Genomic DNA, 72,089 nt, shown 5'->3' with positions numbered 1-72,089 from the left:
GATGCAGCAACCAAGAGCGGAAAGGACACATATTATGGTTACATGGTGGACATATGGGAACTTGACTATGGACATGATTTTAAGGTCCCTTTGTTTAAGTGCAAATGGGTCAATCTGTCAGGCGGCGGGGTACAGGTAGACCCACAATACAGAATGACAATAGTGGATATGAAAAATCTTGGGTACACTGACGAACCATTCGTCCTAGCCAATGATGTGGCACAGGTTATCTATGTGAAGGACATGTCTACCAAACTGAGAAAAAGGAAAGATAAGGAAGCGAATACATCATACGATGAGCCAAAGCGCCACATAGTTCTTTCAGGAAAAAGGGATATCCTGGGAGTGGAGGGCAAGACAGACATGTCTGAAGATTATGAAAAGTTCCATGAAATTCCTCCCTTCAATGTCAAGGTTGACCCAAGCATCCTGATAAACGATGAAGATTATCCATGGTTACGGCGCAATAAGCAAATGACACAAGCGAAGAAAAAGTGAAGACTTTCTCCCGCAACTATTATGCTGATACCATGACAACTTTGTAACATACGAGTATGGTATGCCAACTTTTTCAGAGTTCATTTGAAAACTATGAATTTAGGTCGAATTTTCTCTATAGGTGCATCTATGTTCATTTTTTTAGTAAAGTTAATCAGAAACTTGTGATTCACACAAATTTCAAAGAATTCAAATCTTAACTATTCAAATTTGAAAACCAATGGCACTAACAGAAAGTTTATAATTTTTCTAAAACTAATGGCACTAACAGAAAGTTTATAATTTTGCTGACCTAAAAGCAAAAGGAAATAAAAAATAAAGCAAAATACAAAAGAAAATAAATAATGCAGAAAACAAAACAAAAAAATTTGGAAAAGAAATAAAAATAGCAACAATAAGTATTTTTTGTAAATAGAAACAAAATAAAATAAATAAAGCAACAAAGTTTATAACTTTTCTAAAACTAAAATCAAAAAGAATTAAAAAATAAAGCAAAAAAAGAAAATAAATGATGCAGAAAACAAAACAAAAAAATGGAAAAATAGCAATAATAATTATTTTGTTGTAAGTAGAAACAAAATAAAATAAATAAAGCAACAAAGAAAAAAAAGAAAAAAAGTGTTTTCAAATTTGAAAACTAATGGCACTAAAAGAATGTTTATAATTTTTCTAAAACTAAAAGCAAAAAGAATTAAAAAATAAAGCAGAAAACAAAAGAAAATAAATAATGCAGAAAACAAAACTAAAAAACTAAAAAATAGCAACTATAAGTATTTTGTTGTTGTAAGTAGAAACAAAATAAATAAAGGAACAAAGAAAAAAACAAAAAAAGTGTTTTCAAATTTGAAAACTAATGGCACTAACAGAAAGTTCATAATTTTTCTAAAACTAAAAGCAAAATAGAATTAAAAAATAAAGCAAAAAAAAGAAAATAAATAATGCAGAAAACAGAACAAAAAACTGGAATAAAACTATTTTTCTAGTAAAGTTATTCACAAACTTGTGATTCACATAAATTTCAAAGAATTCAAATTTTAACTATTCAAATTTGAAAACTAATGGCACTAACAGAAAGTTTATAATTTTTTCTAAAACTAAAATCAAAAAGAATAAAATAATAAAGCAAGAATCAAAAGAAAATAAATAATTCAAAAAACAAAACAAATACTGGAAAAAATAAAAATGCCACCTATTGGGCCACATGGCCTGCATACGACTAGAAACCCATCTGTACATGGGCCGGGATGCAGGCCCGCAGGCCCAATAGGCCCAACAAGGCAGTGACAAGGGTAGGCAAGTACTGCCTGCATATTAGAGAGGAGCTCAGCACCTGAGCCGCAACGCATCTTATAAACAGGTGCTGAGCTCTCTCAGCTAGCGAGGTGGGACTAAACTTCCCACTGCACCGCGCCAGGCCTTTGGTCCCGGTTGGTGGCTCCAACCGGGACTAAAGGGGGCCATTGGTCCCGGTTCGTGGCTCCAACCGAGACCAATGCCCCCCTTTAGTCCCGGTTGGTGCCACCAACCGGGACCAAAGGCCGCCGCTTCCCGCCCTTTGGGCTGCTGAAAAGATGCCTTTGGTCCCGGTTGATGGCACCAACTGGGACTAAAGGGGGGCATTGGTCTCGGTTTGTGCCACGAACCGGGACCAAAGCCTTTCCTATATAACCAAACACTTGGGAAATTTCCCCCACCCGCCATTCTTCTCCAACGCCGCCAGGCTGCTGCGCTGCTCCTCGACGCCGACCCCTGCCCTGACGTCGTCGTCGCCTCCCCCAGCCGCCCGAGGTCGCCGTCGCCGCCCGCTCGCCGTCGCCCGTGCACTCGCCCGATGCTGTCGCCGCTCGCCGCCCTGCCCTGACGCGCGTCACGCGCCCCGGCCCGCCCGTCGTCGTCGCCCTACCCCGCCCGTCGCCATCACCCCTGCCCCGCCCATCGTCGTCGCCCCGCCCCGCCCGTCGCCGTCGGCCCGGCCCGCCCGTCGCCGTCACCCTGCCCCTCCATTGGTCCGGCCAGCGCCCCTCCCCTGTTTTTTTCATATATTATATGCTTGTGTATATTGTGTATATTGCTTCTTTGTGTATATTATGTAAATATGTCGGTATATATATTGTGTATATTGCTTCTTTTCAGATTTTTTTTCATATATATGTTTGTATTTTGTATTTTGCTTTTTTATAAAAATGTATATATGTTTGTATGTTCTCTGTGTATATATGTTCATATATGCAAAAGTTAGAGTTAAATATTTAGAAAAGGATTATCTATATATGTTCTCCGATTTAGTACATTTTAGGTTAGTTTCATTTCTAGAAAAGTTTTATATATTTAGGAGAGGAAAAAGGAAAATAAGAAGAGGAAAAAGGAGAAGAAGAGGAGAGGAAGAAAAGGAAGAGGAGAAGAAGAAAGGAATAGAGGAGAAGAAGAAAAAATAGAAAAAAATTCTATTTTTTCTTCTTCTCCTCTATTCCTTTCTTCTTCTCCTCTTTTTTTTTCTTCTTTTTTTTCTTCGATCTTCTCCTCTATTCCTTTCTTCTTCTCTTCTTTTTATTTCTTCTTCGTATTCTTATGTTTTATCGGGTCTGTCGTCGTCGATATACCCCTCCCGATAACTTCAACACGAGGGGGGGTCGATATACGCCCTCCCGATAACTTCAACACGAGGGGGGGGTCGATATACCCCCTCCCAATAACTTCAGCATGAGGGGGGGTCGATATATATACCACCTCCCGATAACTTCAACATGAGGGGGGTCGATATACCCTAAATATCAAGTATCGTTGGTGTGAGATACATGTGGCCGTCGGTGTCGGACACTACATCCACGTCCCACAAGTGACGCGGGCTTGCTCGCGTCACTTGTGGGACGTGGATGTAGTGTCCGACACCGACGGCCACATGTATCTCACACCGACGATAGTTGCTATTTAGGGTTTCCTCTAGCGCTCGGCGACCCTCGACGACCCTCGTTCCCGATAAAAAAAAGAGGAAGAAGAAGAAAAACGAGAGGAGAAGAAAGAATAGAGGAGTCTTACTCCTCTATTCTTTCTTCTCCTCTTTTTTTCTTCTTCCTCTTTTTTTTTATCATTGAAGCGTTGTCGAGGCCACCCCAAACCCTAGAGAAGCAGCGTCGAGGCCACCCCAACCCTAAAGAAGCAGCGTCGAGGCCACTAATTAATATTAGTTCTACGTTTGACACTAATATATCCATCTGTCATGTTTGAATAATAATTGCCATGTTGTAAATATTTGTAGAAACTATGGACACCGCCCGAGACGAAGTACAAGAAGAGTTGTTGGGGGACATAATCACACGAGGAAGTGATGTCGTCTACTCGTTGTTTCTCAACGACACCGATGGTCTGGAAGCAGTTGGCTATGATTATGATGGCTCCGATGACCTAATGCCTATGCAAGAAGGAGTCTGTGAGGACGGCTCCGGTGACCCAATGCCGGTGCAAGAAGGAGACCGTGATGACGTCTCCGGTGACCGAACCGAGTCCGGCCAGGTATATATATTAGTTAAGCTTGTGCTGACTAGCTAATTGATGCATTCATTGTTTTGGTATGTACACATATTAATTAAGTCTTTGTTCTTTTTTCTAGCCCTCCGGATCGAGCAAAACTTCTGTAAAGAGATGAGGCCCGAAGAGAAAGTTGAGCTTGGATGAAAGGTTTGAGATCATAGCAATCGCGCCCGACGGCCAACCGATTGAACCCCTCCGGACAAAGAGCGCATTTGTTGCTCAGTGCGGGGTTCTGGTTAGGGACAAGATCCCGATCAGCATCCAGCAATGGTTAAAGCCGGCTACAGAAGACCCTGAGGTGTCTTATGTCAATGATATACAGGAAAATGATCTTTGGACTAAGCTGAAGTCAAATTTCACCCTACCGGCAGAGGATGATCCGGAGAAGCTAGTTAAAGAGCAATTAATCAAGTCTTTTGCTCTTAAGAGGATGGCAGAACTATTCAGGAGGTGGAAGAAAGAGATGAATAAGTCTGTCGAGAACAAAGAGACACCAGAATTCAAGGGCAGATATGAGAAGATCAGAGATCACTGACCTGCATTTGTCGCCCACAAGACATCGGAAAAGAGTAAGAAGATGTCGGCAACAAACAAGCAAAATGCTGCGAAGAAGAAGCATCACCATCGCACGGGGTCAGGTGGCTACCTCGTAGCCCGACCTAAGTGGGCCAAGACTGAGAATGATCTGGTTGATAAAGGGATCGAACCAGAGACAATTAACTGGCCAGACCATTGCTGGACTTGGTTCTTCGGGGCTGGCGGAAACTTGGACCTTTTATCAGGGAAGTGCATTTGGATGGACGAGCAAATGGAAATACCAGTCAAGAGGCTTAAGCACTATATTGAAGCAGCGCAGCAAGGGACGTTCATTCCAGACAGAGAGAATGACGAGCTCACAATGGCCCTCGGGAATCCTGAGCACCCTGGACGGACAAAAGGCACGCCAGGCTCCATTCCATGGAAGGCTGGGTTTCCGGACGCAGGTGGTTACAAATGCCATGAGAGGAGGAAGAAAGTGGAGCAGACCCAACTGCAGGCGCTGCACGCTAGGGTACAAGCGATAGAGGAACGAGAAGCAAATCACAGCAAACGAACTGCCGAAGCTTCCCCCGAAGCTACCCCGCCATCTCAGCAGAGAAGCAGCGTGGCTTCCACCAAGCTGCTTCAGCCGGAGCATGTCTTGACGGCTCCTGTCAGCTATCCCGTGGATGCTATCACGGAGTCTCGAAATTGCCACCTTATGATGCAATGGATTAATATGAAGGTCAAGGCGGCTATTGGCTCTATTTTTCCTACTGAACCCGGCGCAACTTTTCACTGCCGGCCAATTCCAGATGGATATGCTAGGGTGATGGTGGATGAAATAACGGAGGGATTTGAGGACCTCCAGCTTGACCACCCTACCGGTGAATGGGAGTCTCGGCTGGGTTCTGCTCTGAAGACTCCATGCCTATGGCGGAAGGAGCTCATCAACCTTCCGAACTGGACGCCTCCGCCTCCTCCTCCTCCTCCTCCGGCGAGTCAGGGCACTCCGCCTCCTCCACCGCCTCCTCCTCTGGCGGGTGACGATCAGGGCACTCGGCCGGCTCCTTCTCCGGCGCGTGGCGGCACTCCGCCTCCTTCTCCGCCTGCGCCGGCGCGCCCGAGCAGCCAGCTTCCTCCCTTCTCTGCCTCGTCAGCAAGGGCGGAAGAGACCTGCCGCCGCTCCAGCTGCTCCGGTGCATCGTAGTCCTTCTCCTTCGCCTCGTAAGCAAGTAAAGAAGACAGCCGCTCCATCTGCTCTGCCGGTGTCTAGCAGTATAGCTAGAGGCGGGAGGACATACAGATTCGGTCCTTCTCTGAAGACTCCAGAGAAGTTACCATACGAGAGGACCCCGGAGGAGAACGCTGAGATCGCATGAGAAGAAGTGAGGAACTTCTTTGAAGGGGTGAAAGCAAAGAAACATCCACCTCCGGAGGATAAGGTAGATCCGATGAAAGCAAAGCACACTCTGGCTGCCCTGACAAAACCACCCAAGTCTCCGCCGAAAGGCAACTATGAGCGCATTATTGGAAAGGAATTTGCCGAAGCGAAGCGGTCGGGAAGTACTGTTAGTGATCAAAGGCTGAAAGAACGACGAGATGGTAAACAAATTGCCTAGCTCGGCGAACAAGCGAAGCAATCGTGCCCCCTGCTCAAGGTGCCTAGCGACATCGTCGCTAATGATCCGAGGATGGTGCCCGGTTATAGCAATCTTGGAGATTACCTGCCCGACAATGTACATTATGATTTCATGGAGGTGCAGATTTAAAGATACAAGTACGGGAAGACTCTCGTCAAAGATGAAAGATCTCTATCAATGATGATGTGAAGATTGCATGATTGGTACTTGAAAATCTGCAGAGAGTCTGGGGGGAGGAGTACTTTGTATGTGAGAGTTAAAAAGGAGCATGACCTTGTTGGAATTGAACTGTTGCCTATTCCATTTGAGGAGTTCTTTCAGTTTTTCAATCAATTAGCCCTCGATAAAGCAACGGTCACCTGCTACTGTCTGGAAGTAGTACTACTTCTGTCATTAAGTCTCTCTATATAGCTCAGCTCTTTCATTGCATGTATTTATAATTATCCTCACTATATTATGCAGATTGAAGATTGTCAAATTGAAGAAAAGACAAATCGGTGATATTGGGTTCATTAACACAAATCTCATAGATGCAACTCAGGTTAAATTTCATGCCGCAGATACGAGGCCAACTTGCTACGATCGTTGGTAATAAATGAAAACAAAGATATAATACTCTTTCCTTACAACTTCAAGTGAGTGTTACTGTCTTGTGCCTATTCGGTTTCCCTTATATATTAGTCAAGGTTATAGTAATGTAATTAATGAGTTATGCATGCGTGTGCAGTTTCCACTATATTCTCCTAGAGATTAAGATTGAGCAGGGACTAGTAACCGTCTTAGACTCGAGACGAAAAGAACCCCAGGACTATGCGGACATGACTCAAATGCTCGAGAAGTAAGTTAAATCGATCATTATCCACCATATCAGCAACTTTGTTCATTTCCTGATATATCAAGTAATTGTTTTCTTTGTCTGGCAGGGTTTGGAGAAAATTCACCAAAAAAGCTCCGGGACTACCGAAGAAGCTGCAATTTAGACACCCGAAAGTAAGTACTATAGTAGCATGTTCCGCGCATCTCCTAGTGATTCAAGCGCTAGTTTCATCAATACCATATGGCATTCTTTCTTATCAGTTTGATTGACCTCTAGTTCTTGTAAAGTGGTTGTGGCAGGAACAAGGGAATGATTTCTGTGGATACTACATTTGCGAGTCCATCCGCCACACGACCTGTGAGCGGGGCTACTCCGAAGAACAATATGAAGCGCGTAAATAACAACATTCACAATTTTATTTTATTACCATCATTTGTGTTGAGTTTCATTCATTCATATATATATATACATATATATATATATATATATTGACCCCCTTCTTCAAATTAGATGTTTCGGAAGCGGGATGAACTCCTAGCACCAGCTCGCATGCGAGCAATTCAAGAGGAATTGGCAGCATTCTTTATTGACCATGTGATCGCTGAAGACAGAGAATACTATGTGGACCATGCGTCTGTATGTTAGGAGATTATATTTGTAAGAGATAATTATTGTATATATGTAGCCGGTAGTGTCGGATAGATATACGAGAACTTGTTGTTCGACCAATCTCTCGGAGAAGGAGAGGTGGTCGATATCACTTCTCTCTGTATGCATATATGTTCATGACGATCTTCTCTTTCCTTCGTTTGCTTACTAGCTAGCTAGCGTGTCTAGTCCTCTTTATACGTATGTATAGTACGTAGCGTCGACCAAGCACGGACATAAGAGAGGACACTTCTCTCTATTAATTATAGCTAGCTAACACAATATATGAAACACCTAAATTAACCCCCCAAAACCCCCAAGCCCCCCCCCCCTTCAAAAAAACAAAAACCCCAGCCACAGAAATGCTGACGCGTGGATGCCTATTGGTCCCGGTTGGTGCCACCAACCGGGACCAAAGGCCCTCCTGCCTGGTCTCCGCGCACAGGCCACGTGGAGGCCCATCTGTCTCGGTTTTGGATTGAACCGGGACTAAAGGGATAGGGCATTAGTACTGACCCTTTAGTCCCGGTTCAGGAACCGGGACAAAAGGCCCTTACGAGCCGGGACAATAGGCCCTTTTTCTACTAGTGTACCGTAAATACTTATGCTCTTAAGAGAAGCCACTAGTGAAACCTATGGCCCTCGGATCTATTGTCCATCATATTTAATCTCCCGACAACAAGCTATTTCCATCGCCGTTTTTATTTTGTTAATTTACTTTGCATCTTTATCACAAAAATACCAAAAATATTATCCTATCATATCTATCAGATCTCACTCTCGTAAGTGACCGTGAAGGGATTGACAACCCGTTATCGCGTTGGTTGCGAGGATTTATTTGTTTGTGTAGGTGCGAGGGACTTGAGCGTGGCCTCCTATTGGATTGATCCCTTGGTTCTCAAAAACTGAGGGAAATACTTATGCTACTTTGCTGCATCACCCTTTCTTCTACAAGGGAAAACCAACGCAGTGCTCAAGATGTAGCAAGAAGGATGTCTGGCGCCGTTGCCGGGGAGTCTACGCAAAAGTCAACATGCCAAGTACCCATCACAAACCCTTATCTCCCGCATTACATTATTTGCCATTTGCCTCTCGTTTTCCTCTCCCCCACTTCATATTCACCCTCTCTTTTCCGTTCGCCTCTTTTTCGCTTGCTTTCCGTTTGCGCATGTGTTGGATTGCTTGCTTGTCACGATGGCTCAAGATAATACTAAATTGTGCGAATTCACCAATACCAACAACAATGATTTCCTTAGCACTCCTATTGCTCCTCTTACCGATACTGAATCTTGTGATATCAATGTTGCTTTGTTGAATCTTGTCATGAAAGATCAATTCGCGACCTTCCTAGTGAAGATGCCGCTACCCATCTAAATAGCTTCGTTGATTTGCCTAAAAATAGTTAAGTTGAAGCTATTTCCTTTTTCGCTTAGATATTGTGCTAAAGCTTCATTTTCGTCTTTGCCTAAAAATAGTATTGATTCTTGGAATAAGTGCAAAGATGCTTTTATCTCTAAATATTTTCCTCCCGCTAAGATCATCTCTCTTAGAAACGATATTATGAATTTTAAGAAACTTGATCACAAACATGTTGCACAAGCTTGGGAGAGGATGAAATTAATGATACGTAATTGCCCTACACATTGTTTGAATTTGTGGATGATTATACAAAAGTTTTATGCCAGATTGAATTTTGCTTCTAGAAATCTTTTAGATTCGGCCGCAGGAGGCACTTTTATGGAAATCACTTTAGGAGAAGCTACTACACTCCTAGGTAATATTATGGTTAATTATTCTCCATGGCACAGTGAAAGATGTACTAGTAAAAAGGTGCATGCGATAGAAGAAATTAATGTTTTGAGTGGAAAGATGGATGAACTTATGAAATTATTTGCCACTAAGAGTGTTTCTTCTGATCCTAATGATATGCCTTTGTCTACTTTGATTAAGAATAATAATGAATCTATGAATGTGAATTTTGTTGGTAGGAATAATTTTGGTAACAACGCGTATAGAGGAAACTTTAATCCTAGGCCTTATCCTAGTAATTCCTCTAATAATTATGGTAATTCCTACAACAATTCTTATGGGAACTTTAATAAGATGCCCTCTGAATTTGAGACTAGTGTTAAGGAGTTTATGAATTCAGAAAAGAATTTCAATGCTTTGCTTGAAGAAACATTGCTTAAAGTTGATGAATTGGCTAGGAATGTTGATAGAATTTCTCTTGATGTTGATTCTTTGAAACTCAGATCTATTCCACCTAAGTATGATATCAATGAGTCTCTCAAGGCCATGAGAATTTCCATTGATGAAAGCAAAGAAAGAGCTGCTAGGATGTGTGCTAAGAAAGATTGCTTTGTAAAAGCGTGTTCTTCTACTTCCTATGAAAATAAAGATGAAGATCTAAAATTTATTGATGTGTCCCCTATTAAATCTTTGTTTAGCAATATGAATCTTGATAATGATGGGACCGAATATGATCCACCTTTACCTAGAAGGCGTTCCAGAAATTCAGAGTTTTTAGATCTTAATGCAAAAATTGGTAAAAGTGGGATTGAAGAGATCAAAACTTTAGATATTAATGAACCCACTATTTTGGATTTCAAGGAATATAATTACGATAATTGCTCTTTGATAGATTGTATTTCCTTGTTGCAATCCATGCTAAATTCTCCTCATACTTATAGTCAAAATAAAGCTTTTACAAAACATATCATTGATGCTTTGATGCAATCTTATGAAGAAAAACTTGAGTTGGAAGTTTCTATCCCTAGAAAACTCTATGATGAGTGGGAACCTACTATTAAAATTAAAATTAAAGACTTTGTGCGATTTGTTAGGTTTCCGCGATTTCTATGATTGCTCTTTAAACTTGCACGTTGCGGATTACACCATTAAGAAACCTATGGGAAAAATTAATGATGTTCTTATTGTTGCAAATAGGAACTATGTTCCCATAGATTTTATTGTTCTTGATATCGATTGCAATCCTTCATGTCCTATTATTCTTAGTAGACCTTTCCTTAGAACGATCGGTGCAATTATTGATATGAAGAAAGGAAATATTAGATTCCAATTTCCGTTAAGGAAAGGCATGGAACACTTTCCTAGAAAAAAAATAAAATTACCATATGAATCTATCATGAGAGCCACTTATGGATTGCCTACTAAAGATGGCAATACCTAGATCTATCCTTGCTCTTATGCCTAGCTAGGGGCGTTAAACGATAGCGCTTGTTGGGAGGCAACCCAATTTTTTTTAGTTTTTGCTTCTGTTTAGAAATAAATGTTTGATCTAGCCTCTGGTTAGATGTGTTTTTAGATTTTAATTAGTGTTTATGCCAAGTTTAACCTATAGGATCTTCTTGGATGATAGTTATTTGATCTTGCTGAAAATTGCAGAAACTTTCTGTTCACGAAAATAATTGTTAAAAATCACCAAAATGTGATAAAATATTGATTCCAATTGCTTCTGATCAATAAAAAAATTATCTAGGTCGTCCTATTTTGTCTAAATTTTTGGAGTTCCGGAAGTTTGTGTCAGTTATAGATTACTACAGACTGTTTTGTTTTTGACAGATTCTGTTTTTCGTGTGTTGTTTGCTTATTTTGATGAGTCTATGGCTAGTAAAATATTTTATAAACCATAGAGAAGTTGGAATACAGTAGGTTTAACACCAATATAAATAAATAATGAGTTTATTACAGTACCTTGAAGTGGTGTCTTGTTTTCTTTCGCTAACGGAGCTCACGAGATTTTCTGTTAAGTTTTGTGTTGTGAAGTTTTCAAGTTTTGGGTGAAAGAGTTGATGGATTATGGAACAAGGAGTGGCAAGAGCCTAAGCTTGGGTATTCCCATGGCACCCCAAGATAATCTAAGGACACCAAAAAGCCAAAGCTTGGGGATGCCCCGGAAGGCATCCCCTCTTTCGTCTACTTCCATCGGTAATTTTACTTGGAGCTATACTTTTATTCACCACGTGATATGTGTTTTGCTTGGAGCGACTTGTATGATTTGAGTATTTGATTTTTAGTTTACCACAATCATCCTTGCTGTACACACCTTTTGAGATAGACATACATGATTTGGAAATTATTAGAATACTCTATGTGCTTCACTTACATCTTTTGAGTTATATAGTTTTTGCTCTAGTACTTCACTTATATCTTTTAGAGCACGGTGGTAACTTTTGTTTTATACAAACTATTATTCTCTCATACTTCACTTATATTATTTTGAGAGTCTTAAAACAACATGGTAATTTTCTTAAATAATCCTAATATGCTAGGTATTCAAGACTAGTAAAAACTTTCTTATGATTGTGATGAATATTAAGAGAAGTTTGATGCTTGATGATTGTTTTGAGATATGCAGGTAGTGATATTAAAGTTGTGCTAGTTGAGTAGTTGTGAATTTGAGAAATACTTGTGTTGAAGTTTGCAAGTCCCGTAGCATGCACATATGGTAAACGTTATGTAACAAATTTGAAACATGAGGTGTTCTTTGATTGTCCTCCTTATGAGTGGCAGTCGGGGACGAGCGATGGTCTTTTCCTACCAATCTATCCCCCTAGGAGCATGTGCGTAGTGCTTGGTTTTTGATGACTTGTAGATTTTTTCAATAAGTACGTGAGTTCTTTATGACTAATGTTGAGTCTATGGATTATACGCACTCTCACCTTTCCATCATTGCTAGCCTCTTCGGTACCGTGCATTGCCCTTTCTCACATTGAGAGTTGGTGCAAACTTTGCCGGTGCATCCAAACCCCGTGATATGATACGCTCTTTCACACATAAACCTCCTTATATCTTCCTCAAAACACCCACCATACCTACCTATTATGGCATTTCCATAGCCATTCCGAGATATATTGTCATGCAACTTTGCACCGTTCCATTTATCATGACACGTTCATCATTGTCATATTGCTTTGCATGATCATGTAGTTGACATAGTATTTGTGGCAAAGCCACCATTCATAATTCTTTCATACATGTCACACTTGGTTCATTGCATATCCCGGTACACCGCCGGAGGCATTCATATAGAGTCATACTTTGTTCTAGTATCGAGTTGTAATCATTGAGTTGTAAATAAACAGAAGTGTGATGATCATCATTTTCTAGAGCATTGTCCCAAGTGAGGTAAAAAAGAGAGAGAAAGGCCATAAAAAAGAAGGCCCCAAAAAATGAGAGAAAAAGAGAGAAGGGACAATGTTACTATCCTTTTTACCACACTTGTGCTTCAAAGTAGCACCATAATCTTCATGATAGAGAGTCTCTTCTTTTGTCGCTTTCATATACTGGTGGGAACTTTTCATTATAGAACTTGGCTTGTATATTCCAACAATGGGCTTCCTCAAATGCCCTAGGTCTTCGTGAGCAAGCAAGTTGGATGCACACCCACTTAGTTTCTTTTGTTGAGCTTTCTTATATTTATAGCTCTAGTCCATCCGTTGCATGGCAATCCTTACTCCTTGCATTAACATCAGTGTCACCTCGGGAGGAGCTCCCCAACCACCAGACTCGATCGGGAGCCCCCGCCTGTGGCCCGACCACAGGAGCATGTCTCCTCCTGGCGCTCGAGCCTCGGGAGGGGTGCTTGACCGAGGAGTTCAAGGCGTAGCTGGCACGAGGGCGCTGCCGGAGAAAGAGGAGGACGCGGAGCGCATGGCCCGACAGGCTATGGCATACTGCATCCAGGATGGTGAGCTATACAGAAAGTGACCAAATGATGTTTCCTTGCGATGTATCTCCAGGGAGTAGGGGAACGAGTTGCTAGCTGACATACACGGCGGAGATTGCAGTTACCACTCGTTGTCACATACCCTGGCCAGCAAGGCGTTCCGCAGCGGGTTCTACTGGCCCACGGCACTCAACAACGCAACCGAGCTGGTGAGGTCCTGCGAGGTCTGTGTCACATCCCTAGCTTCTGGTAATGCTCTAGGCTAGCTTCATCTGAGCATCATGTTTAAATTTTTGAAACCTGAACTGAGGAATTCTGGAAGCCTCAAAAACTTAAATAAAAGAAGGGCAAAAACCCTAGAAATCTCATTCATTGCTCCAAAATGCTCTTCTTAAATGTTTGATAATTTTTGGTAAGGGTTCTGGTCCCAACCAAAATATTGAACATTTTTAAGGAATTATTTTTGGGACTTTGGATTTAATTCATTAGCTATTTGAATTTGAATTATATTCATATAATTAGAATATAATTTCAAATTCCCCTGATATATTTTATAAGCTTTTGGAAAAGTCCATTTAGCAATATAAAATATTCAGAGGAGTTTTTGGCATTGTTTGAATTATTTTAACTTCAAAACAGTGGCAAAATAAATTAAATAAAATAAAACAGAACTGAAATATAAAAAAAGAGAGAAACCTACCTGGCCCAGCTCCTCCAGCCACTTACCTGGCGCCACCACCGGCCCAGCGCGGCCCAGCCCACCTCCTCCCCCTTGTCCTCTTCCTCCTCTGCCAGGAGGACGACAAGGCGAGGCGTGCGCGCGCGCCGACGCTGCGCTGGCCACCTCCTGCTTCCCCTGGCACCTCTGCTTCCCTGGCGCTGGGACCCCGGTGTCGTCCCGATCCGCCCGACCTCTCTCATCTTCCCTGCTCCTCTCTCCTTTCTCCCTCACTGAACACGCTCACACCGCGCCGACGAGCTCCTCCGTGGCCACCCCACCCTGCCCTCGCCGATGCGCTCAGGCTCCGCCTCGACCCCCTTCCTCCCACCGACCACGGCCTCCAGAAGCCCTGCATCGCCGCCACGCTCGTCGTCTTCACGCGGCGAACCGCCGCCGTCAAATTCGCGCTTCGAACCGTCCCCGAGCTCCCGAGGCCACCGATGCAACCCCTGTGAGCCCCTCTTTATTCCTCTTCCCCCTTCCCTCAAGCTCGCACTCATCCTCCTAGCCTCTCTCCTCCACGCGGCCGAGAGTTTCTCGCCGCCGGCCATGGCGTGGCCGTGGCCACAGCCACCCCAGCTCGTATCCGAGCCCACTGACGTGTTCACCGCAATCTCATGAGTCCGTAGCACGCCCCAGCTCCTCCTGCCGTGCTCCCTAACCCCGACCCCGAGCTCGCCCGAGCTCCGGCCGCCGCCGAGGTCGACGCCGTGCTCAACTCCGGCCACCTCGCGGCCTCCCGTCCGTCCTTTGGATGCGTAGGAGCAAGAGCTTCTCCCCAGTGCCCTCAGCGCGCCAAACCACCGCTCGTAGCGCCAAACCCGCCACCACCCGAACTCCGGCCGCCGCCGTCGTCATGATTGCCGTCGCCTCCGGCCACCCTAGCTTCTTCCGATGGCCCTGTTAGATGTGCACGAGCCTGGGCATCCCGTAGAGCCCCTCCGCCGCTCTGTTGGTCATCGGAGGGCGAATCCCGACGCTCTCCGCCGTCCCTGGCCTCGCCGGCGACGAGCCTCGGGTCAACTCCGGCGAGTTTGACCCGGGTTTGACCCCCTCTCTCTCACTGACCTGCGGGCCCCGCCCGGCTAATTAGGTTAGGTTAGTTTAACTAAGCTAGGTTAGTTTAATTAGACACTGACACTCGGGACCCACCGGTCAGGGGTTGACCGGACTGTGCCACGTTGACCTGCTGACGTCATCATGACATCAGGCTGACGCAATAAGTGTTTTCTGGATTTATTTTATTTCAGAAAATTCCAGAAAATTGTATAAACTTCTAAAATTCATAGAAATTCAACCGTAACTCCAAATTAAATAATTTATATATGAAAAATTATCAGAAAAATTCAAGGAATCCATCTGTACCATTTTCATGCATGTTAGAACAACTTATAGCTGCTGTTTAGCACAAATCATATAAAGGGCATTTATTTAATCACATATGGAGTTTGAATTTGAATTTTATATTCAAACCAACTTCATTTAATCTGTTGCTAGTTGCATTAGCTCAAAACACATTCATATTGCCATGTCATGAGCATGCATCATATTGTGCATTGCATTGATTGTGTTCCTTCTGTGTTGCCGGTATTTGTCCCCTCTCGATAGACGTGATACCGATGATGTGATCGTTGACACTGATGAAGACTCAATGTTATCTTCAGAAGTGCCAGGCAAGCAAAACCCCCTTGTTCATTCCGATAAAATCCCACTCTCTCGCTCCTGCTCTCTTTTACTGCATTAGGACAACAACGATTCATCTGTTACTTGCTGCGGTAGTTGAACCCCTTTATCCTTTGCATGACCTGTCATTGCCACAGTAAATAGATGAAACCCACTAGCATGAGTAGGAGTTGTTTGAGCCCTGTTGTGCCTACTCATTCATGCTTGTTTGTCATGCCTGCTACTGCTTAGAGTTGAGTCAGGTCTGATTCATCGGGGATGAATCAGAGGTGTGTGAACATGTCCTACTGTGTGTGAGCTAAGTGTGTGAACACGATTTGGTAAAGGTAGCGGTGAGAGGCCATGTAGGAGTACATGGTGGGTTGTCTCATTGCAGCCGTCCTCAGGAACTGAGTTCTGTGTTTGTGATCCATGATTCAGCTACTACCACGCATTGGGCCCGAAACCAATGGACCCTCTCGGCTTCTTGATCACCCTTGTCCTCTGTCCAGGAGTTGCAAGTAGTTTCTGGTGTTTGTAGTATGCTGGAGGCCGTGGGCAGCGCTGACCGTAGGGGTGGGCTGTGATGCGGTAGGCACGTGGCCGGGTATACCGGGCGCCCGTTTGGTGTCACGGAACCCTGTTCACATCGTTTGGGGCTGTGAGCGAAACTCCGGCCGGATCTCCTCATGGATGGAACCCGAATAGGCGATAAACCTGGACTAGAGACTTGAGTGTTTAGGTAGGTCGTGGCCGACACCCACGTTGGGCTTTCCGCTTGAAGGTTGCCGAGTACATGTCGTGTAAACGGCGGTAAGTGGTGAGAGCGTGTGTGAAGAAGTACACCCCTGCAGGGTTAACATCATCTATTCGAATAGCCGTGTCCGCGGAAAAGGACTTCTGGGTTGCTTATATCAGTTCATAGACAAGTGAAAGTGGATACTCTAAAATACGCAAGATAAGCGTGAGTGCTATGGATGGCGTTCTCGTAGGGAGACGGGAGCGGATCCATAGTGGTGTATTGATATGGTGAATATGTGGACTCGTGTGCGCCACCTCAAAAGAGTTACATTGCAGTCGTAGTTCAGGATAGCCACCGAGTCAAAGCTGGCTTGCTGCAGTTAAACCCCACCATCCCCTTTGTTGATAATGATGCATATGTAGTTAGTTCTGATGTAAGTCTTGCTGGGTACATTTGTACTCACGTTTGCCTATTTTATGTTTTTGCAGAGAGACTTCGGTCTCACTAGTAGTTCCACGTGGACTTCGACGTTTAGCTTGTTACCTCAGCTACGATCTTGTGCCCTCGGCAGGATTTGGTAGATAGTCAGGCTTCTCAGCCTTTTTCATTTATAGATGTCTGTACTCAGACATGATAGCTTCCGCTTGTGCTTTGACTTGTATGCTCTGATGTTGGGTCATGAGACCCATGTTTGTAATATCTCGCTCCTCGGAGCCTATTGAATAAACTACTTGAGTCGTAGAGTCATTTTGTGATGCCATGTTGTATTGCACATATCGAGCATATTGTGTGTATGTTATTGAAATGCTTGGTATGTGTGGGATCTGACCATCTAGTTGTTTATCTTTAGTAGCCTCTCTTACCGGGAAATGTCTCCTAGTGTTTCCACTGAGCCATGGTAGCTTGCTACTGCTCCGGAACACTTAGGCTGGCCGGCATGTGTCCTTCTTCGTTCCTGTGTCTGTCCCTTCGGGGAAATGTCACGCGATGAATACCGGAGTCCTGTTAGCCCGCTACAGCCCGGTTCACCGGAGTCCTGCTAGCCCAGTGCTACAGCCTGGATTCACTCGCTGATGACCGACACGTTCGATGCTGGGTCATGGATGCCTGTCCCTGTAAGTTTGTGCCACTTTGGGTTTACGACTAGCCATGTCAGCCCGGGCTCCTTATCATATGGATGCTAGCGACACTGTCATATACGTGTGCCAAAAGGCGCAAACGGTCCCGGGCAAAGGTAAGGCGACACCCGTGGGAATACCGTGCGTGAGGCCGCAAAGTGATATGAGGTGTTACATGCTAGATCGATGTGGCATTGAGTCGGGGTCCTGACAGCGTTGGTATCAGAGCTTGACTGCCTGTAGGATTACCAAGCCAAACTGGTCGAAGTTGAGTCTAGAAATTCTTTAGTTATATAAGGGAATTGATTGTGGGATGGAACGTAAGGCTCTTTTTACTCCTTATACCTCATGCCCTTCTGATCTGAGTCATCTTATCTTTCTACGGGGATTAAGAACTAGGCTATCTCTTCTTTCTATCAGGATCACGTGTTACTAATCCGTAGACTTATAGATTGTTGGACTTAAGCCTCGTTTCAGTTCCTACTACTTCTGTATGTTAATTGTTGATCTCGAAACCTTGATATTGTGCTTCTGAGTGGTTATGCCACCATTTTTGTGAATGTCTCAAATCTTTTCTGAGCATTTACAGCCGTTATGCTGTCCGAGTCATCCCAGGTTTCTAAGTAGTCTGATGCAATTGCAAATCCTTTCTTCCCGTTTCAATGTTCCCATGGGCCAGATTAACCACACTAATCAGTGAGTTGAGGTACTCCGTTACCTTGACATATATGTTGGAGATATTATTATGACCCTAGGTGTCTTAGGGGATCATCTAGTAGCCTAGCCATGATTTATGTTCCAGTGTGATGATTCTGGCCATCATTCTCGAAAGCATCCCGTGATGCCACTTAGTTAGTAGGTATTCTATTCCTGGGTTTTGAACCCGAGATTCACCCTACTTACTTCATGTTGATAGTGTTGCTAGTTCCTTTAGGATATTAGTAACCTTTGCGATAGTCCTTGAAGTCCGTGGTATCTTCTTCTTCCAAATACCATGAACTACTTATGGCAGAAGTTCCTCGTTGGAACTGAAATATCACAACAAGATTATTCTTGAGGAGTTCTCCATTCTATATTGTGGCTCTGCCAGCTCAACCTTTCTGCATGGGTTATCCGAAAGAATTATGTTGAACTTTGTTCGGCATACCAACCCATGTATCCACAACTCAGAAAGTTATATGTTCCTTTGAGTTGTCCCTCTTTAGTTGTCTACTGACCTTCGTCTATCAATTGATAGTCAAGAGTATGCATGCATTCGTTTATCGATGCCTATTACCCTTGTGGTCCGTCAAGCCATTCTGTCCTGAATGACTTGGAGAAACAAACTCCAGTACCTCTTCCATATCCAGGATTGGGTCAAAGAAGTTGTGCTCTGCAGATCAAATTGCTAACCCAGCTTTTGCTCTGTTCTACCTTGGAGTATTACATATTTTATATCGAGATTGTTATAAGAATTGCACACCATCCTATGTACTCTTGGTACAGTGATACTTCTTGCCATCATTGTTCATTCCTCGGTTCCTGTGTTATTGTAACCGGAATGCCGACAAATGAATCATGGCGTGTGAAATCAATACTCCTAGCAACCTTGTTGCTGGGTAGTTAAAGGACAATAATTTCATTCTTAGTGTGTTGGTTATTGAATCATCATTCTAAGATTGATCGTGCTACCTAGTCCATTCTCCTGGTTCACTCCTCGATCGATGAGTTAGGATTATTTCAAATCCTTGCTCTATTGATCATATCGTCTTGCCCTGAAAAGCAAGATTGTTCTCGAGCTTAGTAACATACCGGTGGTTCGTGATTTTCTGAATATCTTCTCAGAAGTATTACCAGGTTGTCACCTGACCGCTATGTTGAGTTCGTGATCAAGTTGGTTTATTCTGTGAACCACCCTTCTCCAAGGAATCTGTGTTGGATATCCCTGAGCTAGTTGGTTAAGCTAGACAACAACTTGGAGAGTTGGAAGATAAAAGCTTGCCTGACTTAGTTCGTTCCAAAGGGATATTCTTGTGTAGTGTGTGTTGAAGAAAGATGATATCTTCATCGATTGGTCCCTGTGATCAGTTGCTGGACCTATTGTCTTATCAATCCTTTGATTTGAGTGTGGGCTATCGTCAAATCAAATCAGTACCAACGATGCTCGTAATGTTGTCTTATTCGTGGTTGATCCCTCGAGCATACACCATTACATCTTTGGTCTGACCAATGCTATCACCGTGTTCACTTAACTATGGAATTCCTTTTAAAAGGAAACCTAGATGAATTGTTGTTGAGCCCATTGACAACATCCTTATCTCCTCCATGATTTTGTTGAACATTAAGCTAGTGTTGGAAACTTTTGAAAGCATTTCTTCATGCTAGCTCATGAAGTATTTGTTTGATGAAGGAGTGACTTCCTCTTATACACGTGCATTTGGTGAAAGTTGCCGCCGTGGATTTGAGAAAGTTAGTTTTGCTTCCTCTGGAATCATCCCAAGTCAGTCATGCATACGTGCGAAGTATTCTGTGGTCTGGAGACTTGCAACCTTCATTCCATATGTGTATCCTAGCACACCAAGCCACTGATTGATTTGTTCAAGGAGAAGGAGTTCTTCATAAGAGCTAATCCGGACTTATGAAGGACTTCGATATCCTCGTTGATGGTTCCCCACCTGAACTCGGTAGTGTTTTATTGTAAGACTACCATGTGGGCATGCTTGTCTGGGACAACGTGTTCACATGTTTGTAGCAGAACCAGCTCATGTTTTGGAGCTTGCTATCGTAGTTCATTCCCGAGAATCTCGCAACGTCATCTCGTCGATTTGTGTTGCAAACTTTCATTTTTCTTCCTAGACTCGATGAGTCTGGAATATCCTGACACCAACCAGATCTGAATCTCAGGCAGATATGATGGTTGGAATATTTCCCAAGAATTATAATATTGGTCGCTCGATAACCGGTAAAGTGGATGTCGTGGCCAACACACCCAGCCGGAAGACCTGTTATTATAATATCTTGATTGAGAAGTTGGCCACCTCCCCATAGGGATTTCGTAGGATTTACTCCCTAGTTGCCCCTATGGATTTTGTGTTCCCGAAGTCCGACCTTTTACTTGATGTTCTAGATATCAAACCATATCTATGAATGGGTTACGCTAGCACATCAAGGAGAACATTAGAAGCGGAGTGCTAAATGTCTCTCGGTCGATCATCCAGATTTTATTTCCTTGGCCTCGCCAAGGGTGAAATCTGAGAAGGTGTTATCCTCCTTTGCATCTGCATCGTCCATCGCTATTCATCATGGTAGTATGTTGTGTTGTCAGCATCCTTGACACGGATGTTGGTAAAACCTTGATGATTATGGAAATGCTCAAGTTCTTGAGAGCACGCACAAGCGCTAGGTGTTATCATCGGCACTAACTGGGTTTGCTCTCAGTTCCTCGGCAATGCTATGACCTTTCAAACAGTGAATTCACTCTCTATTGTTGGGTTCTTCCCCAGTTACCAGAATCATTCCCAGCATTTGCATTTTGTTCCCAGCTTGCACCGCCAATGTGCCATTCTACCATGGGTCTCTTCCATTTCCGGTGGTAAGCAAATTCATCCATTACGTTGTCTTCAACAAGGTAATCCACATCATCCAAGTCCGAGTATGCCATTCTACCGACCCCCTCCAAACGATCGGTCGAGAATTGCCTTAGGTTGGTTTAAAGAGTTTCAATGATCTCTGAATCAAAGGTAATTCTTTTTGCCACTTAAGGGGATATTTCTATGAGTCACCTTCCCTAAGGTGCATCGTTATGGTATCATGGCAATTCAACTCCTCGCTACGTTGACAACCGTTCACCACCTTCTTAGGTGTGGAATTGTTGTCTACCTAGTGAACCTTCGTCATCCTGCTTCCACTCCATTCCTATGGAGTGTGCTTCGTCTCTCAGCCCGAGAGATGTTGCTATGTCTCATTCCGTGAGTTAATCCTGAGTTGTTCGACCTTCGAGAAGAACAATTCTTTTAGGGTCTTTCCTTTCCTCTCGTTGTCATGTTAGTTGGAGTTCTCAGAGCAAGACGACAAGACAAAGATGGTGTTCAAATCAACGTTCATTTGAAGTGCAACCTGGATCGTGAAGATTGTACTAGTTTGCTTCCCCTTCACCTTACCCTACGCTTGAATCTCGAGACGAGATTCTTGTTTAGTGGGGGTGAGTTGTCACATCCCTAGCTTCTGGTAATGCTCTAGGCTAGCTTCATCTGTGCATCATGTTTAAATTTTGAAACCTGAACTGAGGAATTTGGAAGCCTCAAAAACTTAAATAAAAGAGGGCAAAAACCCTAGAAATCTCATTCATTGCTCCAAAATGCTCTTCTTAAATGTTTGATAATTTTTGGTAAGGGTTCTGGTCCCAACCAAAATATTGAACATTTTTAAGGAATTATTTTTGGGACTTTGGATTTAATTCATTAGCTATTTGAATTTGAATTATATTCATATAATTAGAATATAATTTCAAATACCCCTGAAATATTTTATAAGCTTTTGGAAAAGTCCATCTAGCAATATAAAATATTCAGAGGAGTTTTTGGCATTGTTTGAATTATTTTAAATTCAAAACAGTGGCAAAAAAAATTAAATAAAAAAAAACAGAAGAAAAAAAAAAAAAGAGAGAAAGCCTACCTGGCCACTCCTGCAGCCACACCTGGCGCCACCACCGGCCAGCGCGGCCCAGCCCACCTCCTCCCCCTTGTCCTCTTCCTCCTCTGCCAGGAGGACGAACAGAGGCGAGGCGTGGCGCGCGCCGACGGCCTCGGCCACCTCCTGCTTCCCCTGGCCACCTCCTGCTTCCCCTGGCCGCGTGGATGAATGCCCGGTGACGTCCCGATCCGCCCGACCTCTCTCACTTCCCCTGCTCCCTCTCTCGCCGTTTCCCACCTCACCGAACACGCTCGCCGCCGCCGACGAGCTCCCTCGTGGCCACCGGCCACCCCTAGCCTCGCCGATGCGCTCAAAGGCTCCGCCTCGACCCCCTCCTTCCTCCCCACCGACCCACGGCCCTCCGGAAGCCCTGCACGCCGCCATCGCGTCGTTCCGTCGCCGGCCGAAGCCACCGCTGTCGATTCGCCGCCTCGACGTCCCCGAGCTCCCCGAGGCCACCGATGCAACCCCTGTGAGCCCCTCTTCCTCTTCCCCTTCCCTCAAGCTCGCACTCATCCCCTAGCCTCTTCCTCCACCGCGGCCGAGAGTTTCTCGCCGCCGGCCATGGCGTGGCCGTGGCCACAGCCACCCCAGCTCGTATCCGAGCCCACTGACGTGTTCACCGCGATCTCAGGAGTCCGTAGCACGCCCCAGCTCCTCCTGCCGTGCTCCCTAACCCCGACCCCGAGCTCGCCCGAGCTCCGGCCGCCGCCGAGGTCGACGCCGTGCTCAACTCCGGCCACCTCGCGGCCTCCCGTCCGTTCCTTTGGATGCGTAGGAGCAAGAGCTTCTCCCCAGTGCCCTCAGCGCGCCAAACCACCGCTCGTAGCGCCAAACCCGCCACCACCCGAACTCCGGCCGCCGCCGTCGTCATGATTGCCGTCGCCTCCGGCCACCCTAGCTTCTTCCGATGGCCCTGTTAGATGCGCGCGAGCCTGGGCATCCCGTAGAGCCCCTCCGCCGCTCTTTTGGTCATCGGAGGGCGAATCCCGACGCTCTCCGCCGTCCCTGGCCTCGCCGGCGACGAGCCTCGGGTCAACTCCGGCGAGTTTGACCCGGGTTTGACCCCCTCTCTCTCACTGACCTGCGGGCCCCGCCCGGCTAATTAGGTTAGGTTAGTTTAACTAAGCTAGGTTAGTTTAATTAGACGCTGACACTCGGGACCCACCGGTCAGGGGTTGACCGGACTGTGCCACGTTGACCTGCTGACGTCATCATGACATCAGGCTGACGCAATAAGTGTTTTCTGGATTTATTTATTCAGAAATTCCAGAAAATTGTATAAACTTCTAAATCATAGAAAATTAACCGTAACTCCAAATTAAATAATTTATATATGAAAAATTATCAGAAAAATTCAAGGAATCCATCTGTACCATTTTCATGCATGTTAGAACAACTTATAGCTGCTGTTTAGCACAAATCAATTAAAGGGCATTTAATAATCACATATGGAGTTTGAATTTGAATCTTGTATTCAAACCAACTTCATTTAATCTGTTGCTAGTTGCATTAGCTCAAAACACATTCATTTTGCCATGTCATGATCATGCATCATATTGTGCATTGCATTGATTGTGTTCCCTTCTGTGTTGCCGGTATTTGTCCCCTCTCGATAGACGTGATACCGATGATGTGATCGTTGACACTGATGAAGACTCAATGTTATCTTCAGAAGTGCCAGGCAAGCAAAACCCCCTTGTTCATTCCGATAAAATCCCACTCTCTCGCTCCTGCTCTCTTTTACTGCATTAGGACAACAACGATTCATCTGTTACTTGCTGCGGTAGCTGAACCCCTTTATCCTTTGCATGACCTGTCATTGCCACAGTAAATAGATGAAACCCACTAGCATGAGTAGGAGTTGTTTGAGCCCTGTTGTGCCTACTCATTCATGCTTGTTTGTCATGCCTGCTACTGCTTAGAGTTGAGTCAGGTCTGATTCATCGGGGATGAATCAGAGGCGTGTGAACATGTCCTACTGTGTGTGAGCTAAGTGTGTGAACACGATTTGGTAAAGGTAGCGGTGAGAGGCCATGTAGGAGTACATGGTGGGTTGTCTCATTGCAGCCGTCCTCAGGAACTGAGTTCTGTGTTTGTGATCCATGATTCAGCTACTACCACGCATTGGGCCCGAAACCAATGGACCCTCTCGGCTTCTTGATCACCCTTGTCCTCTGTCCAGGAGTTGCAAGTAGTTTCTGGTGTTTGTAGTATGCTGGAGGCCGTGGCAGCGCTGACCGTAGGGGTGGGCTGTGATGCGGTAGGCACGTGGCCGGGTATACCGGGCGCCCGTTTGGTGTCACGGAACCCTGTTCACATCGTTTGGGGCTGTGAGCGAAACTCCGGCCGGATCTCCTCATGGATGGAACCCGAATAGGCGATAAACCTGGACTAGAGACTTGAGTGTTTAGGTAGGCGTGGCCGACACCCACGTTGGGCTTCCGCTTGAAGGTTGCCGAGTACATGTCGTGTAAACGGCGGTAAGTGGTGAGAGCGTGTGTGAAGAAGTACACCCCTGCAGGGTTAACATCATCTATTCGAATAGCCGTGTCCGCGGAAAAGGACTTCTGGGTTGCTTATATCAGTTCATAGACAAGTGAAAGTGGATACTCTAAAATACGCAAGATAAGCGTGAGTGCTATGGATGGCGTTCTCGTAGGGAGACGGGAGCGGATCCATAGTGGTGTATTGATATGGTGAATATGTGGACTCGTGTGCGCCACCTCAAAAGAGTTACATTGCAGTCGTAGTTCAGGATAGCCACCGAGTCAAAGCTGGCTTGCTGCAGTTAAACCCCACCATCCCCTTTGTTGATAATGATGCATATGTAGTTAGTTCTGATGTAAGTCTTGCTGGGTACATTTGTACTCACGTTTGCCTATTTTATGTTTTTGCAGAGAGACTTCGGTCTCACTAGTAGTTCCACGTGGACTTCGACGTTTAGCTTGTTACCTCAGCTACGATCTTGTGCCCTCGGCAGGATCTGGTAGATAGTCAGGCTTCTCAGCCTTTTTCATTTATAGATGTCTGTACTCAGACATGATAGCTTCCGCTTGTGCTTTGACTTGTATGCTCTGATTGTTGGGTCATGAGACCCATGTTTGTAATATCTCGCTCCTCGGAGCCTATTGAATAAATTACTTGAGTCGTAGAGTCATGTTGTGATGCCATGTTGTATTGCACATATCGAGCATATTGTGTGTATGTTATTGAAATGCTTGGTATGTGTGGGATCTGACCATCTAGTTGTTTATCTTTAGTAGCCTCTCTTACCGGGAAATGTCTCCTAGTGTTTCCACTGAGCCATGGTAGCTTGCTACTGCTCCGGAACACTTAGGCTGGCCGGCATGTGTCCTTCTTCGTTCCTGTGTCTGTCCCTTCGGGGAAATGTCACGCGATGAATACCGGAGTCCTGTTAGCCCGCTACAGCCCGGTTCACCGGAGTCCTGCTAGCCCAGTGCTACAGCCTGGATTCACTCGCTGATGACCGACACGTTCGATGCTGGGTCATGGATGCCTGTCCTGTAAGTTTGTGCCACTTTGGGTTTACGACTAGCCATGTCAGCCCGGGCTCCTTTCATATGGATGCTAGCGACACTGTCATATACGTGTGCCAAAAGGCGCAAACGGTCCCGGGCAAAGGTAAGGCGACACCCGTGGGAATACCGTGCGTGAGGCCGCAAAGTGATATGAGTGTTACATGCTAGATCGATGTGGCATTGAGTCGGGGTCCTGACAGTGCATATGAGTCACCAGTAGCCTAGGCCTAGATATCTGTGTTCACTCTGGATATCTGGTCGTTCCGTCTACTGTACCTTTACCCGCCATCGACAAGTTCACCAAGTGGGCAGAGGTGGAAGCTATCTGCACCATCCCAACTGGGTCAGCAGTTAAGTTCATCATGGGCCTCGTGAGCCGGCTCGGGGTCCCTAATTGCATCATCACCGAGAACGGCTCGCAGTTCACTAGCAATCTCTTCAAGACATATTGTGCTAACCTTGGAACGCAGATCTGCTACGCTTCGGTGGCACACCCCAGGAGCAATGGCCAAGCCGAATGCGCCAATGCGGGGTCCTGAGGGGCCTCAAGACCAGGACCTTCAAGAAGAAGCTTGAGGCCTGCAGCAGGGGCTGGCACGACGAGCTCCAGTCCGTGTTGTGGTCCATCCGCACCATCGCCACCAAGCCAACTGACGAAACCCTGTTCTTCCTCATCTACGGAGTAGAAGTGGTTCTCCCTCACGAGGTCAGGCATCGCTCCACACGGGTCCTGGCTTTTGATGAGATGCAGTAGGACGCCATGCGGGGGATGGCCCTCATGTTGGGGGAGGAACGCCGCTGTGAAGCCTCGCTCTGAGCGGCAAGATACCAGCAGGCGCTTTGATGGTACCACTGTCGCAGCGTCCGCTATAGGACGCTTGAGGTGGGTGATCTCGTCGTGAGGCGGGTGCCCTCCAGGGAAGGGCTGCACAAGCTCTCGCCCATGTGGGAGGGCCCGTTTAGGATCGCCTGCGTCTCCAGGCCTGGCGCTGCGCGCCTGGAGACGCAAGACGGGATCCTCATCCAGAACTCTTGGAACAACCAGCTCCTCCGGAAGTTCTACCCATGAAGCAAGGCCCGGTGCCTGTGAAGGTCTCCGCTCGTGACACTATCACGTAATAATGAGTGGGGCTGTACATGCCCCGGAGTCTCCGGAGCGCCGCCCTCGGGCCTTGGGCGCTCCCTCCCATGTCCTAGTGGCAGCACTTAGCTCCGCGTTGGTGAGAAGACTAGACTAGGTGCTGGACGTGGCTGTCCATTTGCTTTCTGTAGTTGGCTTGCCTCTGTTTAATGGCAATTTGAATTCTGGTGTTTCTCGCTGGCTTGGTTTGATTCCCTTTTCTCTCTGTTTCTTCACTCGGTTCTCTATTTTGCCCGACACTCTCACTCACACGCCTTGCGAGCGGGCTGGACAGGAGATATGCGCAAAGCGCTTCCCTTGGTCTTCGCAAGGCACCCTCGTCCGAGCTCACGACTGGTGCATCCCTTTTTAAGTTCGTGCCCCACGGGTACTGCGATGTGGCATGCTAGGCCATGACCGGCCATGCCTGGGGCCCCGAGCAAGGTAGAACAAGTGTTTCTTAACAAATTTTTGCAGTATCACGACACCTCCCAAGTCCGCAGCAGGGAGGTCTCATTAGTTGCCAGGAGATATGCGCCTCACGAGGTGGAAACTGCTTCAGACGCATCGAGCTAAGTTATCCTTACCTGCTTACTTAAAGAACTGGTGCCACAACACAACTCAGAAGTGATAAGCATAGCAAAAGGTGGGAAAAGCGTTACGGTTCATCATACGCCCCCGCGGGGCCCCATACATGTTCTTGTGATGCAGGGAGAACAAGGAAGGAAAACAGGCAAAAGCGGCCCCTACGCCGTGACTAGCTCCCAAGAACCAGCTACCAACGCTCCCCCCAAGCTCAGCCGGGAGCCCTCCTCGCGCTGTCACCGAGGCACCGCGAATGGGCGGACCCGCCACCGTCTCGAAGCAAGGCCCGGCGACGGGGCGGTTGTCTAGCCGCCGCTGCTGGAGCTTTCGCCGGAGGAGGAATCCACCGCTATGTGGGCGAGCCAACGGCCATCGCTGAGGGCGAAGCTCACCCCTCGTCCTCGTCCGCGGCCCGTTGCCAAGCTGAGCACTTCCGTCGCCGTCGCTGCCTCAGGGCGCACCCAGCGCGGGGTGATAACCCACAAGTATAAGGGGATCGCAACAATTTTCGAGGGTTAGAGTATCAACCCAAATTTATGATTCGACCCACAAGGGGGAGCCAAAGAATATCTCAAGATTAGCAGTTGAGTGTAACATCCCAAATTTTCAATTTGGAATGTTATACATTAGATCATCATTGCATATCATATTTTATTTGCTTTGGTTTTGATCCTAGAAATTTCTACGCAACTCAAGGACCCACGGAGAGAGTTGGGGAATTCATTATTTTCATATTTGAGTTTTCTCAAATTTTGAGAATAGGATCATTTGATTTTATTTATTTTATCATCAATTATTTCTATTACAAAAATATGAGAGAGGGAATAAAATGACTTTCCCAAAATAAAGAAATATTGAGGATTTAATAATAAAATCAAATAAGATTTTAATTCGGAGTTTTTCATTATTTTATTTGAATTTAGGAAAAATGTGCGTTTTTCAAAATTGCATTTAGGCCCCAAATAAATGTTCACCTTGTGCGGCTTGATTTTAGAAGCCCGGGAAAATTTATTTCGGATTTTTGGAGTCCGTTTAGTATTTCTTTTTATTTTTCTTCTGCGCGTAATTATTTAAAAAAAATGAACCGACCTAGGGCCGTGTCCGACTAGGACTCCCAGCCCGTTAGGCTATAAAAGCCAGGTGGGAGGCCTAGTCGAAGCCAGCGCCCCAGCCCCTGAAAACCCTAGCCCCAGCGCCGCCCCGCCGCCGCCGCCGCTGGACGCCACCGCACGCCGCCCGAGGTTCGCCGCCTCGTTTTCCGCGCCGGTTTTTTTTTTCGAAAAACCGTCGATTTTTCATCGGTTCTTTTAGATTTGGTTTGTTTTAAATAGATCGGTTTTTCCAGTTTATTTAAATAGCGAGCGTTCGTCCGTTCGCTCGTTCTAGCGAACGTTCGTCATTTTTCTTTTTCTCGGATTTAATCCGCGATTTTTCGATCGCGATTCCTGATCCGATTTTCTTTTTAGTATAACTTTTCGCTCGTTTATCGGAATCAGGCGATTCAAGCGCCTAGAGTTTCGTCTCGAAACCCTCTATCCGTTTAACCAACTTAAACAAGTTTTTTCTACTGTAAAAATTGCCCTAGATTCAGATTAGTAGAACGAAGTTGTTTTCTTTTGCCGTTTGACTTTCGTTGCTTCGTTTGATTTGATTCTTTTTGCAAACCGGAGTTCTTAAGTTGAACCTTCTGGTTAGATCTCTTATTTGAGTTTTACCCATGCATTAGATGAGTACTTATTGTATGCTTCTTTGTTTGTTTGCGATAGAGTACCCGGAGTGTGCCGCTTGTTACTTCGAATCGCTAGGTTTCCCGGATCATCAGCAAGGCAAGTAACACTTTGATCATACCTTTCCTACTACCCAGTTTTATTGCATTAGATCAATCCTCACACATTGCATGATTAGGATCTAATTAAATTGTGGGATGGGAAGTAGTTGAGGTAGTACCTATTACCTGTTTATTATCAAACCTTTGGGAGTTACTTCTACGTTTGCTTATTATGCCATGCTATGCTAGTAGACGTGGATTGGGTGAGTGATATCCATGACAGATGTGAGTTTGTTAATTAATGGTTTATCTAAGGTGGCAACTTAAACACACATCTGGGTGGATTGAGGCACCTGGGTATTCCAGGACTTGCCTGTTTTCTTTTGGACCGCCACCCAGGCTCAAAGGGATCATGAGACTATTCATACTAGAAACTTCCGTGTGCAGCCACAAGCTATTATGGGCTCTAGCATAGTTGACTAAGTCGTGCGAACTCTTACAGTGGTAGACTAGCAGATGTAGGGGATGTAGGTGGTACGGTCTACCCGATCGTAAGGTGCTAGCGCTTCTGAAAGACTATGTCTCGGTCATCCGTCTTCTCAAACACCATGTAGTGCGAGAAACCAAACGGAGGCGATCGAGTCTTGTGGGGAAAAGTGCGCAAACCTCTGCAGAGTGTAATAAACTAATCATGGTTAGCCGTGTCCCCGGTTATGGACATCTTGAGTATCTAGTACCTGGATTATCATGTGAATCTCAACATGTTACTCTAAATTAATTTTGTTGGGTTTTGTTTAATGATGATGCTTAATTGGGATTGAGAATGCTGTCAACCATTCTCAATGTTTAACAACCACCATGATAGTAATTAAATTTATTCCTTTGAAGTAGGGAAAAATTGGCTTTACGCAAAACTGTAACCATAGAGCTTTCCACCAGCCAAATATGCATATAGTATAGCTGTTTCATTCCATTACTCTCTATGTGTTACCTTGCCAGCATATTCCATGTGCTGACCCGTTTCGGGCTGCAACGTTAATGTTGCAGACTTTTCAGACGACGATTAAGGAGTTTTTAGGTCGTGGTTCTATACTCAGTGATGCCGTTGGAGTTGATGGACTCACTTATCTTCCAAGCCTTCCGCTGTTATCGTTATTAGATGGCCTTAAGCCATATTTATTGTAATAAGTTCTCTATGGAGACACTCGATGTAATAAGTGTGTGATTGCTACTCTGTTATAAATCCTCCGAGTACTGTGTGGTGTCAGCATTACTGATCCAGGGATGACACCGGAGCACAGAGATCAGACTGTTTGAGGTCTGGTCGCTACAGAGATGGTATCAGAGCACACGCTGACTGTAGGACACGACCACTAAGCTAAAGACCTAGATCACTATTCACTCTCTTCTCTTCTGACCTCTCATCTTTTCTACTCTTTAGGATGGCGGATGCAAGGAACAAGTTCACGCAACCAGATGAAGATACACCCTTTGGACGTCACTTGAAGGAAGTCACTAGATACCTGAACATAGGAGTACCAAGCTTCACCGGAACCTACAACGCCACTTTACCTGAAGAAGAGCGCTGGATGATTCAAGTTCAAGTTCCAGGAAGGACGTTCATGCCAGTCACTGAGCCCATAGAGTTTTCTTTTGATGCACCAACTTGGAGTCTAGGAAAGAGCATGGCAGCTCACATCGCCATGGGACGCATTGGAGAAGTCTACCGCAATGATCTCAAGGATACTATCTACCAGATTTGTGGGCGCCGAGATGAGCACTGGGAGATGATCAGCACCAGAAAGGATAGATCAATTGCAGCTTTTATCCAGGAGTTAAATCAGCACATTCGACGACAGGAGAACCAGATGTGCGCCGACATGATAGATCTGAAGAAGGCTAAGACAAGAATCAAGGAACTGGAGGAAGAACTCAAGGCTACACGTGAAGATTATGAAGAGGAAATTGAAGTATTGGTGGACAAGAATGCCGACTAACAATGAAGATCGGGATATTTATGGGAGGCCCTACACCAGTAGATGAAGATGAAGAACCCAAGGAGATTCGCCCGGAAGACTACATCATCATCGACGACACCGATTCGGATCCAGATGATAGCGATGATGATTATGTTGATGAAGCTGGAGCAGATATCATGGAGTCTGCAACCGAAGAATATTTCTAGTAGACCACCTCATCAGTAGTAGTAGTCCACCATGTAAATATAGTAGTCCGAGCACTTTTGCGATAGTTAGATCGATTGTATGCCCTTGTTTGATTGAATGAAGTGAATTGTTTGCTTTTGCCTCATGTGCATATGGGTAGTGTTTTCTCTTTAGACCCCCTCTATTCTTACATCTCATCTTTTCTAAACCCTCAGATGCCTCCGAGACGTGACCCCGGATTTACCTTTCCACCGGAGCTCACCCAGTTGATCCAGCAGCAGAACACATTGATGCAGTTGCTAGTCCAGAATCAGAATCAGGGGAACAACAACAACAACCCACCACCACCACCACCTGTTGATCACTTAGCCCGTTTTCTTAGGCTGAATCCGCCGGTGTTTTCCAGTAGCACCGAGCCGATAGTAGCAGATGATTGGCTCCGCAAGACAGCTAGAGAGTTGACCACAGCAGGATGCACAGATGCGGAGAAGGTGAAGTTTGCCGCACATCAGCTTGAAGGACCCGCAGCATCATGGTGGGAGAATTTCACAGCCACTTTCCCTGTCGACACTGTCACATGGGACCAGTTTCAGTAGGCCTTTCGTACTGCCCATGTTTCAGCAGGAGCTATGGACATGAAGAAGCGTGAGTTTCGCAACTTGCGCCAAGGAGGACGGACAGTTAGCCAGTATGTGGAGGACTTTAGTAAGTTAGCACGTTATGCCCCATATGACGTTGCTACGGATGCAGCGAAGCAGGAGAAGTTTCTAGATGGACTAAATGATGAGTTAAGCATGCAGTTGATGGTAGTAACCTTCAACAACTACCAGGAGTTGGTAGATCGAGCTCTTATGATTGAAGGCAAGCAACATCAAATTGAGAACCGCAAGAGGAAGTATGGACAAGGAAAGTACAATTCAGGAGCTCAGCAGAAGCCACGTTTTACCCCTAGACCGGGAGGACATTTTCAGCATACCCATGGAGGAGGTAGCTCGCACAATCACAATGGCACCAGGAATGGTAATGGGAATGGAGGAAGCAATGGCCAGAATCGCACCAACCCATCAACCCCAGCCAAGAAGGACCTGAGCCAAGTCACTTGCTTTAAGTGTTCGAAGACCGGACATTATGCCAATGAATGTCCTGAATTACAAAATGGAAATGGCAATGGAAGCTCTGGGAAGAATCTGAACCCTTTCAACAGGGGACAGGTGAACCACGTTAACGTGGAGGAGGTTGAAGCTCAGCCTGATGCAGTAATAGGTAAGTTTTTGGTTAAGTCATTTACTGCACTCGTTCTTTTTGATACTGGCGCATCGCATTCATACATCTCAAGGGGATTTGTGGATAAGTATAACCTGTCAACCCAAGCCCTTAGGTCACCCATGTTAGTAACCTCGCCTGGAGCAGAGTATATGGCTAGTCGATGGTGTGACCGGTTACCATTAAGGATTGGTAACTATGTTTTTCCCTCAGACCTAATAGTATTGGAATCCCAAGGATTGGATGTGATATTAGGCATGGATTGGTTATCAAAGTATGAAGGGAATATTGAATGTGCTAGTAAGTCAATTTTGCTTACCACCCCAGAAGGGAGAAGGATCAAGTATGTATCCCGACATGTGCCAAAGAGGACTCAAGTAAATTTCTTAACGGGAGTTGTGCAGGAGGAAGTACCAGTGGTAAGGGATTTCCCTGAAGTATTTCCAGAAGAGTTGCCAGGCATGCCACCGGATAGAGATATTGAGTTTTTGATTGAGCTATTGCCAGGCACAGGGCCAATATCAAAGAGACCATATAGGATGCCAGCAAAGGATTTGGTGGAAATTAAGAAGCAGATTAAGGAGTTACTCGATAAAGGATATATTCGCCCAAGTTCTTCGCCTTGGGGATCGCCATTACTTCTAGTGGAGAAGAAGGATGGATCGTTAAGGATGGTTGTTGATTATCGAGGATTGAATGAAGTAACGATCAAGAACAAGTACCCACTACCAATGATCAATGATCTGTTTGATCGATTGCAAGGAGCTAAGGTATTTTCCAAGATCGATCTGCGATCAGGATACCACCAGTTGAAGATTCGAGAACAGGATATTCCTAAGACAGCTTTTACCACCAGGTATGGGCTGTACGAGTATACCGTTATGTCATTTGGTCTGACTAACGCACCTGCCTATTTTATGAACATGATGAACAAAGTGTTTATGGAGTTCTTGGATAAGTTCGTCGTAGTGTTCATTGATGATATCCTGGTTTACTCGAAGAATGAAGAGAGCATAAGGAACATTTGCGATTGGTACTTGAGAAGCTCAGAGAACATCAGTTGTATGCCAAGTTCAGCAAATGTGAGTTTTGGTTGAAGGAAGTAGGATTCCTCGGACACGTTATATCCGGAGAAGGAATAGCAGTGGATCCCACTAAAGTTGATACCGTGACCAAATGGGAAGCACCGACCACGGTGGGAGAGATACGGAGTTTTCTGGACTCGCAGGATACTACCGGAGATTTATTGAGAATTTCTCAAAGATTGCGAAGCCTATGACTGAGTTGTTGAAGAAGGATACCAAGTTCAAATGGACTGAGGAATGTGAGGCTAGTTTCCAGGAGTTGAAGAAACGTTTGGTTACTTCACCAGTGTTGATTTTGCCAGATCAGACCAAGGATTATGAGGTGTATTGCGATGCTTCACGTCAAGGACTTGGAGCAGTGCTTATGCAGGAAGGGAGAGTTGTTTCATATGCCTCAAGACAACTGAAACCTCATGAGTTGAATTATGCTACGCATGATTTGGAGTTAGCAGCCGTAGTGCATGCATTGAAAACATGGAGACATTTCCTCATTGGAAATCATTGTGAGGTGTACACGGATCATAAGAGTTTGAAATACATTTTCACGCAGAAGGAGTTAAACCTCAGACAAAGGAGATGGTTGGAGCTCATCAAGGATTATGATATGAGATTGCATTATCATCCCGGAAAGGCTAATGTAGTAGCTGACGCATTAAGCCGTAAGAGCCATGTCAATACATTAATGACGGGAGAAATACCAAGGGAGTTAGCAGAAAATCTTCGTGAACTATGTTTGGAAATAGTTCCTAGAGGCTATGTAGCAGCATTGGAGATTCAGTCAACTTTGATGGATAGAATCAGAGAAGCTCAGAAGACTGACAAGGAGATTGCCTCTATTAAGGAGAAACTTAGCAAAGGAAAGGCTAAAGGATTTCGTGAGGATGAACACGACACCCTATGGTTTGAAGACCGTGTTTATGTGCCCAATGACCCGGAGATTAGGAAGTTGATTCTGCAAGAGGCACACGATTCACCATATTCGATTCACCCAGGAAATACCAAGATGTATTTGGATCTGAAAGATATTTTCTAGTGGACCAGAATGAAGAAGGATATTGCGGAGTATGTAGCAGTTTGTGATGTATGTCAGAGAGTAAAGGCAGAGCATCAGAACCCAGTAGGATTGTTACAATCATTGCCGATACTCGAATGGAAGTGGGATAAGTTAGGCATGGATTTTATCACGGGATTACCCAGGACTGTTCAGGCTATGACTCAATTTGGGTTATAGTCGATCGGTTGACAAAGGTAGCTCATTTCATCCCGGTAAAGACCACTTACACTAGTGCTAAGTTGGCAAAGATATACATGACCAGGATCGTATGTTTGCATGGTGTTCCGAGGACTATCGTATCAGATAGAGGAACCCAATTTACCTCAAAGTTCTGGAAGCAGTTGCATGAAACTTTGGGTACCAGGCTAGAATTCAATACAACTTTTCATCCACAGACAGATGGACAGACCGAGAGAGTCAATCAGATTTTTGGAGGATATGCTGAGAGCTTGTCCGCTAGAATATGGATCTAGTTGGGACGACAATTTGCCATATGCAGAGTTCTCTTACAACAACAGTTACCAAACCAGTTTAAAGATGGCCCCTTTCGAAGCTTTGTACGGAAGGAGATGCAGGACAACGTTGTCGTGGGACGAAGTTGGAGACCGCCAGTTGTTTGGACCTGACTTGATTAAAGAGTCTGAACAGAAGGTGAAGTTGATTCGCGATAGGCTCAAGATAGCCCAGTCCAGACAAAAGAGTTATGCAGATTCTAAACGGAAGGAGACAGTTTACGAAGTTGGAGATAGAGCTTATCTTCTAGTATCTCCACTTCGGGGAACAAAGCGTTTTGGAGTTAAGGGAAAGTTAGCGCCATGATTTGTAGGACCATATCGAGTTTTGGAGCGTATGGGAGAAGTGGCCTACAAGTTGGAATTGCCTGAAGGATTGTCAGGAGTTCATGATGTGTTACACGTTTCCCAGTTGAAGAAGTGTCACGCGGAGATGGCTGACATACCCTTGAGAGACACAGTGCCATTGTGAACAATTCAGTTGGATAATGATTTGACCTACGAGGAGAAACCAATTAAGATTCTCGAGCTTGCTGGCCGAGTTACCCGCAGCAAGGTTATCAAGTTTTGCAAAGTTCAGTGGAGCCACCACACAGAGGACGAAGCCACCTGGGAGCGAGAGGAAGATTTGCTCAAGGACCACCCTCACATATTTTCTAGCCAACCCGAATCTCGAGGGCAAGATTCCTCTTAAGGGGGTAGGTTTGTAACATCCCAAATTTTCAATTTGGAATGTTATACATTAGATCATCATTGCATATCATATTTTATTTGCGTTTGGTTTTGATCCTAGAATTTCTACGCAACTCAAGGACCCACGGAGAGAGTTGGGGAATTCATTATTTTCATATTTGAGTTTTCTCAAATTTTGAGAATAGGATCATTTGATTTTATTTATTTTATCATCAATTATTTCTATTACAAAAATATGAGAGATGGAATAAAATGACTTTCCCAAAATAAAGAAATATTGAGGATTTAATAATAAAATCAAATAAGATTTTAATTCGGAGTTTTTCGTTATTTTATTTGAATTTAGGAAAAATGTGCATTTTTCAAAATTGCATTTAGGCCCCAAATAAATGTTCACCTTGTGCGGCTTGATTTTAGAAGCCCGGGAAAAATTTATTTCGGGAGTTTTGGAGTCCGTTTAGTATTTCTTTTTATTTTTCTTCTGCGCGTAATTATTAAAAAAACGAACCGACCTAGGGCCCTGTCCGACTAGGACTCCCGGCCCATTAGGCTATAAAAGCCGGGGGGGAGGCCCAACCGAAGCCAGCGCCCCAGCCCCCGAAAACCCTAGCCCCAGCGCCGCCCCGCCGCCACCAGCGCCGCCGCCGCACGCCGCCCGAGGTTAGCCGCCTCGTTCCGTGCCAATTTTTTTTTTTGAAAAACCGTCGGTTTTTCATCGGTTTTTTAGATTCGATTTGTTATAAATAGATCGGTTTTTCCGGTTTATTTAAATAGCGAGCGTTCGTCCGTTCGTTCGTTCTAGTGAACATTCGTCGTTTTTCTTTTTCTCGGATTTAATCCATGATTTTTCTGATCGCGATTCCTGACCTGATTTTCTTTTTAGTATAACTTTTCGCTCATTTATCGGAATCAGGCGATTCAAGCGCCTGGAGTTTCGTCTCGAAACCCTCTACGCGTTTAACCAACTTAAACAAGTTTTTCCTACTGTAAAAATTGCCCTAGATTCAGATTAGTAGAACGAAGTTGTTTTCTTTCGCCATTTGACTTTCGTTGCTTCGTTCGATTTGATTCTTTTTGCAAACCGGAGTTCTTAAGTTGAACCTTCTGGTTAGATCTCTTATTTGAGTTTTACCCGTGCATTAGATGAGTACTTATTGTATGCTTGTTTGTTTGTTTGTGATAGAGTACCTGGAGTGCGCCGCTTGTTACTTCGAATCGCTAGGTTTCCCGGATCATCAGCAAGGCAAGTAACACTTTGAGCATACCTTTCCTACTACCCAGTTTTACTGCATTAGATCAATCCTCACACATTGCATGATTAGGATCTAATTAAATTGTGGGATGGGAAGTAGTTGAGGTAGTACCTATTACCTCTTTATTATCAAACCTTTGGGAGTTACTTCTACGTTTGCTTATTATGCCATGCTATGCTAGTAGACGTGGATTGGGTGAGTGATATCCATGACAGATGTGAGATTTTTAATTAATGGTTTATCTAAGGTGGCAACTTAAACACACATCTGGGTGGATTGAGGCACCTGGGTATTCCAGGACTTGCCTGTTTTCTTTTGGACCGCCACCCAGGCTCAAAGGGATCATGAGACTATTCATACTAGAAACTTCCGTGTGCAGCCACAAGCTATTATGGGCTCTAGCATAGTTGACTAAGTCGTGCGAACTCTTACAGTGGTAGACTAGCAGATGTAGGGGATGTAGGTGATACGGTCTACTCGATCGTAAGGTGCTAGCGCTTCTGAAAGACTATGTCTCGGTCATCCGTCTTCTCAAACACCATGTAGTGCGAGAAACCAAACGGAGGCGATCGAGTCTTGTGGGGAAAAGTGCGCAAACCTCTGCAGAGTGTAATAAACTAATCATGGTTAGCCGTGTCCCCGGTTATGGACATCTTGAGTATCTAGTACCTGGATTATCATGTGAATCTCAACATGTTACTCTAAATTAATTTTGTTTGGTTTTGTTAATGATGATGCTTAATTGGGATTGAGAATGCTGTCAACCATTCTCAATGTTTAACAACCACCATGATAGTAATTAAATTTATTCCTTTGAAGTAGGGAAAAATTGGCTTTACGCAAAACTGTAACCATAGAGCTTTCCACCAGCCAAATATGCATATAGTATAGCTGTTTCATTCCATTATTCTCTATGTGTTACTTTGCCAGCATATTCCATGTGCTAACCTATTTCGGGCTGCAACATTAATGTTGCAGACTTTTCAGACGACGATTAAGGAGTTTTTAGGTCGTGGTTCTATACTTAGTGATGCCGTTGGAGTTGATGGACTCACTTATCTTCCAAGCCTTCCGCTGTTATCGTTATTAGATGGCCTTAAGCCATATTTACTGTAATAAGTTCTCTATGGAGACACTCGATGTAATAAGTGTGTGATTGCTACTCTGTTATAAATCCTCCGAGTATTGTGTGCTGTCAGCATTACTGATTCAGGGATGACACCGGAGCACAGAGATCAGACTGTTTGAGGTCTGGTCGCTACATTGAGTTGTCAATTCAACCACACCTGGATAACTTAGTATCTGCAACAAAGTATTTAGTAGCAAAGTAATATGGAAGTAACGGTAGCAGAAGTAATATTTTTTGGTTTTGTAGTGATTGTAACAGTAGCAACGGAAAAGTAAATAAGCGAAGAACAATATTTGAAAAGCTCATAGGCGTTGGATCAGTGATGGATAATTATGCCGGATGCGGTTCATCATGTAACAATCATAATATAGGGTGACACAGAACTAGCTCCAATTCATCAATGTAATGTAGGCATGTATTCCGAATATAGTCATACGTGCTTATGGTAAAGAACTTGCATGACATCTTTTGTCCAACCCTCCTGTGGTAGCAGGATCCTAATGGAAACTAAGGGATATTAAGGCCTCCTTTTAATAGAGTACCGGACCAAAGCATTAACACATAGTGAATACATGAACTCCTCAAACTATGGTCATCACCGAGAGTGGTCCCGATTATTGTCACTTCGGGGTTGTCGAATCATAACACATAGTAGGTGACTATAGACTTGCAAGATAGGATGAAGAACTCACATATATTCACGAAAACATAATATGTTCAGATCTGAAATCATGGCACTCGGGCCCTAGTGACAAGCATTAAGCATAGCAAAGTCATAGCAACATCAATCTCAGAACATAGTGGATACTAGGGATTAAACCCTAACGAAACTAACTCGATTACATGATAGATCTCATCCAACCCATCACCGTCCAGCAAGCCTAGGATGGAATTACTCACGCACGACGGTGAGCATCATGAAATTGATGATGGAGGATGGTTGATGATGATGATGGCGACGGATTCCCCTCTCTGGAGCCCCGAACGGACTTCAGATCAGCCCTCCCGAGAGGTTTTAGGGCTTGGCGGCGGCTCCGTATCGTAAAAGACGATGAATCCTTCTCCTAGATTCTTTTTCTCCCCGAAAGTGAATATATGGAGTTGGAGTTGAGGTTGGTGGAGCATAAGGGGGCCCACGAGGTAGGGTGCGCGCCCAGGGGGCAGGCGCGCCCCCACCCTCGTGGACAGGGTGTGGGCCCCCTGACGTGGATTTTTCTTCTAGTATTTATAATATTTTCCAAAAATGCATTCCGTGGAGTTTCAGGTCTTTCCGAGAACTTTTGTTTCTGCACATAAATAACACCATGGAAAGTCTGCTAAAAATAATGTTAGTCCGGGTTAGTTCCATTCAAATCATGCAAGTTAGATTCTGAAACAAGGGCAGAAGTGTTTGGAAAAGTAGATATGACGGAGACGTATCAACTCCCCCAAGCTTAAACATTTGCTTGTCCTCAAGCAATTTAGTTGATAAACTGAAAGTGATAAAGAAAAACTTTTACAAACTCCGTTTGCTCTTGTTGTTGTAAATATGTAAAGTCAGCATTCAAGTTTTCAGCAAAGATTATGACTAACCACATTCACAATAACACTTAGGTCTCATGTTTACTCATGTCAATGGCATAATCAACTAGCGAGCAATAATAATAAATCTCGGATGACGACACTTTCTCAAAACAATCATGATATGATATAACAAGATGGTATCTCGCTAGCCCTTTCTGAGACCACAAAACATAAATGCACAACACCTTTAAAGATCAAGGACTGACTAGACATTGTAATTCATGGTAAAAGACATCCAACCATAGTCATACCCAATATAGATTAATAGTAATGAATGCAAATGACAGCAGCGCTCTCTAACTAGTGCTTTTTAATAAGAGGGTGATGACTCAACATGAAAGTAAATAGATAGGCCCTTCGCAGAGGGAAGCAGGGATTTGTAGAGGTGCTAGAGCTCGATTTTAAAGCAGAGATAAACAATATTTTGAGCGGCATACTTTCATTGTCAACGTAACAACCAAGAGATGGTGATATCTTCCATGCTACACACATTATAGGCGGTTCCCAAACAGAATGGTAAATTTTATACTCCCCCTCCACCAACAAGCATCAATCCATGGCTTGCTCGAAACAAGGAGTGCCTCCAACTAGCAACAGTCCCAGGGGGAGTTTTGTTTGCAATTATTTTGATTTAATTTTCATAAAGCATGGGACTGGGCATCCCGGTGACCAGCCATTTTCTCGTGAGTGAGGAGCAGAGTCCACTCCTCTTAAGAATAACCCGCCTAGCATGGAAGAGACAGACATCCCTAGTTGATACATGAGCTATTCGAGCATACAAAACAGAATGTTTATTTGAAGGTTTAGAGTTTGGCACATACAAATTTACTTGGAATGGCAGGTAGATACCGCATATAGGAAGGTATAGTGGACTCATATGGCATAACTTTGGGGTTTAAGGGATTGGATGCACAAGCAGTATTCCCACTTAGTACAAGTGAAGGCTAGCAAAAGAGTGGGAAGCGACCAACTAGAGAGCGACAACAGTCATGAACATGCATTAAAATTAATAAACATTGAGTACAAGCATGAGTAGGATATAATCCGCCATGAACATAAATATCGTGAAGGCTATGTTGATTTGTTTCAACTACATGCGTGAACATGTGCCAAGTCGAGTCACTTAAATCATTCAAAGGAGGATACCACCACACTATACCACATCACAACCATTTTAATAGCATGTTGGCACGCAAGGTAAACCATTATAACTCATAGCTAATCAAGCATGGCACGAGCAACTATAATCTCTAATTATCATTACAAACATGTTCATTCATAATAGGCTGAATCAGGAACAATGAACTAATCATATTTACAAAAACAAGAGAGGTTGAGTTCATACCAGCTTTTCTCATCTCAGTCAATCCATCATATATCATCATAATTGCCTTTCACTTGCATGACCGAGCGATGTGAAAATAATAAGAGTGCACGTGCATTGGACTAAGTTGTAATCTGCGAGCATTCAATAAATAGGAGAAGACAAGGCAATATGGGCTATTGGTTAAATCAACAATAATGCATATAAGAGCCACTTTAATAATTTAATTATGGTCTTTCTCCTATCGACCCCCAAAGAAAAGAAAAGAAATAAAACTATTTACACTGGAAAGCTCCCAACAAGCAAAAGAAGAACGGGAAATCTTTTTGGGTTTTCTTTTAATTATTACTACTACAGCAAGAAAAGTAAAGTAACTAAAAGCTACTACTAATTTTTTTGGTTTTTCTTAAGGCTTAACAAACACACAAGAAGAAAGCAAGAAAAAGAAAATAAACTAGCATGGATATTACAATGAAGAAGTATGAGCACCGACATCTAGCAATGAGTGTGTGAACATAAATGTAATGTCGGTGGGAAATACGTACTCCCCCAAGCTTAGGCTTTTGGCCTAAGTTGGTTTATTTCCACGGATGGCCTGGTGGATATCCATAATTGTAGCCGGGGTCATACTGAGATGAAGAAGACTCTGACTGCCACTGGTTGGAAATCATCTCTGGATCCCACTGGCAATTAGACTGTCATGGAGGTTCAAATTGTGGTTCCGGCTCCGTGGCTGGTGTAGGGTTCCGGTAGGCGTGAATGGCCACCAGCGGAGCGAGATACTGGCCTGCAGATAAATCAAACAAGGAAGGAGCAGGCAAGGTAATAGTCTCAGGGTGATGTTTATCAAAGAATAATTTGTATCTAAGAGCCCCTGCCCTATTCTTAACAATAAAGTCATGCACTACCATACTCTTATAATCTAAATAAGCATTGGGCAGCAATTTTTCTTCTTTTTCATAGTGCCTAATAGGTATGTTATAATGTGCAGCAAGGCGTGAAGCATAAATACCCCCAAAGATGGGGCCCTTTGTACGGTTCAACTTAACTGTTTAGCAATAATACCGCCCATACTAACAGTGTTATCGCTGAATAAACCATGGAACAAAATGATAATATCAGGAACACTAATGTTTCCACAGTTTCCACGACCAATTAAGCAACGACAAGAAAATATGGCAAAGTAGCGTAAAACAGGAAAATGTATGCTAGTGATTCTTGCATCAGAAACCTTCCTAGTTTCCCCTACAGTGATAGTATCAATGAACCCATCCACATCTTTACGATGTGGTTCCTCTAAACTACCCTCGAAAGGTATTTTGCAAACCTTGCAAAATTCATCTAGTGGCATCTTCTTAACCACATCATATAAATGAAACTCTACTGAAGGAGGTGATTCCTTAGGATAATAGTAGAAGTTTTGCACAAAAGTATTGGTGAGTAAGAGATACTATTCGCATTGGTCGCGGAGGAAGTCGGTGAGGCCTGCATTCTCAACCAATTCATAAAAATCATTATATATCCCGGATTCTCTCAAGAAGTCATCGGAAGGCCATACACACGGCCGAACCTCCGTGGTGCGAGGCAAATTATATTTGGGCCTCTGTGCTTCTTCACTCTGCTTTTCCTTCGAGCTTCGGCTCGATGAGCCCCTCAAAAATCTCTTCATTATTTTCTGAAAAAATCTGATTTTTTGTAACTTCCAACAAAAGTGAACCAAGTTCAACAAAATTGATAGCAACTACTCCTACAAGTGCCTAGAGACTATATGCATTAGAACTACTTGGAACCATATAAATTTGACATGCAAGCTCAAGAACATGGTCACCTAGGCAGCACAAATTTGCAATGAATAGAGCATTAGAACAAAAACTAATTGGACCAATGGAGGAGTCACATACCAAGGAACAATCCCCCAAGCAGTTTTGTGAGAGGTGCTTTGAGCAAGGAGATCGAAAATCGCAGCAAAATGAGCTAGAACTCGTGCTTGAGATGGATGGTGATTTTTTTGGGAGGAAGAAGTGTGTGGGTGCAGGAATAAGTGGAGGGGAGCCACCATGGGCCAATGAGGCAGGGGGTGCGCCCTGTAGGGGTGGGCGCGCCCTGGACCCTTGTGGCCAGGTGCTTGCTCCCCCTGCTGTGTTTTCAGTTCCAGATATTCTCAAATATTCCAGAAAAAAATCATATACCATTTTAAGGGCATTTGGAGAACTTTTATTTTCAGGGTATTTTTATATTGCACGGATAAATTAGAAAACTGACAGAAAATACTATTTTTACTTTATTTCAACTAAATAACAAAAAGTAGAAAGAGGGTACAGAAGGTTGTGCCTTCTAGTTTCATCCATCTCATGCTCATCAAAAGGAATCCACTAACAAGGTTGATCAAGTCTTGTTAACAAACTCATTCCGAATAACCTGGAACCGGAGAAATTTCTAATAACACTATGTTACCTCAACGGGGATATGCACATCCCCAATAATAAGAATATCATATTTCTTCTTGACAGTAGGTAGAGGAAATTCAAAACCTCCAAAAATAATTGATGGAATTTTTCCAATAGAATTGATACTATGAACTTGAGGTTGTTTCCTCGGAAAGTGTACCGTATGCTCATTGCCATTAACATGAAAAGTGACATTGCCTTTGTTGCAATCAATAACAGCCCCTGCAGTATTCAAAAAGGGCCTTCCAAGAATAATAGACATACTATCGTCCTCGGGAATATCAATAATAACAAAGTCCCTTAAAATAGTAACGTTTGCAACCACAATAGACACATCCTCACAAATGCCGACATGTATAGCTGTTGATTTATCAGCCATTTGCAAAGATATTTCAGTAGGTGTCAACTTATTCAAATCAAGTCTACGATATAAAGAGAGAGGAATAACACTAACACCAGCTCCAAGATCACATAAAGCAGTTTTAACATAGTTTCTTTTAATGGAGCATGGTATAGTGGGTACTCCTGGATCTCCAAGTTTCTTAGGTATTCCACCCTTAAAATTATAATTAGCAAGCATGGTGGAAACTTTAGCTTCCGGTATCTTTCTTTTATTAGTAACAATTTCTTTCATATACTTAGCATAAGGATTAATTTTGAGCATATCAGTTAATCGCATACGCAAAAAGATAGGTCTAATCATTTCAGCAAAGCGCTCAAAATCCTCATCATCCTTTTTGTTGGATGGTTTGGGAGGAAAAGGCATCGGTTTCTGAACCCATGGTTCTCTTTCCTTACCGTGTTTTCTAGCAACGAAATCTCTCTTATCATAACGTTGATTCTTTGATTGTCGGTTATCAAGATCAACAACAGGTTCAATTTCTACATCATTATCATTGCTAGGTTGAGCATCATCATTAATATTTTCATTAGGTTCATGTTCATTACCAGATTGCGTTTCAGCATCAGACATATAAATATCATTTGGATTCTCAGGTGGTTCAGCAATAGGTTCACTAGAAGTATGCAAAGTCCTATCATTTTTCTTTTTCTTGTTTTTAGAAGGAATAGGTGCATCAATATTATTTCTCTAAGAATCCTGCTCAATTCTCTTAGGGTGGCCTTCAGGATACAAAGGTTCCTGAGTCATTTTACCAGTTCTAGTAGCCACTCTAACAACATAATCATTATTCTTACTATTCAATTCATTGAGCAAATCATTTTGAGCTTTAAGTACTTGTTCTACTTGAGTGGTGACCATAGAAGCATGTTTACTAATGAGTTTAAGTTCACCTTTAACTCTAGACATGTAATCACCCAAGTGTTCGATCAGACAAGCATTTTTTAATTGTCTACCAAAATAGGCATTGAAATCTTCTTGCTTAACCATAAAGTTATCAAACTCATCCAAGCATTGGCTACCAATTTTAGTAGGAGGGATTTCAGCTTTACTACCTGTGTCGGGTTATCAAGACCATGAGTTTCTTCAATAGGTGAAGGATTAAGATCGTATGTTTCTTCAACAGGCGGTAAATTAAGACCATGTATTTCTTTGATAGGAGGTAAATTCTTAACATCTTCAGCTTTAATACCTTTTTCTTTCATAGATTTCTTTGCCTCTTGCATATCTTCAGGACTGAGAAATAGAACACCTCTTTTCTTCAGAGTTGGTTTAGGAATAGGCTCAGGAATTGGCTCAGGAGCTGGCTCAGGAAGTGTCCAATTATTTTCATTTTTCAACATATTATTGAATAGAATTTCAGCTTCATCCGGTGTTCTTTCCCTGAAAACAGAACCAACACAACTATCCAGATAATCTCTGGAAGCATCGGTTAGTCCATTATAAAAGATATCAAGTATTTCATTTTTCTTGAGAAGATGATCAGGCAAAGCATTAAGTAATTGGAGAAGCCTCCCCCAAGCTTGTGGGAGACTGTCTTCTTCAATTTTCACAAAATTATATATTTCCCTTAAAACAACTTGTTTCTTATGAGCAGGGAAATATTTAGTAGAGAAGTAATAAATCATATCCTGGGGACTACGCTCACAACCAGGATCAAGAGAATTAAACCATATCTTAGCATCACCCTTTAATGAGAACAAAAATATTTTAAGGATATAAAGGTAGCGAGATTTCTCATCATTAGTGAACAAGGTGGCTATATCATTTAATTTAGTAAGATGTGCCACAATAGTTTCAGATTCATAGCCATAAAAGGATCAGATTCAACCAAAGTAATTATATCAGGATCAACAGAGAATTCATAATCCTTATTAGTAACACAGATAGGTGAAGTAGCAAAAGCAGGGTCGTGTTTCATTCTAGCATTAAGAGATCGCTGCTTCCATTTAGCTAATAATTTCTTTAGATCATATCTATCATTGCAAGCTAAAATAGCTCTAGCATCTCCTTCTTCCAGAACATAACCCTCAGGAACAACATGACATTCATAGTTATTAGGGGGAGAGTCTTCATCATCACTTTCTTCATTCTCTCTAGCCCTAGCAAGTTGTTCATCAAGAAATTCGCCAAGTGGCACAGTAGTATCAAGCATAGTAGTAGTTTCATCATAAGTATCATGCATAGCAGAAGTGGCATCATTAATAACATGCGACATATCGGAACGAATAGAAGAAGCAGGTTTAGGTGTCGCAAGCTTACTCAAAACAGAAGGTGCATAAAGTGCAGAGCTAGATGGCAGTTCCTTACCTCCCCTCGTAGTTGAGGGATAAATTTTTGTCTTAGCTTCTTTCAAGTTCTTCATAGTGATTAGCAGATATAAATCCCAAATGACTCAAAGAATAGAGCTATGCTCCCCGGCAACGGCGCTAGAAAATAGTCTTGATAACCCACAAGTATAGGGGATCGCAACAGTTTTTGAGGGTAGAGTATTCAACCCAAATTTATTGATTCGACATAAGGGGAGCCAAAGAATATTCTCAAGTATTAGCAGTTGAGTTGTCAATTCAACCACACCTGGATAACTTAGTATCTGCAGCAAAGTATTTAGTAGCAAAGTAATATGGAAGTAACGGTAACGGTAGCAAAAGTAATATTTTTGGGTTTTGTAGTGATTGTAACAGTAGCAAAGGAAAAGTAAATCAGAGAAGAACAATATGTGAAAAGTTCGTAGGCATTGGATCCGTGATGGAGAATTATGCCGGATGCGGTTCATCATGTAACAATCATAACATAGGGTGACACAGGACTAGCTCCAATTCATCAATGTAATGTAGGCATGTATTCCGAATATAATCATACGTGCTTATGGAAAAGAACTTGCATGAAATCTTTTTTCCTACCCTCCCATGGCAGCGAGGTCCTAATGGAAACTAAGGGATATTAAGGCCTCCTTTTAATAGAGTACCGGACCAAAGCATTAACACATAGTGAATACATGAACTCCTCAAACTATAGTCATCACCAGGAGTGGTCCCGATTATTGTCACTTCGGGGTTGCCGGATCATAACACATAGTAGGTGACTATAGACTTGCAAGACAGGATCAAGAACTCACATATATTCATGAAAACATAATAGGTTCAGATCTGAAATCATGGCACTCGGGCCCTAGTGACAAGCATTAAGCATAGCAAAGTCATAGCAATATCAATCTCAGAACATAGTGGATACTAGGGATCAAACCCTAACAAAACCAACTCGATTACATGATAGATCTCATCCAACCCATCACCGTCCAGCAAGCCTACGATGGAATTACTCACGCACGGCGGTGAGCATCATGAAATTGGTGATGGAGGATGGTTGATGATGACGACGGCGACGGATTCCCCTCTCCGGAGCCCCGAACGGACTCCAGATCAGCCCTCCTGGGAGGTTTTAGGGCTTGGCGGCGGCTCTGTATCGTAAAACGCGATGAATCCTACTCCCAGATTTTTTTCTCCCAGAAAGTGAATATATGGAGTTGGAGTTGAGGTTGGTGGAGCGTCAGGGTGCCCACGAGGTAGGGGGCGCGCCCCCACCCTCGTGGACAGGGTGTGGGCCCCTGACGTGGATTTATCTTCCAGTATTTTTAATATTTTCCAAAAATACATTCCGTGGAGTTTTAGGTCATTCTGAGAACTTTTGTTTCTGCACATAAATAACACCATGGGAAGTCTGCTGAAAACAGCATCAGTCCGGGCTAGTTCCATTCAAATCATGCAAGTTAGAGTTCGAAACAAGGGCAATAGTGTTTGGAAAAGTAGATACGACAGAGACGTATCACGCGGCGACCGTCTTCCCCGAACATCCTCACGAAGAGGGTCGCGGTGCTGTCATACTTGAAGTGGAGGGTCCACCGCCTGATCAGACCGCGAGCGCGGGCAAACGTCTACCAGCCACGGGCCAGGGCTGCGTTGCCCACGACGAAGATCTCCACCGCGGCCCACGAGGCCCTGCTGCAGCAGCCGTCCGCCTGCAGCCAGAGGCCACTGGGACCCGTGGTCGCTCGCTCGCCGGCAAAGGAGCGCAGGAGCTGGAGCCAGGTGCCGGTCGGGTTCTCCGACCACACAACGAACTCTGGCAGCACCTCTTCCAAGTGGAAGCGTGGTCGGGGAGGCCGCGCGACCACGCCCCCCCTCGCTGACAGAACCACCATGCCTCAGGCGGCTTCCACCAGGTGGGGAAATGCCACCTCGGCCGGCCGGAGCAGCACCGGACCCCGAAGAGATCCGTCCTCGGCCATGGGGAGCCATAGCGGGAGACGCGACGTGCTTGCGAGGGTGACCACGCCCCATCTGGGCGGTGGAGAGCCAGGCCCCTCTTGGTGAGCCTTCCCCTTCTCTGCGATGGAGAACCTCTTCGTTGGCGCCATGGGTGTCGCTGCAAGATGGTAGAGCGAGGAAGAAGAAGCAAGCGGAACGGAGGAAGAGATGGGCGACGGGGGCCCCGCCCTCTCCCCATTTATAGCAAGAGGAGGCCAACCGCAAGCCTCCACGATCGCAGGTAATGATGGCTTTTCTGCATGCATCAGGGATTCATCAAGGCGGGCAGTTGCCGAGGTAGCGTGGGGAAGCGGAGACGCCCACATCCTGTCGGTCGCCACACGTCAATCAAGGCTGCAGGTGGTTGGGGCCCGCGGCGCTACGCACTTGCCCCTTGGCTTCTCCTGGGAGCCAAGTACGAGCACACCTTGGGCCCGGGTGCTACTGTCGGTGTTCTAGGAATGGGGGTCCCTAGACTTGCCTGCCTGTGGCCCATGGCGTGACTCCACCAGCGGCCTTGTACGACCCATCTTCACCAGCAAACACTCAAGACCCTCGTGAGGGGTCGAGCCTTGTGAGGCGGGCAACACAAGACCTTCTCAGGGGCGGCCTCACTAGGCTGGCTCGCGAGGAGCGGAGAGTGAGGGAGTCCTGGACTAAGGGGTCCTCGGGCATCCGGCCTGTTAGCCATGGGCCGGACTGATGGGCTATGAAGATAAGAAGGCCGCAGACTCTACACTACAAAAAAAGACACATCCGTGACATTTTGGGCCGAACGAAATTTTTTTCTGTCATACATATGAGACTTCTATGACGATAATTGTGACAAAACCCGGTATCATCATAGATGTGGTGGGCTCCTACCTCTATGACAAAAAATCATGACAGAAACGGCCTCCTCCTCCTTCTCAGCGACCAACTTGAGGAGCTTCGCATTGTCACCCATGAGTTGCTCGACGAGGCCGGTCGCCTTGTCAACCGAGGCATCGCTGATCTTGAGCAGCTTCATCAAGCCGTCGATCTGCTTGTAACATCCCAAATTTTCAATTGGAATGTTATACATAGGTCATTCATGCATAGCATATTTTATTTGCATTTCGTTTCTCGATCCTCGAAATTCTAAGCAACTCAAGGACCCTCAGAGAGAGTTGGGGATTTCATTGTTTTCATATTTGAACTTTATCAAATATTGAAATGAGGATTATTTGTTTTAATTACCCCCCCTGAAAATATCTCATATTAAAATATATGAGAGGAGATAATATGACTTCTCCAAAATAAATGAAATATTGGAGGAAAAATATTAAAATCAAATAAATGTTTTATTTGGATTTTATTGCAATTTTATTTGCACTAGTAAAATTGCACGTTTTCCAAATTGCATTTTAGGGCCAAGAAAATGTTCATCTTGTTCTAAATATTTTATTTAGATGGTGAAAATTTGTTTTGGAATTTTTAGTTTTTTATTTATTTTTCTAGGATTTATTTTTGTCGGAACGTTATTTGAAAAAAAGTCAGCGCCCGACTGGGCCGAAGCCCAGCCGAGTCGGCCGGCCCAACCCTGCGCCACCGCCTCCCTCGCGTGCCCCGTGCCTGCACCGGACTCCGCCGGAGTCCGGGAGACCGCCGCCGCCTCGGGTTGCCCTCCCCCAAGCCGACCCCGCCCCTCCCCCTCTTAAATACCCGCCGCCGCCGCCCCACATCGCCACCCAAGCCACAGCAGCAGCAGCGCCCGCAGCCGCCGCCGCCGCGTCGCCGCCTGCCTCGCGCCACCGCCGTGCCACGCCGTCGCCCCACGCCTCCGCGCCGCCCTCTGCTGCCCCGCACTGCACCCCGCCATCGCCCGCGCCGCCACCCGCTCGCCGGAAGCCGCCGGAGCCGCGCCGGAGTTCGTTGGTTTTCTCGGTTTAGAATTTTTAGCGGACGTTCGTCCGTACGTTCGTTTTAATGGACGGTTTTCTCTCGTTAGTCACAGACAACGAACGCTCGTTCATTTGCCTGTTCGTCAGTTTTTCTTTTTCCCGGGTTTTTCGCGATTATTCTAGATCGCAATTTTTGTTTTAGTTTATCTTTTCGCTCGTTTATCGGAATCAGGAAATTCAAGTGCCTAGATCTTTGTCTCAAAGCCCTCTTTCTGTTTAACCAACTTGGACAATATTTTGGTACTATAAAATTTGACTTTAGTCCAGATTAGTAAGCGAATCTTGTTTCTTTCGAAGTTTGAGTTTCGTTGCTCTGTTTGATTTGATTCGTTTTGCAAATCGGAGTTCTTAAGTTGAACTTTCTGGTTAGATCTTCTTATCTAAGTTTTACCGTGCATCTTTGCTTGATTGCTTATGTATGCTATTGTTTGTTTACGATAGAATTCCTGAAGTGCAAAGCGTGCTACTACGAGTCTCTAGGTTTTGCGGATCATCAGCAAGGCAAGTAACACATTGATCATACTCTTTTCATACCCAGTTTTTATGCATTAGCTGCAATCCTCAAACACTGCATGATTAGGATGTGATTAACTTGTGGGTATTGGGAAGTAGCTGATGAGGTAGAACCTATTGCCCTGTTATTATCAAACCCTTGGGAGTTACTTCTACGTATTGCTTATATTGCTATGCTATGCTCGTAGACGTGGTTTGGGTGAGTGAATCCATGACAGATGTGAGATTGTTAATTAATGGTCCAACTTAAGGTGGCAACTTTAATACACATCTGGGTGGATTGCTTGTCGGGCACCTGGAGAATCCAGTGTTGTCCTAGGATATCCCGGAGTACCCGTGTGATAATCCTTAGGTCCGCCACCCAGGCTCAAAGGGAACTGAGATATTTCATGCTAGAAACTCCCGTGTGCAGCCACAAGCTATTATGGGCTCTAGCATAGTTGAGTAAGTTGCATGACCTCTTCCAGTGGTAGGCTAGCAGATGTAGAGGGATGTAGGTTTTTACTGTCTACCCGGGGTTAGAGTTAATGCTTCTGAAAGACTGTGTCTCGGTCATTCGTTTCACAAACACCATGTAGTGTGAGAAGTCCAACGGAGGAGATCGGGTCTTGTGGGGAAAAGTGCGCAAACCTCAGCAGAGTGTACTATCTAATCATGGTTAGCCGTGTCCCCGGTTATGGACATCTTGAGTATCTAGTACTTGGATTATCATATGCATCTCATCACTCTAATTTAATATGTTGCGTTGATAATTACTTTAATTGGGATTGAGTTGGAGGAACCTTCTCAAAGATGTTTCAACTACCATGATAGTTAAATAAAATCTATTCCTTTGTTGTAGGGAAAAATTGGCTTTTCGCAAAACTATAACCATAGAGCCTTTCCACCAGCCAAATATGCATGTAGTGATATCATTATTCTGTTCTTGCTCTACTGTGTTATATTGCCAGCATATTCCATGTGCTGACCCGTTTTCGGGCTGCAACGTATTATGTTGCAAACTTTTTAGATGAGGAGTAAGGTTTGTTAGGTCGTTGTCGTGCAACTCAGCTATGTCGTTGGAGTTGATGGACTCACTTTATCTTCCAAGTCTTCCACTCTTATCATGTTAGATGGCCTTATGCCATATTTATTGTAATAAGTTCTCTTTTGAGACATTTGATGTAATAAGTGTGTGATTGCTACTCTGTTATAAATCCTTCGAGTACTATGTGTGTCAGCATTACCGATCCAGGGTTGACACTGAAGCACAGAGACTTGACCGTTTGAGGTCGGTCGCTACAAGATGGTATTAGAGCACATGCTGAGTGTAGGACACGACCACTAAGATAAGCCATAGGTCTCTCTTCTCTACTCATTTCTGACTCCTCTCCATTTTCTACTCTTAGGATGGCGGATTCGAGGAACAAGTTTGCACAACCGGATGAAGATGCACCCTTTGGACGACACTTGAAGGAAGTCACTAGGTACCTGAATATCGGAATACCAAGTTTCACCGGGACCTACAACGCCACTTTACCAGAAGAGGAGCGCTGGATGATTCGAGTTCAAGTTCTAGGAAGGACGTTCGCGCCAATCACTGAGCCCATAGAGTTTTCCTTTGATGCACCAACCTGGAGTCTAGGCAAGAGCATGGGGGCCCACATTGCCATGGGACGTATTGGAGAAGTCTACAGCAAGGATCTCAAGGACACTATCTACCAGGTATGTGGGTGCCGAGATGAGCAATGGGAGATGATCAACACCAAGAAGGACAGATCCATTGCAGCTTTCATCCAGGAGTTAAACCAGCACATTCGATGCCAGGAGAATCAAATGTGTGCAGATAGGATATATTTGAAGAAGGCGAAGACAAGGATCACCGAGCTGGAAGAAGAACTCCAGTCTACACGCGATGGATATGAGGAGGAAATTACAACACTATTGGAGAAGAATGACGACCTGATAAAGAAGATCGGAGTATTCATGGGAAACCCCGCGCCAGGAGGAGAGGACGACGATTCCACTTGCCCGGAGAACTACATCATCATCGACGACACCGACTCCGACCCCAGTGAGGATGACCTTGAAGACGAAGCTGGAGCAGACATCATGGAGTCGTCCACTGATCAAAATTTCTAGATGACCACCAAATGGTTAGTAGTATTCCCCCATGTACATAGTAGTAGTTTGAGCACTTTTAACGATAGTTCTAGACCGTTTGTATACCCTTGCTTGATTGATTGATTGATTGATATGATTGTGTTTGTTTCATGTGCATATGGGTAGTGCTTTCTCACTAGACCCCTTTTCTATTCTAATCTCTTCCCTCTAAACCCATCAGATGCCTCCGAGACGTGACACCGGATTTGCCTTCCCACCTGAGCTCACTCAGTTGATCCAGCAGCAGAATGCCTTGATGCAATTGTTAGTCCAGAATCAAAGGCAACAGTAACAACAACAACAACTACTACTACTACTACTACTACTACTACTACTACTACTACTACTACTACTACTACTACTACTACTACTACTACTACTACTACTACTACTACTACTACTACTACTACTACTACTACTACTACTACTACTACTACTACTACTACTACTACTACTACTACTACTACTACTACTACTACAACAACAACAACAACAACAACAACAACAACAACAACAACAACAACAACAACAACAACAACAACAACAAAAACAACAATAACAACAACAACAACCCTCCTCCAGTTGACAACTTAGCCCATTTTCTGAGGTTGCAGCCGCCGGTGTTTTCCAGTAGCACCGAGCCAATTGTTGCGGATGACTGGCTACGCAGGATTGGAAGGGAGTTGACCACCGCAGGTTGCACAGATGCAGAGAAGGTGCACTTTGCCGCACATCAGTTGGATGGACCGGCAGCCTCGTGGTGGGAGAATTACACAGCCACCTTTCCCATAGCCAATGTTACTTGGGATCAGTTTCAACAAGCTTTCCGCACAGCCCACGTCTCAACTGGAGCTATGAGCATGAAGAAGCGTGAGTTTCGCACCTTACGCCAGGGGAACCATACTGTAGCTCAGCACGTGGATGAGTTTAGCAAGTTATCTCGCTATGCCCCTAATGATGTGGCCACAGATGCCGCAAAGCAGGAGAAGTTTATGGAAGGGCTGAACGATGAGATGAGCATGCAGTTGATGGTGGCAACATTCAACAACTACCAGGAGTTGGTAGATAAGGCTCTTATGATTGAAGGGAAGCAGCAGCAGATCGAGAACCGTAAGAGGAAGTATCGGCAAGGAAGATACAATTCTGGAGCTCAGCAGAAGCCTCGTCTAACCCCGAATTCGGGAGGACTTGTTCATAACCATGGAGGTCATAAACACAACGGAGGAAGTTCGCATAACCACAATGGTTCCAAGAATGGGTCTGGGAACAAAACAAGCAACAATCAGAACCGCTCCAATCCAGCCACACCCGCCAAGAGAGACCTAAGTCACATTACTTGCTTCAAGTGCGGGAAGACTGGACACTATGCCACGGAGTGCCCTGAAGCGAAGAATGGAAACGGTAATGGGAGCGCTGGGAAGAAGCCCAATCCATTCAGCAAAGGACAAGTGAACCACATGAACGTGGATGAGGTTGAAGGGCAGCTAGACGCAGTTATCGGTAAGTTTTTGGTTAAGTCTTTTACCGCCCTTGTTCTTTTTGATACTGGTGCGTCACATTCATACATATCAAGGGGATTCGTGGATAAGTTTAAACTACCAACCCAAGCCCTTAGGACCCCTCTGTTAGTAAATTCACCTGGAGCAGAGTATATGGCTAGCCGATGGTGCGACCGGATACCCTTAACCATTGGTAGCCATGTTTTCCCGTCTGACCTAATAATTTTGGAGTCACAAGGATTGGATGTGATATTAGGCATGGACTGGATGTCAAAGTATGGAGGAAGCATTGACTGTGCTAGTAAGTCGATTTATCTCACCACCCCGGAGGGAAAAAGGATCAAGTATGTATCCAGACATACGACAAGGAGAGCCCAAGTAAATTCCCTCTCAAGAGTTGTTCAAGAAGAAGTGCCTGTTTTAAAGGATTACCCAGATGTATTTCCAGAGGAATTACCAGGCATGCCGCCAGATCGAGACATCGAGTTTTTGATAGAACTGTTGCCAGGCACCGGGCCTATATCGAAGAGACCATACTGGATGCCCGCAAATGATCTGGAGGAGATTAAGAAGCAGATCAAGGAGTTATTGGAGAAAGGTTACATCCGACAAAGTTCATCACCGTGGGGAGCCAAAGTGCTCTTGGTTGAGAAGAAGGATGGGTCATTGAGGATGGTTGTTGATTATCGGGCGTTGAATGAGGTGACGATTAAGAACAAATACCCTTTGCCGATCATCAATGATTTGTTTGACCAGCTGCAAGGAGCTAAAGTGTTTCCGAAGATCGATCTACGATCAGGATATCACCAGCTGAAAATTCGAGAGAAGGATATACCTAAAATCGCATTTACCACAAGGTACAGGTTATATGAGTATACAGTCATGTCATTTGCACTGACTAACGCCCCTGCCTACTTCATGAGCATGATGAACAAGGTGTTCATGGAATATTTGGATAAGTTTGTTGTGGTGTTCATTGATGATATAATGGTATACTCGAAGAATGAAGAGGAGCACAAGGAGCATTTGCGTTTAGTTCTCGAGAAACTCGGGGAACATCAGTTGTATGCCAAGTTCAGCAAATGTGAGTTTTGGTTGAAGGAAGTTGGATTCCTTGGACATGTTATATCAAGAGAAGGTATAGCAGTAGACCCCACCAAAGTTCAGTGAGTCACTGAATGGTTGGCACCCACTTCAGTTAGCGAGATCCACAGTTTTCTTGGACTCGCAGGACACTATCATAGATTCATTGAGAATTTTTACAAGATTGCGAAACCAATGACGGAATTATTGAAGAAGGATACCAAATTTAAATGGACGGAATAATGTGAGGAGAGTTTTCAGGAGTTAAAGAAACGTCTGACTACAGCCCAGTGCTGATTCTGCCGGATATATGCAAGGATTTCCAAGTGTATTGCGACGCCTCTCGTTTAAGACTCGGAAGTGTGCTTATGCGGGACGGAAGAGTTGTTTCGTATGCCTCATGACAACTAAAACCATACGAATTGAATTATGCCACACATGATTTGGAGTTAGCAGCTGTAGTGCATGCGCTCAAGACTTGGAGACATTACCTTATTGGAAACCGTTGTGATGTGTACACTGATCATAAGAGTTTTAAGTACATCTTCACACAGAAGGAGCTGAACCTTAGGCAGAGGAGATGGTTGGAGCTTATAAAGGATTATGACATGAAGCTTCACTATCATCCAGGCAAGGCCAATGTCGTAGCAGACACTTTGAGCCGGAAGAGTTATGCTAACACCCTCGTAAGCACAGGATTGCCAAAGAACTTAGCAGAGGATCTCAGGGAACTTCGATTGGAGATTGTTCCTAGAGGTTTTGTGGTAACAATGGAAGTTCAGTCCACATTGTTAGTAAAGATTCGAGAAGCTCAGAAGGATGACAAAGAGATTGCCCATATAAAAGAGAGAATGAGGAAAGGAAAGGCCAAAGGTTTTCGCGAGGATGAGAACGACACCTTATGGTTTGAGGACCGTGTCTATGTGCCCAATAACACAGAGATCAGGAAGTTAATACTTCAGGAGGCTCATGACTCACCATACTCGATACACTCCGGAAACACCAAGATGTATTTGGATTTGAAGGAACGTTTCTGGTGGACTGGTATGAATAAGGATATTGCCGAGTATGTAGCTGTATGTGATGTATGTCAGAGAGTGAAGGCGGAACATCAAAAGCCAGCAGGATTGTTAAAGCCTATGTCGATACCCGAATGGAAGTGGGATAAGCTTGGCATGGATTTCATCACCGGATTGCCCAGGACCAAATCAGGATATGATTCTATATGGGTAGTAGTTGATCACTTGACCAAAGTGGCTCACTTTATCCCAGTGAAAACCACCTATACAAGTGCGAAGTTGGCCAAGATATACATGACCAGGATCGTATGTCTGCATGGAGTTCCAAGGACCATCGTATCAGATAGAGGAACATAGTTTACCTCAAGTTTTGGCATCAGCTGCACTAGACTTTGGGTACAAGGCTAGAGTTCAATACAACATTCCATCCGCGGACAGATGGACATATCGAGAGAGTCAACCAGATTCTGGAGGATATGTTGAGAACTTGTGCACTAGATTATGGATCTAGTTGGGATGACAATTTGCCCTACGCGGAGTTCTCATACAACAATAGCTATCAAGCTAGTTTGAAGATGGCACCGTTCGAAGCCCTGTATGGACGAAGGTGCAGGACACCGTTGATGTGGGATGAAGTTGGAGACCGAAAGTTGTTTGGACCAGATTTGATCAAGGAGTCTGAAGAGAAGGTTAAGTTGATCCAAGTCAGAAGAGTTATGCAGATTCGAAATGCAAGGAAGTAACCTATGAAATTGGAGATAGAGCATATCTGCGAGTGTCACCTCTGCGAGGAGTGAAACATTTCGGAGTTAAGGGAAAGTTAGCCCCGAGATTTTTAGGACCGTACCGAATTTTGGAACGTATGGGAGAGGTTGCCTACAAGTTAGAGTTACCTGAAGGACTATCAGGAGTTCATGATGTGTTTCATGTTTCACATTTGAAGAAGTGTCATGCTGAGATGGCCGATACACCGCTAAGAGATACAGTTCCCTTGGAAGCGATTCAGTTGGACAATAATCTGACCTATGAGGAGAAGCCAGTCAAGATTCTAGAGTTTGCTAGCCGAGTTACTCGCAGCAAGGTTATCAAGTTTTGCAAAGTTCAGTGGAGCCACCATACTAAGGATGAAGTCACCTGGGAACAAGAGGATGATCTTCGCAAAGACCACCCGCACCTATTCTCTAGCCAACCCGAATCTCGATGGTGAGATTCATCTTAAGGGGGGTAGGTTTGTAACATCCCAAATTTTCAAATTGGAATGTTATACATAGGTCATTCATGCACAACATATTTTATTTGCATTTTGTTTCTCGATCCTTGAAATTCTAAGCAACTCAAGGACCCTCGGAGAAAGTTGGGGATTTCACTGTTTTCATATTTGAATTTTATCAAATATTGAAATGAGGATTATTTGTTTTAATTATTTTTCTCCCTGAAAATATTTCATATTAAAATATATGAGAGGAGATAATATGACTTCTCCAAAATAAATGAAATATTGGAGGAAAAATATTCAAATCAAATAAATGTTTCATTTGGATTTTATTGCAATTTTATTTGCACTAGAAAAATTGCACATTTTCAAACTTGCATTTTAGGGCCAAGAAAATGTTCATCTTGTTCTCAATATTTTATTTAGACGGTGAAAATTTGTTTTGGCATTTTTAGATTTTTATTTATTTTTCTAGGATTTATTTTCGGCATAACATTATTAAAAAAAAGTCAGCACCCGACTGGGCCGAAGCCTAGCCGAGCCGGCCCACCCAACCCTGCGCCACCGCCTCCCTCGCGCACCCCGTGCCCGCACCGTGCTCCGCCGGAGTCCGAGAGACTGCCGCCGCCTCGGGTTGCCCCTCCCCCAAGCCGACCCCGCCCCTTCCCCCTCTTAAATACCCGCCACCACCGCCCCACATCGCCACCCAAGCCGCAGCAGGAGCAGTGCCCGCAGCCGCCGCCACCGAGCCACCGCGCCGCCGCCTGCCTTGCGCCGCCGCGCCTCATCGTCGCCCCGCTCTGCACTGCCCTCCGCCGCCCCGCTCTGCACCGCCCTCCGCCGCCCTCTCTGCACCGCCCCGCGCCGCCCTCCACCACCCCGCGCTGCCGCCCGCTCGCCGGAAGCCGCTGGAGCCGTGCCGGAGTTCGCAGATCTCGCCGTTCGTTTTTTCGGTTTAGGTAAAAACCTTCGGTTTTTAAAAAAATCCTAGTTATGTTTTTTTAGATCGGTTCGTTGGTTTTCTCGGTTGAGAGTATTTAGCGGACGTTCGTCCGTACATTTGTTTTAACAAACGATTTTCGCTCGTTAGTCACAGACAACGAACGTTCGTTCATTAGCCTGTTCATTAGTCTTTCTTTTTCTCGGGTTTTTCGTGATTATTCTAGATCTCAATTTCTGATCCGATTTTCATTTTAGTTTATCTTTTCGCTTGTTTATCGGAATCAGGCAATTCAAGCGCCTAGATCTTCGTCCTGAAGCCCTTTTTATGTTTAACCAACTTGGACAATATTTTGGTACTATAAAATTTGACCTTAGTCCAGATTAGTAAACGAATCTTGTTTCTTTTGCAGTTTGAGTTTCGTTGCTCCGTTTGATTTGATTCTTTTTGCAAAGCGGAGTTCTTAAGTCTAACTTTCTGGTTACATATTCTTATTTGAGTTTTACCCGTGCATCTTTGCTTGATTTCTTATGTATGCTATTGTTTGTTTGCGATAGAATTCCCGGAGTGCAAAGCGTGCTACTACGAGTCTCTAGGTTTTGTGGATCATCAGCAAGGCAAGTAACACATTGATCATATTCTTTTCATACCCAGTTTTTATGCATTAGCTCCAATCCTTAAACACTGCATGATTAGGATGTGATTAACTTGTGGGTATTGGGAAGTAACTGATGAGGTAGAACCTATTGCCCTGTTATTATCAAACCCTTGGGAGTTACTTCTACGTATTGCTTATATTGCTATGCTATGCTCGTAGACGTGGTTTTTGGGAGTGAATCCATGACAGATGTGAGATTGTTAATTAATGGTTCAACTTAAGGTGGCAACTTTAATACACATTTGGGTGGATTGCTTGTCGGGCACCTGGAGAATCCAGTGTTGTCCTAGGATATCCCGGAGTACCCGTGTGATAATCCTAAGGTCCTCCACCCAGGCTCAAAGGGAACTGAGATATTTCATGCTAGAAACTTCCATGTGCAGCCACAAACTATTATGGGCTCTAGCATAGTTGAGTAAGTTGCATTACCTCTTCCAGTGGTAGGCTAGCAGATGTAGAGGAATGTAGGTTGGTACTGTCTACCCGAGGTTAGAGTTAATGCTTCTGAAAGACTGTGTCTCGGTCATCCGTTTCTCAAACACCATGTAGTGCGAGAAATCCAGCAGAGGAGATCCGGTCTTGTGGGGAAAAGTGCGCAAACCTCTGCAGAGTGTAAAATCTAATCATGGTTAGTCATGTCCCCGATTATGGACATCTTGAGTATCTAGTACTTGGATTATCATATGTATCTCATCACTCTAATTTAATATGTTGGGTTGATAATTACTTTAATTGGGATTGAGTTGGAGGAACCTTCTCGATGATATTTCAACTACCATGATAGTTAAATAAAATCTATTCCTTTGTTGTAGGGAAAAATTGGCTTTTCGCAAAACTATAACCATAGAGCCTTTCCACCAGCCAAATATGCATGTAGTGATAGCATTATTCTGTTCTTGCTCTATCGTGTTATATTGCCAGCATATTCCATGTGTTGACCCATTTTCAGGCTGCAACGTATTATGTTGTAGACTTTTCAGACGAGGAGTAAGGTTCCTTAGGTCGTTGCCGTGCAGCTCAGCTATGTCGTTGGAGTTGATGGACTCACTTTATCTTCCAAGTCTTCCGCTGCTATCGTGTTAGATGGCCTTATGCCATATTTATTGTAATAAGTTCCCTTTTGAGACATTCGATGTAATAAGTGTGTGATTGCTACTCTATTATAAATCCTTCGAGTATTGTTTGTGTCAGCATTACCGATCCAGGAATGACACTGAAGCACAGAGACTTGACCATTTGAGGCTGGGTCGCTACACAGCTCCTGGTGCGTAGTGACGCCAGTGAGAATGTCGTCGTCACCGGCGAAGGACTTCAGGAATGTCGGCTCGTCGCGATGGCCGATGCTGCCAATGCGCTTGTGAGAGCCCTCTCGTGCCCGTGAGAGCTCGTTCGAGGGGTCTGCGGCGCGCCGGGACATCTCTGCTGCGGTTGCGGCTTCGCGGCGGGACCTCTCTAGTGCTTCTGTCGCCTTGGTCTTTGCTACCCGGTTATATGTCCACCATAAACACCTACTACCGGTCATGGCAGAACGACTTGACAGAAAACCAGTTTTGTGGTTGATGAGGAGAAGAACTGTGAAGTAATTTTCAAGTGGGTGGTTTTTATAGCCCAGTGCTAAGTGTGAACACATATTAGTTTGATAGTTGTGAACAGATTTGCAATTACTTATTGCATTGCAATCAACAATGTGACGAGAAACAAGGTCAAAATTTGTTGATGGTAGAAGGTTGACCACGTGGTTTCTCGCCATTGAGGCGGCCGCGGGGCGCTCCTCTTTGGCGGCCCTGCACGCGCTCTGCTCGCCGTTGAGGCAAAGTTACAATGGCAACGGTTAATAATTCTTAATAATTGACTTACATATTCAGGATAATTCAAAATGCCAAATGTGGCAAGGCCCAGAACACTCACGACTTAGATATGCATACAATTATAATAAAATATAAGCTAAAAGGCTGAGTTGACGACCTTCCGACTATGGTCTTCTCGGACTGCATGATCAGCACAGCACCCTTGCGGCCGTTCAGTCCAAGTGTCCTGACACGCCTCCTCCTACGGAGCTGCTGGCGCTGGGAGGCCCTTGGGGCTGCTGGGCCTCTTCCAGAAGAGCTTGACAGCGTGCAAAAGCGTGCATGAAAAGTCTGTGGAACCGCTCCATTTCCATGGCTCTGGCCTGGTAGCAAATTATTTCAATCACCTCCATCCTCAAGATATCACGTTGGCGATGTTCTACTTCATCGGGGACGTCAACTCTCCCAAGGATGCGCTCGAGCCTGGCCACCACATCATCAGGATTGAGGTTGACACAGCCGCTGCGGGCAATGATGAAGTCGCAGGCTGCCTTTGTCTTGACTGAATCGTAGAGGTCCTCTGCCCATTCCTTGCGGGGCATTAGGCACTCGATGAGCACTGGCGATGGCGGCTCTTCGGGTGGGTCGTCGATCATGACGCCCAGCAGCTCTGGATCTTTTGCACGATGGATGGCAAACTGCTCATCTCACCTCTTCAATATGTCGATTGTGATCCCAAGGACTGTGATGCCGATATCGCTGCCGATGGGCCATGGTGCTTGCGCCGGCCGATGAAGCTCTTGCTCACCGACCTGCTCCGGCTCGTTCTCCTCGCCGAAGATGTAACGCAGGTAGGCGTTGACGTCGAAGCTTTGGTCGTTGCCTGGCATGCTTGGAATAACTAATGGTAGATGGGTGAGGACTAGATCTTCGTAGAGTGTCGCGGCGGTGCGTTGCCGCCTGGGTTATATGCAGCAAGCCATTAGCTGGTGGTGTGAAACCTGTGAAGGAATAGGCGTGGATTTTACAATTCACCCATGTGGAGCGCGGGAAGCATTCGCTGGAGAGCCGGAAGCATTCGTTGGAGTGCGGGAAGACTAAGTGGAGCACACACACAACCCGAATACCGTATCCAGTGCCACATGTTATTTATCACACAAGTGTTAACTTAAGGAAACATATGTATAACTTACTAATCATCGCACACGAGTACTCGCAGATGCATCGTGTGCGATACTCCTAGCCACCGCAAGAAACTAGTTTGCATTTTTCAAAGTTTTTTGTACACACAAAATTGCACACGAACTAACTGTATTAATCGTCTGTGTTGTAATTTATCATTGCAAACAGTTCGTCCGAGTCGGCTGTTTGCCAGATATCACACACATCTTGTTAAGTTGAACCATTTCTGTTGCGTTCGCTAATCGAAAACAGTTCATCCAAGTGAACCATATGCCCTATATCACACACACCTTGATCTGGCTAACCATTTATGTTGAACTCCCTAATAGCAAACGGTTCATCAGAGCGAACTCTATGCCGTATATTGCACACACATTGATATGGCTACCCATTTCTGTTGTTCTGCCTCATCGCAAACAGTTCGAACGGGTGAACCGTGTGCGCTGAATCGCACACACAACCAAAATCTGAACCATGTTTGATAGCTCCGCCATCGCAAACGTTTTGCACCTTTTTTGACGGTTTTTTACATCCCCGTTTGTGATTAATGCATCGCACACAGTTTCATCAAAGGGTCTCTGATCGTAGTGTCGCGTTAGCAGCATCCTGCAGTAGTGATAGTTGAATGTACAGATATTGTATGAGAGACAGATGCAATAGATAGTGTGTAAAAAAGAGAGCATGAAAAAGTTTACATGTATATTGTTTAACTAAAACGAATAGCATGACATAATTTCACATATATGATGTCTATCTAAACTGGATAGCATAGCATAACATAATTCAAAGATATGATGAATGACTAAAAAGGATCGCATGTCATAATTCACATACATGTTATTTAAGTAATCAGGATCGCATGATTTAATTCACATATGTGATTTATATGCTAAGCAGAGGGTTCGCATATATGTTGTCTGAACTAAGAACATGGTATTGAATATTGTGTATATGATGTCTAAACTATGCAATGCAAGACACCATATGCATGATATGAGCAGTATAACCGTGCCAAGTTAGAGCATACACCTCGGTGGGGGAATAGGAGTGGTCATCTGTCTATGAATCCATCTCTGAGGAGCTATCGGGGCCCAGCAAGAGATCTGCTTCAACAGGTAGCACTGTCTGCTCTGAAGGCGTTGTTTTCACTCTACATTTTTCCATCTCCACTCAAATGGCTGATTCACAGGAAGAGTAGTCTAATGTACAAACATTGTCGACAAATGGAAATTTAATGAAGAAAATGATGGGCAAGATATCATTCAAATATATGATTCTTGGTTAAACAGGATGGCATTGCACATTTCACATATATTATGGCTGGCTAAAAGACATGAGACTGCATAATTCCCATATGTGATATAGAAACTAAACAGGTGGCATTACAGAACATGTCTAAACTAAGCAGATGACATATACGATATCGAAAGTAGGCACTGCAAGGCAACATATGCATGATATGACTAACATCATCATGCCAAGGTAGAGCAAACACCTTGGGGGTAAATAGGAGTGGTCAGCTGATGTCGCTTGAAGCTACGTTTGTATTTCCCCAAAGAGGAAGGGATGATGCAGCACAACGGCGTTAGGTATTTCCCTCAGATAAGAAACCAAGGTTATCGAACCAGTAGGAGAACCAAGCAACACAACGTAAACAGCCCCTACACACAAATAACAACCACTCGCAACCCGACGTGTTAAAGGGGTTGCCAATCCCTTTCGGGTAACGGCGCCAGAAATGGTGCGTGGACGGAAGAAAATTGTAATAGATTAAATAAATAGATCGCAAGTAAATAAAGTGCAGCAAAGTATTTTTGTATTTTTGGTTTAATAGAACTGAAAATAAAAGTAAGGAAAAAGCAGATCGCAAGCAAATATATGAGAAAGAAGACCCGGGGCCGTAGATTTCACTGGTGGCTTCTCTCGAGAAAGATAGAAACGGTGGGTAACCAAATTACTGTTGGGCAATTGATAGAACCTCAAATAATTATGACGATGTCCAGGCACTGATCAATACATAGGCATCACGTCGAAGATTAGTAGACCGACTCCTTCCTGCATCTACTACTATTACTCCACACATCGACAGTTATCCAGCATACATCTAGTGTATTAAGTTCATGGAAAAACGGAAATGCAAAAAAACGATGACATGATGTAGACAAGATCCGTTTATCTATATGATAGTAGATATAGATCTCGTCTTTTTATCCTTAGTAGCAACAATACATACGTGTCGGTTCCCTTTCTGTCACTGGGATCGTGCACCGTAAGATCGAACCAACTACCGGGCACCTCTTCCCATTGCAAGATAAATAGATCAAGTTGGCCAAACAAAACCCAAATATCGGAGAAGAAATACGAGGCTATAAGAGATCATGCATATAAGAGATCAAAGAAACTAAAATAACTTTCATGGATATAAAAAGATATGACTGATACGTCTCCAACGTATCTATAAATTTTGATTGCTCCATGCTATATTATCTACTGTTTTGGACTATATTAGGCTTTATTTTCCACTTTTATATTATTTTTGGGACTAACCTATTAACCGGAGGCCCAGCCTAGAATTGCTGTTTTTTTGCCTATTTCAGTGTTTCAGATAAATGGAATATCAAACGGAGTCCAAACGGAATAAAATCTTCGGGAATGTGATTTTCTCACCGAACGTGATCCAGGAGACTTGGACCCTACTGCAAGGGATCAAAGAGGAGGTCACGAGGGTGGGAGGCGCCCCCCTAGGGCGCGCCCCCTGCCTCGTGGGCCCCTCGGTGCTCCACCGGCGTACTCCTTCCTCCTATATATACACACGTACCCCCAAACGATCAGAAGAGGAGCCAAAAACCTAATTCCACCACCGCAAGTTTCTGTATCCACGAGATCCCATCTTGGGGCCTGTTCCGGAGCTCCGCCGGACGAGGGCCGTCATCACGGATGGCTTCTGCATCATCATAGCCTCTCCGATGAAGTGTGAGTAGTTTACCTCAGACCTTCGGGTCCATAGTTAGTAGCTAGATGGCTTCTTCTCTCTCTTTGAATCTCAATACAAAGTTCTCCCCCTCTCTCGTGGAGATCTATTCGATGTAATCTTCTTTTTGCGGTGTGTTTGTTGAGACCGATGAATTGTGGGTTTATGATCAAGTCTATCTATGAATAATATTTGAATCTCCTCTGAATTCTTTTATGTATGATTGGTTATCTTTGCAAGTCTCTTCGAATTATCCGTTTGGTTTGGCCAACTAGATTGGTAGTTCTTGCCATGGGAGAAGTGCTTAGCTTTGGGTTCGATCTTGCGGTGTCCTTACCCAGTGACAAAAGGGGCAACAAGGCACATATTGTATCGTTGCCATCAAGGATAACAAGATGGGGTTTATTTCATATTGCATGAATTTATCTCTCTACATCATGTCATCTTGCTTAAGGCGTTACTTTGTTTTTAACTTAATACTCTAGATGCATGCTGGATAGCGGTCGATGAGTGGAGTAATAGTAGTAGATGCAGAATCGTTTCGATCTACTTGTCACGGACGTGATGCCTATATACATGATCATGCCTAGATATTCTCATAACTATGCTCAATTCTATCAATTGCTCAACAGTAATTTGTTCACCCACCGTAGAATACTTATGCTCTTGAGAGAAGCCACTAGTGAAACCTATGGCCCCCGGGTCTATTCTCATCATATCAATCTCCATCACTTTAATATTGTTTTGCTTTTTTACTTTGCTTTTACTTTTTACTTTGCATCTTTATATCAAAAATACCAAAAAGATATTATATCTATCAGATCTCACACTCGTAAGTGACCGTGAAGGGCTTGACAACCCCTAATCGCGTTGGTTGCGAGTAGCTATCGCTTTGTGCAGGTACGAGGGACTTGAGCGTGGGCTCCTACTGGATTGATACCTTGGTTCTCAAAAACTGAGGGAAATACTTAGGCTACTCTGCTGCATCATCCCTTCTTCTTTGGGGAAAACCAACGCAAGCTCAAGACGTAGCAAGAAGGATTTCTGGCGCCGTTGCCGGGGAGTCTACGCAAAAAGTAAATATACCAAGTACCCATCACAATCCCTATCTCTCGCATTACATTATTTTCCTTTTGCATCTCGTTTTCCTCTCCCCCCCAATTCACCCTTGCCATTTTATTCGCCCTCTCTCTCTATCCTCCCTCTCTATTTGCCTCTTTTTGCCCGTTTGCTTTTTGTTTGCTCGTGTGTTAGTTTGCTTGTTTGTCACGATGGCTCAAGATACTACTAAATTGTGTGACTTCACCAATACCAATAATAATGATTTCCTTAGCACACCGATTGCTCCTCTTACCGATGCTGAATCTTGTGAAATTAATACTGCTTTGTTGAATCTTGTTATGAAAGATCAATTCGCCGGCCTTCCTAGTGAAGATGCCGCTACTCATCTGAATAGCATCGTTGATTTATGTGATATGCAAAAGAAAAAAGATGTCAATAATGATGTCGTTAAATTGAAGCTATTTCCTTTTTCGCTTAGAGATCATGCTAAAGCTTGGTTTTCGTCTTTGCCTAAGAATAGTATTGATTCATGGAACAAGTGCAAAGATGCTTTTATCTCTAAGTATTTTCCTCCCGCTAAGATCATCTCTCTTAGAAACGATATAATGAACTTTAAACAACTTGATCATGAACATGTTGCACAAGCTTGGGAGAGAATGAAATTAATGATACGTAATTGCCCTACTCATGGTTTGAATTTGTGGATGATTATACAAAAAATTTATGCCGGATTGAATTTTGCTTCTAGAAATCTTTTAGATTCGGCCGCGGGAGGCACTTTTACGGAAATCACTTTAGGAGATGCTACTAAAGTCCTAGATAATATTATGGTTAATTATTCTCAATGGCATACTGAAAGAACTTCTAATAAAAAAAGTGCATGCGATAGAAGAAATTAATGTGTTGAGTGCAAATATGGATGAACTTATGAAATTATTTGCTACTAAGAGTGTTTCTTCTGATCCTAATGATATGCCTTTGTCTACTTTGATTGAGAATAACAATGAACCTATGGATGTGAATTTTGTTGGTAGGAATAATTTTGGTAACAACGTTATAGAGGGAATTTTAATCCTAGGCCATATCCTGGTAATCCTTCTAATAATTATGGGAATTCCTACAACAACTCTTATGGAAATTATAATAAGATGCCCTCTGATTTTGAATCTAATATTAAAGAATTTATTTCTTCGCAAAAGAATTTTAATGCTATGATTGAAGAAAAATTGCTTAAGATTGATGATTTGGCTAGGAACATTGATAGAATTGCTCTTGATGTTGATGCTTTGAAACTTAGATCTATTCCACCTAAGCATGATATTAATGAGTCTCTAAAAGCCATGCGAATTTCAATTGATGAGTGTAAAGAAAGAACCGCTAGGATGCGTGCTTCCAAAGATGCCTTTATTAAAGCATGTTCTTCCAATTCCTATGAAAATCAAGATGAAGATCTAAAAGTTATGTCAAACCTTAGGTTCTTCTATCCTTCTTTCATCCATCGTAAGATAACCCAAAACTTGAAAACTTCAATCACACAAAACTCAACAAAACCTCCGTGAGATCCGTTACTGTAAGAAAGTAAACCGCTACTATAAGTGTTGTGTCAAACTAATTCATATTTTGTTTTTGTATTATATATACTGTATTCCAACTTTTCTATGGCAAAAACTCATAAAAAACCATAGAGCCATCAAAATAAGCACACAACACAAATAAAACATAATCTGTCAAAATAGAACAGTCTGTAGCAATCTGTCAAAAATTCTAAAAAAATAGAAAGACCTGAGAAATTTGTATATTAATCTTTTGCAAAAAGAATCTAGGCAAAAGCTCTTTCTGAATAAAAATGAGAATTAATTTCGTGAGCATAAAGTTTCTCTCTTTTTCAGCAAGATCAAACAACTATCACCCAAGAAGATCCTATCGGTTCTACTTGGCACAAACACTAATTAAAACACAATCATAACAGTAGCATAATTGTGTTAACAGAAAGCAAAAAGCAAAAATAAATTTTATTCATTGGGTTGCCTCCCAACAAGCACTATAATTTTACACCCTTAGCTAGGCATAAAGCAAGGATCTAAGTTTTTTCATCCTTCTTCTTCTTAGTTTTCTTAGAGGTGTTTTCGTCATGGGGTTTTGTAAACACAACATAAAACATATTATCCTGGAGACTTTAGCAATCCTCAGTTGGTTTCAATCATAACCCCATTGATTTCCCACAACAATCCAAGAGTAGTGTTTATTAACATTATTAAAAACTTGTTGGATTATGTCTAGAACGGGGACTTCCTTCTTAAGATTCTCATCAAAGATTTTGTTATCCCCAAGCAAATGTCTCAAAGCATAGTCACTATTGTAAAGAATTTCATATATCACAAGTTTTTCACGATTCATACCATAAAAGTCAAAGATTTCCCTAGCTTCCCGAATTATGTAGTCAAACTCATTCATCAGAATGAGAGTGGCTAAGTTTTTAGCCCTAGGATTATTTATATCGGGGAGCTCAAAAAACAATCTTTGCAAAGTAGGATGGGTACGAATAAATTTACTTTCAAGTTTCAAAACTAGTGTTGAAATAGCATCCGCATAAGATCTAGTAATTTTAAGTATAGGAGCATCATCAAGACTTAGATTCCCAACACAATTGAAAAATTCTTGGATACGTTCTTTTCCCATAACGTTCCCTTGCCCCAAGATAAAAGTTTTAGCATCCAGATTTCCTGTACGGCTAATCTTAGGAGTCAAGCCATCATCTGTTGGTGCCATACCGAAATCACTCATGATTGCAAGCAAAGAATAGATCTAACAAGAAAATGGCGAACAAAAAAGAGAGGCGAATAAAACGACAAGTTTTTGTGAAGTGGGGGAGAGGAAAACGAGAGGAAAATGGAAAATAATGTAAATTGCGAGGAGATGAGATTTGTGATTAGGAACCTGGTATATGTTGAAGATCCTCCCCGGCAACGGCGCCAGAAATTCCTTTTGATGTTGCTTGAAGCTACGTTAGTATTTCCCCAAAGAGGAAGGGATGATGCAGCCCAGCGGCGGTATTTCCCTCATATATTAAACCAAGGTTATCGAACCAGTAGGAGAACCAAGCAACACAATGTAAACAGCCCCTGCACACAAATAACAACCACTCGCAACCCTTGTGTTAAAGGGGTTGTCAATCCCTTTTGGGTAACGGCGCCAGAAACAGTGCATGGACGGGAGAAAATTGTAATAGGTTAAATAAGTAGATCCCAAGTAAATAAAGTGCATCAAAGTATTTTTGTATTTTTGGTTTAATAGATCTAAAAATAAAAGCAAGGAAAAAGTAGATCGCAAGCAAATATATGAGAAAGAAGACCCGGGGGCCGTAGGTTTCACTAGTGGCTTCTCTCGAGAAAGATAGCCAACGGTGGGTAAACAAATTACCGTTGGGATTGGTAGAATCTCAAATAATTATGATGATATCTAGGTAATGATCAACAGACAGGCATAACGTCCAAGATTAGTAGACCGACTCCTTCCTGCATCTACTACTATTACTCCACACATCGACCGCTATCCAGTATGCATCTAGTGTATTAAGTTCATGGAAAAACGGAGTAATGCAACAAGAATGATGACATGATGTAGACAAGATCAGTTTATCTATATGGCGGTAGATATAGATCTCATGTTTTTATCCTTAGTAGCAACGATACATACGTGTCGGTTCCCTTTCTGTCACTAGGATCGAGCACCGTAGGATCAAACCCACTACCGGGCACCTCTTCCCATTGCAAGATAAATAGATCAAGTTGGCCAAACAAAACCCAAATATCGGAGAATAAATACAAGTCTATAAGAGATCATGCATATAAGAGATCAAAGAAACTCAAATAACTTTCATGGATATAAAAATATATGACTCATCATAAACTCAAAGTTCATCAGATCCCAACAAACACACCGCAAAAAGAGTTACATCATATGGGTCTCCAAGAGACCATTGTATTGAGAATTCAGCGAGAGAGAGAAATCCATATAGCTACTAACTATGAACCCGAAGGTCTACAAAGAACTACTTATGCATCATCGGAGAGGCACCAATGGAGGTGGTGAACCCCATCCAAGATGGTGTCTAGATTGGATATGGTGGTTCTGGACTCTGCGGCGGCTGGATGAATATTTCGTCGACTCCCCAAGGGTTTCTGGAATATTGGGGTATTTATAGAGCAAAGAGGCAGACCAGGGGGCACCCGAGGTGGGCACAAGCCACCAGGGCGCTCCTCGGCCTCCTGGCGCGCCCTGGTGGGTTCTCCCCTCCTCGGGACTCCCCCAGGTGCAACCAGGGCCCAACTTATTCCTTCTGGTCCATAAAAATCTCCGTAAAGTTTTGTGGAATTTGGACTCCGTTTGATAAGGATTTTCTATGATGTAAAAAACATGGAAAAACAGCTACTGGCACTTAGCACTATGTCAATAGGTTAGTACCAAAAAATGATATAAAATGACTATAAAATGATTATAAAACATCCAAGATTGATAATATAACAACATGGAACAATAAAAAATGATAGATACGTTGGAGACGTATCATCAGCTGCATCTGAATCCGCCTTAGAACAGATATCTTCCTCTAGATTACAATCTGGATAGGGGGGGGGTTTGCCATTGAACCCACCATGGAGCGATGTGTGCATGACATTGTATTGCCGCGCAAAACTCTTCTATTTTTCTTTACATGTTCAGCATGACTGTGTACAATATTTGACATGCATATGAAAAATATGGTGAGATTATGTAAGGAGAGCATGCAGAAATCTAGAGTGATGGTAACAACCAGTGGATGGATCCAAAAATAATGATAGCAGGCTGATGATTGCTCTAATTTAATAAAAAGACAGATGATGATTGCTTTACTATTTGTCTCCTACCCAAGATGAATATAGGCATACCCTAGGAGAATCAGATATTAGACAGAGATACTATTCATTACTGCCTCAATATGTGCCCCACAACTAATTTAGAACTCAAGTTTGAACATTAATTTGGACCTCACTTGGAGTCTAAGAGGTGAAGGATGATAAAGTAGCAGGTAATATTAAGCAATGCATAACATAAGCAGAATCAAAAGTGTGTGACCTCCGTGTACTCATCAGGTTCATTTGTTGAGTCAATGATGGTGATGCCGTTGTGGTGCGTGTCAGCGGCAGGGGAGGAGATCTGAGGCAGCGAAAGACGGTCAGGAGTCGTGATGTCTGGTTTGGTGGATGCTTCTATCGATGGATCAGATCAGGTGAGGTGGACGACGTCACGGCAGGAGCAGGACAAACCACACAAAGTTTTCTTCGACACCTACCTGTAACTGAAGTAATTCTGTAAGGGCTCCTTTGGCTTGCATGATTCTAAAAATGCAGGGATAGGAAAAACACCGGAATAGGATACGAATACACATGGGAAACAGAGCATTTGCAAACACAGGATTTCTGTCAACTTGGATATTTGGTTCACGTGAATTGGAAGAGCAGAGGAATGCAAAGAAACATGGCCAAATTAAAGTGAAACCATATGAAAGCATGTAATGTTAGAATGTTCTTCTACCACTAATGCACTTGGTCTTGTTTTCATGCATAGGATTTTGAAAAGTAGGTCCAGGTGG

This window comes from Triticum aestivum, chromosome 6A (genome assembly GCF_018294505.1).
Source record: "Triticum aestivum cultivar Chinese Spring chromosome 6A, IWGSC CS RefSeq v2.1, whole genome shotgun sequence".
NCBI lineage: Eukaryota > Viridiplantae > Streptophyta > Magnoliopsida > Poales > Poaceae > Triticum > Triticum aestivum.
Note: the sequence above shows the minus strand (reverse complement) of the source record.